We start from the raw sequence: 72,089 nt of genomic DNA on the forward strand, positions 1-72,089 counted from the left end.
GATGGGATATGAACAGTAGAGAGAGAAAATCATCGCCCAATCAATAACTGCCACGTCACGCGGGAAATTCGAAAAAGAGAAAAAGTTGCACAGTTGGGTACAGTGACAGCTGTAAAAAACGTTCCATCATCTGTTCACGCGCCTGCGAGTGGTCAACTTGTCCTTTTTTCATGATTATCCATACCAACAGAAGATATTTCCCACCTAACTTCCAAACAACAAAAATCCCCAACATACATTAAGTCCAGAATTTCACCCGCATAAAGACTTCACACGGAAGAAACACTGGACTGGGGGGACTTATAGAGGTAGGGTACCAAAAAGATCCAAATACCCTTAAGTACTACCCGCGGGTCATAAAGGAACCTCTAATAGGCCACCCGCGGGGCATACGGATCATCCGCATATCACGGTAGAAGAGGAACGTCCTCATACCACGCGCGGAAGCATTCCTGCACCCTCAGAAGTCGTCCGCAGGACAAGACATCAGTCCGCCCGAACAACTAGGAGGAAGTGCCAGCGGGACAGCTGTCATCAACCAGTGATCACCTAGAAGAATATTCACGATTGTTACTTGAGGAATACGTGACCTACCAGCCAATGAGCAAAGGACATTGGCCAGGTTGTTATAACCGTGCACATGGCCAGGAGGCAAGCCATCCTATCATTGGGCGACATGTGTCCAGGTTGTTATACCCATGCACATGGGGCGTATAGCTCAACCTATCATAAAAGGACACGTGTCCAGGCGGTTATCGAATATCTTCTAAAAGAGGACAGCTGGCCCAATCATCTTCCTACATCCTTCGGCTATAAATACCTTGTCAAACGGTATGAGGTATTCATTCACTCACTTGAATTCTGACTATACTTAGTCTGTTTACTTCAGTACTTTCTCCATTTACGAGCGTTACTGATTCTCACACCGGAGGGTGGTTACAGGAAGACCCCCCTCTTGTCCTTCCTGTAACGAGACTCACGGTGTCTGTTTTGCAGGTTCCGGTCATTGGACTTTGGGAAGTTACACTCATATCTTTGTCATAATTATCGTACTTTACCCTGTGGATTCATTGAATCCAGGACCGGACTCAGACTCGGCTCGTTTACAAACGAGCCTTTTTTGAGCTAACTGCGAGCTTTTTGAACAGCCCCGAATTTGTGTCATGTTATTAAAAAATAGCTTAAAACGGGTCAAATGGCCCAAAAGGGTCACGTGTTGCCATTTGCCAAAGCGTATTTTTTAAAACTGAAATGGGCCAATTTGGATTGTAGTATAATTAATGCATACCTCTTAATTTGCTCAAATTCAAGAAATCAGTTTATTATATTCACATTATTTATTAATTAATAATTTGGTAGTCTGGGCTAAAAATATAAACAAGACCTGGTTAAAGTTGAAACGGGTCGACTTGGTTGGTAGTCAGTCTAGACGGGTCAAATGACAAAATTGAAAACTTGATGAAAAATGAACCTGGTTAAAAATGTTATGTTCAAGAAATGGCTTTTAATTTGGTGTTATATTTATTGCAGGGTTGGCAAAGGAAACTGGATCCGGATTATGATGTGATGCATACGCTACAAACGTTGTTACTCAAAGAAGATTGGGCAAAGTCGTTAACTTACACAATAGAAGGGGTAATGGCTCCCTAAAGTAGTAAAAGATTTTGTAAAACCGAGTGTTTATAGTGTCTAAACTGTCTTGATTTGTTTAATCTTGCCACAGTATGCGGTGATCAAAGAGTTTTTGAAAGAAAATTTTGTCAATGAACCTAAAAAGTTCATGAAAGTACAATACTAGAGATAGATATTACACACACGATTTTGTTTGTGCTGTCTTGTATAAACGGGTTGTGATGGGTCAAAACGGATAAAAGTTCATTCTTATTACCAGTTGTAAACTGATATGAGTCAAATTTAACCTTCAAGGGGGTGGTGCAGCGGTAAGCTGTCTTGGGGAAAGAGATGAGACGTTAAAGTCACTTCCGAGTGTCGGCTTGACTAGTTTAACACATGTATATAACTATATAACTTGTGTTCGGGTCGTGTAGCAAGTTAACTATGGTGGTGGCAGTGCGACGGGTCGGGTAGTTTTGGCCTGACAAACGATTAAAAAGCTAGTTAAGTTCGGGTACCTTTGGCCCGACAAGCAATTAAAAAGGTAGCTAATTACGTCTAAGTTTGATATGAGTTTCATGTCCTTTATTTTAATGTTCGTAAGCGTTTTTGGAGCTGATCATGATTCACACTGCAAGAATTTCTAAAAGATCAAAGAACCTGACTTGGATGGGCTTGGCAAAATTAAAATTATATATCTAAAATAAAAATATTACTGATTTATCGTTACGATATTATAGAAGATGAAATAGTTAAAACCACATGATCAACGATCTTACGATAACCTATTTAACGATCACAAAGAACAGAAAAACGAACAACAAATGCAATTAAAATCTAAAATCATTCTTACCAGACACGTTGAAGCTAAAAACGGACTAACAAAGAACAAGATGTTAAACTAGTGCAGCAAGTATGTTAGATTTAAAAATCCTGAATCAGAACTGTACACTAGAGGATAAAAAAATAAAAAAAGAGATTTTGGAGAAGCGGTTAAGCTGGTTTTCTTCAAGAGTTTATCTTGTGGTTGATTATAATCACATGTTTTCTTTTTGGTTGTGATCAAAGTTGCAAATGAGAGTCCTACAGAAACAAGAACTTGTAGACTTTAATACTTTATTACCTGCAAAAATAAAATCAATATTTAAAAAAAAAATGTATGCGGCCCGTATGACTTGTAATTGGTGTATGTATGCTCTGCCCTTAAATAACAAGTTTTTGTTGTAGCTACTAGCTAGTATAAATCTAATTGTCGAATAATTAGCAAATTTTGTTTATCTAGAGATTATTGCAACTTCGAGTCACAATAATCAGATGAATGTTTCAAGAATGCAAATAAAAAAACTGGTCAAAGTCAAAAAGGAAACCGACAAGAGTTGCGATCAAAGTAAATACTAGTTTGACTTTCAAAGTCAAAGAACAGAAAGAATACCTGCTGATCACCGACTTCATTTAATCCCGATTCAAATTCCTCAAACATCCTTTTCAAAATGTGAAATCAAGAAGGGCCCACAACACCTACAATAGTAACCTAATTTAGATATTATTTAAGACCCGATTTAGAGGCGGTGTGACACTATGGGGGTGTTTGGATAACTGGATAGTTACATTTATCCCATTTTGACACCTTAATAAACAGAATCAAGAATTACAGACTTATAGAATCAGAATCGATTAAAGAATCAAACTTTATTACATCTATGACCTACCCAGATTATAAAAATCTTATAATCACAATAAGTTAAACCAAACACTCAAAAATGGTTAATACTTTACTTAAAACAGCGATAATTAGTTTTAACTGCAAAAACATGGGTTTCCATATAAAACATAAAGCATTAAATGCCACATTTTGTGTTCTGGATTCCATGTTTGTATCAGCAGAAAAAGTAAGTTGATTTCACACCAGAACACAAAGATTAAATATATCTATAGAATTTTTATTTTAAACTTTTTTAAATAACTCCTCAAAGGGCTAAAAAAGAACCTGTTTCACGTGACGTAATTTGATCATAAGCCAGGTAATGTTCACTTAACTCTCGGTCTCTACTCTCTACTCAACTTTGTCACTGATTCTGAAATTAGAACAAAAAAAAGACACGGTCCAACGTTAATTTGAAATTCTCAGGTAAATGAATAATTAAAAAGGCCATCATAAGAGAACATTACATCTAGTTTTAACTATAACGGCAAAATGGGTAACTTTTTTATGCATGTTTGGTCAACCTGCCAACAATTTGTCTTTTTTTAGAATTTCATAAACATACTAATACTTTTTAAAAAACTGATTTAACCTAAACACACTCATATTCAAACTCCTAACTTCTAGATTTACAAACTAATCAAATAGACATGCAGAATAATCACACTAATAACCCGATAAACCTAAAACTTTCAAAGAATAAATAAAATAAACATACTAATAAACGTAACACTTTAACCCCTTCAACTTTCTTTATGACCCGTTTCAGGATTAACTTCCAAAATGAATAAGTACACTTTGGGTGACGTTCGACTTGTTCCTTTAACTTAGCAAAAGAAGACCCTTAAAAGTTGTATTTTAACGGGTCAAAAAGAGTAATTACTAAATATTGATACATTTTGTCCACATTTTTAAACCTCGTTCATATTTACGATCTAAAACCGTCTCGTTTATATTTTAACTTTTAAAATGTACCATTGGACATGTAGACAATAAAAAAATAATCCAAGACGATCCACTAACTAAACGGGTCAATATTGCCACATCCAATCTTTATTCATAGACAAAAGTCGATTTTTTTCTCTAAAAATACATATAACCAAGATTATATCAGTCACGAAAACCCGGTACAAAGATCAGTTTTTTTTCTTAAATAAAATATATATTTACCCAAAGACTCTTACTTTACTTGTGAAACCTTGTGAATTCCTTCAACCGCAGCGTTAACACTATGTATAGCCATTTTCTTTACCTGAAACCGTTAAAGAAATTTATATAACACTCAAAATATGGAGAAATAACTTTAAACAAAAGTGTTAGAATATTTACATCTATCATTTTTCCTTTTGCTTTGTGAGTTACAGGAAGTTGACGGATTTCATCACTCAATTTTAGGCACATGGATGCACTTTCAGGCGATATGGATTCAAAGACCACATTAACACATGACTGCATACACAATAATAGCGTCATTAAATGAAATATTTATAAGCATAGTATTTATGAGATTCAACAATTTGGTTACATCCACAATTGTTGGTAGGATACTCATAATCTTCATAACTTTCAGTCAAAAAACGATCTTAAACAAACGTAACCTAACGAAAATAAATGAATGTAAATAACAAGCATTAACAAATCTAATTGAACGCACGAGACACGTTCATATTCGTTCGTTTAACTAAATGAACAAATTATTTTGTTCATGTTCGTTCATCAAAATAAACGAACTTCCACTGAACAGTTCATGAGATGTTCACTGAACCTGGTTTGTTTACAGGCCTACAAAAACATTGTTTATTTAAAATCAAATAAATTAAAAAGGTAAGATATATGTCACTTTATTTGAAAAGCTATAACAACTTACGTTCTTTTGACTAACTGGCGTTAAGTTTTTCTGTTAAAAGGTTGTTAAATGACTAAACTACCCCTTAATAATAAAAAAATAAACATATAAATACAATAAAATATTACTTACTTTTTTACCTTTCACTTAGAAAACAAATAATCAAAATTAAAAAATATAATAATAACCATAGTATTTATGTGATTCAACAATTTTCTTACATTTAGAAATGTTGATATACTGATAATCTTCATAACTTTTTAGTGAGAAGAAAGCAATAAAAAAGATTCTACCTTGCTTTTCTTTACTTGATATGGACATCCAGCCGGAACAATAACAGCTTCACCAATATGTTGCTCGAATGTCCATGGTTCCACATCTGGTTAATAATGTTAATTATAATATAAATACAGAAATAGAAACTAAGCCGAATTCAAAAAACCTTCTAGAAACTACTTTGTAATAATGTGCAAGGATAATACTTACCAAATTCTTCCTTAAGACACCTTTTATGAAAAGCATTCAAATAAAAGCTCTCATCATGAATCGGATGAACAACCTACGTTACAATGTTAAGTAACCACTTTAATAGTTTATTCGACCAATTTAGAATTGTGTTTTATGTTTTCTTTATTAATTAAAATGATACCGTTTGGGGAGAGCAACACGATGAATTAAGCTTGTCGGAATACTTTGTAAGAAACTCAACAAGTTTGTCCACGTCTTCTTTACGAAAAACATCCCATTGGGCCCCACAAGTATCAACAACCTTCCCTTCATTACCGCTAGAACAGCTTTCATCCTCGTCATCACATAAATCCTCATCATCCGAATCACAATTGCTCGAATCATCGTCGGAGAACACACACAGATCATCATCATTGGGAGTTTGAGTCAGTTCTTCATTTGTGTTATCCTCTAACTCCGATTGTTGAGTTACTTCGCTACTAAACGATGATTTCCCACACGTTTCATCAAGTATGTTTTTATTTTGATTCTTCCTTGAAGACTCGTTATGATCTTGTGAACTATATTTCCTCAACAAGATCTTTACTTTACTGAGCTTCTTTTCGGGAATTAGAAGTTCAGTAGCATGCACAAGAATATCAACCTGTATCAAGCAACTAGTTTTCAAACCAACCAACAACAAAAAACTACACAAAAGTAAATTAACATGACTTATTTTACCTAAAAACGTTGAAGCATTTAGAATTTAGATACGTACCATATCATACGCATGATAGCATAACTTCGTTAAAAAATCACTCTCGATAAGATCTTCAGGTCTACCATACGAGAGGTAAACAAAAGGACCCAAGTCAACGTTTTGACTTTCAGGTGGCACGTTAGCCGCCAAATTTAGAACACCTGTTAATGGATTAGTATACTCTTGAAGTGGTAGAGCATGCATCACAGCATCATAATGACTTGGAAAATGTTCTTGGAAGATTCTAGAAGATAAGCAAACTTTAAACTTCAACTTCTCATTCCACACGTTCGCGTGTGTTTTCCCGCCCATAAATATCTGTTGCCTACCCGTTTTCACCTCAAACCAGTCTGAGAAATTTTTCAATATCGTTTCTTTACTGTTTCTTGATTTCACACTTCTATCAAGATACATGAAGAACATGAAAATAGGATCCCAACTCAACTCTACATTACTCTTGATCACATCTTGAATAATCAAAGGTTGGCCTTTGACCCAATGTTTTGTGAAATGTTCAACATTTTTGTCACCGAGATCTTCTTTTGTTGAGAAACGCAAAATCTTGTTAATCAGTATTTCACTTTCACCATCGATTTTGCCATTTTCGTCACACAATGTGCAATATAAAGAATCAAGATCGAATATAGCTGTGAAGTTGTGATTGCAAACGGTTTCTTTTGCACGTTTTTCAAGATCTTTTGTCGAATCGAAAGGTGAATGACAAACTAAACCTAGACTACCGTCACCACAACCACCTAAATTCTTTGGTGGGCATTCTATACTTCCGTCTACACTAGTTTTCCAATTCCATAAAGAGTTACCTTTATTAGTGGTTGTATTTTTAAAATCTTTAAAACCCCTGTGTAAGTGTCCCTCACGAAATTCCCAACAACAAGATAAACAAAGAATGTAAGAACAGTTTTCACAGCTTCGGTAAACATCCACAGTGGAAGCTTTGCAAAAACCACTGCAAAAAAATAAAAATGTTTAATGATTCCAACATTTGACCTTAGTCAAACCTTGAAAAAATAAAAGGGGTCATTTCAACCTATTGGGTTTTGGTTAATTGATAGTGGTGTAAACGAGCCAACAAGTAGTGACCTGGTCGAGATCGGCTCGTTAAAAGCTCGAACAAAGACGAGCTTAAGTGAGCCCAAGCCATAAAAAGACCTTATTTAACAAACAAGCCCGATATTCACTTATCTAGCTCAAGCTAGCTCGCGAGTTTAAACAAGCCAATTATTCATATAACTTGTATTGATATATTTTGATATAATAATATGTATTATATAAAATATATAGCATAACAAAATAATATACACTATGATATGTATGAAACCTATAATTAGAAAATGCATATAGATTTATTAATACATAATAACCGAGCTAAGCTCGAGCTTTAGAAAAAGAACTCGAAACGAGCTGAACCAAGCTCAAGCTCTTGTAAGTCAAAACGAGCTAAGTGTTTGCACCCCTATTAACTGATAACAGAAAAAGGGTAAAAAGGTAATTTACCAACATTGCTGCTTTGGAGAGCCTATAGCCTCATGAATTTGTAGCTCGGTGTGGTCTTTTCCTAAAGTTTTCACAAAAAATTTAATGCAACTATTGTTTTCGATCATTAATTATAAAGATGAAAAAAAAGTATCATCTACCTTTGATTTTAGCTTCGATATCCATCTCAATGTATTTTTCTTGATTTATTTGTTCAATTAATGGAAGGAGCAAATGAATCATGTATAAAAGTTGTTGACTTTTGTCAAACTTCCCCTCGTCACTGTAAACAAGATCCTGGAATGCAACAGAAGTAGAAAGGTTATTACTCTATTAGTATGTACAAAACAACGTTAACATGTCATAAGTGAATTCCAACCAAACCTTGGTATTGACTTCTTTTGACTTTCCATGTTCACAAACACTACAGCTGCACGTTCCACTGCAAACAGGGCACTGTTTCTTGACTTCCGCCTTATCATGAGACCTGATTTTATTCAAATAACCAGATTTTTTAATTAAATTTATAGCCCTTTTAGAATGGCATTTTTATATATGCATATACACACACACACATATAGTGTAGTTTTGTCATTAATAACATGTAATCAGATGTTTACATATGTGTAATAACCAATTTACATATTTGTAATCATAAAAAGTACATGTAATAAAAAGACAAGCTACCCTCAAATTATATTTTTAATATAAAAGATAAACATAAAAAATGATTATTTGCTAAAAGTTCCTAAAGTTCTTAAAATATTTGGAAGTTCTGAAATGATCCTGGTCCTATATATAAATAAACAAACCTCGCACGGATACAATCTTCACAAAAAAAGAGCTTTTTGCAATTCAAGCATTTGACAAGAACGCGATAGCTACACATCCGACACCAATGGCACTTCTTTGTTGCAGCTTTCACAGCAGCTTTAATATCTGGTAAAATCTACACAACAACAGCGACAAAAACGCTTCAAATCTCCTTAGCAAAATAACAAACTATGCTCAAATAAGTAAAGCTCAACACAACGACAAAATGAAAATAATAAAACATTTTGAATGAAATTTAGGCTATAACTTATAAAAGAACATAAATCATTTACAATCATGTTAATAACATCCCTCATTGTAGCAATACATAAATAAATAAATAAGAAAGAAAGAAATTAATGTTATAACCTTGGTTTTAAAAAAAGCACACTATAGGCACGTGTAGGATGTAAACAAGCCAAGTCGCACGTGATTTGCTTGCTAAAAACTCGAATCAAGCCAAGCTTAAACGAGCTTGAGGTTAAAAAAAAGTTGTGTAGTAAACGAGCCCAAGCTTCAATCATCGAGCTCGAGCTGGCTTGTGAGCGTAAACAAGCCTATTATTTATAAATTATTTATTTAATATATTAAACATACATTAATATAAAAATTGGTATTATATATAAAATTGTGATAAAGGTAACTAAATAATACACATACAAAATTTTAAATTCAAATATTGGGTAGACGATGCTAAAAACATAAGCAATAGATAAACAAATTATATAAATGAAATTGCGCCTCGCGTACGAATAGCATTGTGTTTGGGACCCTATAGCCTTGTGGGGCCTAAACTTCTAAAAATCAAGGTTATAACTTATAACATAAAAACAAGCATAATTATTATAACAATTAATATGAAATTGATGAAATCATGCTTTTAAAATATAAAAACAACCTGCATTGTGGCAATAGGAACCCGATCAATGTTCTTCGATCTAAAAAGCCTTGTACGCACCGAACCTGAACCCGAGCCCGAGCCAGAAGCCCCAACTTTCACATTACTAACAGTAACAGGTGGTGATGAAGTTGAACCTTGTGAAATTTCCAATCTCCCATACCTCAACTCTATAACAATATCTTCTTTCGGCGACTCCTTCCCCTTCTTCTTCTCGATTTGTCGGTTCAAATACCCGCGAATCAAGTCCAATTGCAAATCCCCTTTTTTCAAATTCATCTTCTTTAACGCATCATCAAGATCCTCCGAAATGTCCACTGATGACTTCGAATTACCCTCGTTTACGCCCCGTTTACGCCGCTTTCGAGACGGGTTCGAACCGATTGAATGGCTTTCGGTTTGAATTTTGGTTTTACCCCTTTTGTGATTAACCCTATTATTATTATTATTATTATTATTACATCTGTCGAGCTTTAAACTCTCCGGGACCGGTTGATTGGTTTGGCGGAGACGGCCTTGAAGACAATGTGCTTCGCAGAGTGTACGGCCAGCCGCCGCCGGCCGCCGGCACCGCCATTGCCGGCCGTCGTGTCGTTTGCAGCGGAGATCGTCTGGTAAATCGGCACCGTTTTCTGCCATTTTTTTGGGATATTGTTGGTGGGTTTTGGTAAAGATTAGTGGGTTTTGAAGATTATTGAGGAAAGATTGAAACTTGAATTGGAATTTGTTGAGGTTTTGAAGGAAGAGGAACAAGGGTTTTGTTTTTTTGGATAAAAGGGGGAAATTAAAAAAGCTGTGTTGTATTGTCTTGTGTTATGATATCGATGAAGTAAAGTGAGAATATAGTCAAGACCAAGGGTATCTTAAGAATAATTGTCACGGATTCTATGTATGTGTTTTTTAGCCCTACGGAATCTCACGTGTAAACTTATATTTTGAGAATATATTTAAGATTATACGTTGCGGTCTCGCGACCAGCAACTTCACCAGGTGACGCGAGCCATGTTAGTGGCGCATACCACAACGGCTGCCACGAGTGACGTCGTGAGCAAGCCGGCGCGATTGTGATGGCGTGGGCTGAAGTGAACGTTGGGGAGGGCTTTTTTTGGGATTTGGATTTGACTGTTGGATTTAATTTTTTTTTTCTTTCTATATTTACCTATATAAACACTATCACACATCAAAAAATCTATAAAAAAAATATGCACCAATTTTACTCATTTCTCTCCAATACACCTAATTACAAACCAAAAATGCAATGGAATTTCTTTTCTTCGACCAACTGTTCAAAGGAAGAGTACCTTATTTTGGTGTGTTGAATACTATTCAAAATACTCAAAATCTAAAAAAAATATATACCCTTCGTCGTGATCGAGTGGGCGCTAATGAAACTTTGGTACATCACTATTTAGCCCCGACCCTCTTTATCACGAACAGCATTTTAAGCGTCGTTTTCGAATGAGTAGACAACTATTCATGCGCTTATCAAATAATTTGTCGGATCAGTATCCTTTTTTTTTCAACAAAGAGAAAATCCAAAACGTAGACCGAATTTCACGACCATCCAAAAGTGTACAGCTGTTATTCGTCAACTAGCATATGTAATTTCGTCAGACGCAAATGATGAATACCTAGAAATGTCTGAGAAAGTTTCTGTAACATCCCGAAATTTCTAAAATAATATTAATTATATTATTTATTATTAGTGGGAAAATATTAAAATAAAGTAGATGTTATTATGAGTCGGGCTAGTGTTGGGTTAAATGGATATGGGTTATGGACTTGGGTTATGACGGAAAGAAGGAAAGACCATGTGCTTAAGCCCATGATCCATAAATATATAAACCTCATTCACCCATTTAATCCATTCATTTCTATTCAATTTCATGCACCACCCAAAACACACATTTAGCTCTCTCCCATCCTACTTTCTCTATCTAGGCGAAGTAGAAGAAGGGCCGATCCCGACCCGAGGTAATGATAGTATGATATTGTATGAACTCAAACCCGTGAGATTTAGCCACGAAACGACGAGCCGACACCTTTAAATCGTTAAAGTCACGAGATCCTGGTGGAATCGGGTATAATCCGAACCTATGATGAGCTTAGGGGTCACCCTAACTCAGATCTGGATCGAACGGGACGAAAAACGATGAAAAAGGTTGTGAAACAAGCGAGATCTCGTTTTTCCGGCGAGATCCCGTTAATCCGGCAATGGCAGCGCCGGAGATTGAGTATACGAGGTAAGGGAATGTCAGAGAATGTTTCTGACATTCTCTAACCTAACCCTAATTCGTTAACAAAGAGTTAACGAACTAGGGGTGATTCGTCAAGCGATTCGTTAATGAGAGCTTAACGAACTAGCCTTAGTTCGTGTCCCATTTCGCTATGTAAAAGATAACGTATTAGCCTCAATTCGTTATAGTTATTCGTTAAAAGAGATAACAGATTGATGGTCGGGCAAAAGTCGTGTATATTATTATAGTATTTGTTTACTTTTAGTTTAAATATTATGTGAACTTTGGTACTTCAAGCGTGTTTATGTGTTTCAGGATACTTGACGTTAAGGACGCTTATCGGGATGAATTACGGGCTTGGAACGAGGATGTAGAAGACTCATAATGATTGGTAAGCTTTCCGATGCAAAATAAATGAAAAAAATGAAGAAAATTCTGTCAGACACCCTTAGAGCGGCGCTAAGGGAGTTTAGAGATACTCTAAAGACTAACATCAGGAAAGTAGACTTTAGAGACGCGCTAAAGTCTCACCCACTGGACTTTAGAGATGCGCTAAAGTCCTCCAGACGGGAAATTAAAACCTAACTCTATTATATTGAGTTTCAGCCCCCATTCGACCTATCCTTCATTCCTTTAACCATATACAAGCCCTAGGACGATTTTGCATCATCCCGAAGCCTCCGGTTCGTCTGTTCATCGCATGCTTTCATCCTCTCATCAGATAAGCGAATCATTCGTTATGCCGATGTCAGGATAAAACCATTGTATTCACTTTAGGCTAGAGTTTTGTGTAAACTAACTTTGATCAGATTCTATGTTTTGAATGAGTATGAACTTGATTGATTGTTTTTAATCTTGTTTTACATTACAAAATGATTGTTTAAACAGTTTATGATTTTGATTGTCAAACTTTGCATCACTTTTCTGGTTGTGTTCATCACATGTAGGGTTAGCTCTTATGTCATTGAACCAATAATCGTTAGTCATTGCTTATAACTGATTTTCATATTTTAAACTGGTAATTAGGTAAACCAGAGTTCAGTTGTGTCAACAACTCGGTTAGGGTATCGTTTGTCCTCACAACCCAACTGTTAGGTTTAGTAATTACTGCGCAATTAATCTTAAAGAATATGTGATTAGTCAATTATCACTTTACCTGAACCTGAAGTGAATCTTTTTCTCATAATTGTTACAGTTCGTTTAAAGTAATCGTGTGTTATTATAATCATCTTTATAAACCGCTTGACATCGTCTGTCCATCTTAGAATAATATTTAATGATAATGAACTTTACTTGCACTTTCCACTGATTCCCTGTGGAGACGACCTTACTTACCCATACTAGTTATAGGTATTTAAGCTTCATAAATACTTGTTTCTGATTAGAGCACAACATCTACATCAAAATGGCGCCGTTGCCGGGGAATCAACGCGCAAAGTGCTAGTTTAGCTTAGTTTTTAGTTTTTGTTTTTAATTTTTCTTCGTTGATTTTACGCGGGGTGTTAGTGTCTGTGTCTTTGCAGGTAACTTCACAAGTTGATGCAGATAAGATATTCCCGTGAGAAGGAGCCGCTCCAGTTTGATCCCGAAATCGAGAAAACAGCAAGACAAAACCGAGCAGCTCAGAAACCCATATTAAACCAAATACCTGAAATCATAACACCAAAAGAATAGACTATGAGTACCCGAAATAGAAGGGACCCGAATATGTACCAACTAAATAACCAAGAGCAACCAGTTCCACAAAACCAGAACGTTAACCATGACATAAACCATAATCTGTTCAACCGAAGAGATGTTAACCGTAATCCCAAAAACATGGATGACAACTTATCAATCAGATCAGCTCCAGTGAACCGTCAAAGACAGAATGATTTGAGAGAGGAAAGACCTGAGATTGATCGTGCTCGTGCACGGGTGGAAAACTGGCACATAGGGGATGATTTTGGTTACGATCTGAGGATGAGGAGGAGCGTAGAGATGACCGGAGGGGTCGATATCAGCAACAAGATCCCCGTGATGAATAAGAAATCAGACAGAATCATCCAAAAAATCAGAGAGATCGATCACCGAGACGGCAACAACACCATGAACAGCCGTATTATGATTTTGATAATGGAGTTCCAAGGGCGTTTGTTCCATCGCCACTCAGAGGCGTTCAAAGTCACTTCATTCCACAAGTGGCTACGAATCATCTACCAATCATCATTCCAGTCAGACGGGGAAGAACTTTTTCGGTAAGGCAGAACAGTTTAACGGGATTACCGACATTTCATGGAAATGCTACAGAAGAACCATACTTACACTTAAGTGATTTCAACTCGACATGCGCACTCATCTCGAGTCAAGGTTTTACTGCGGAAGAGGTGAAGATGGTAGTTTTCTAGTTCAGTTTGAAAGACATGGCAAAGCAGTGGTTTTTATCGTTGCCATCAGCCAGTATTTTCACTTGGGGGGATTTGGCACAACAGTTTTTAGATGAGTATTATACCCCCCAGAGAACCACAGAGGCCCGCAACAACATTCGAAACTTTCAGCAGATCATAGGTGAAACCTTCTATGAATCACTCCAAAGGTTCAAACGATTGTTGAGGACTTGTCCACATCATGGGATTGCCTTATGGGAATTGATAAAGGCATTCCATGATAGTCTCTCAAATGATGATGTTCGTGATCTCCAAGCCACCATGAATGGATCGTTTTTTGCAAATGACGAAAACGAGGATTGGGGACATTTGGAGAGACATGCGAGTAATTCAAAGAGACAAGCACAGTCGAACAGGATGTCAAAAAGGTCAGTGGTAAAAGTAGTTGAAAATCATGGGTCAGATGATAGAATGGATAGACTGTAAAAGAAGATGGACAGGTTGTTGGTTGCAGGTTTACAAGGAGCCGGAAAGTCAGGGAAAACATATCTGGTATGTGAAGGTTGTGGTGAATTAGGACACGAGGTTGTGAGTTGTGGGGTTGTGCAAAATGAGGAAATTGAAGAAGAAGAGGTCAATTATGTGCAGGGTGAAAGGAAATACAATAATTGAACTCAAATACTTATCACCCGAGTTCAGGTGAGTTTCTAGCCCCACTTTCTTGTTATGTTTTCGGGGCTGTGTGCATACTCGATGTGAAGTGTAAATACGCTTACCTTAAGTGGTAAGTGTATGCTATAGATGATATACGAGGTACATATGATAAAATGTTTGTCGGTGCGTGAACGATCTTCGGATATTGCACGTATCGCCAATGATAGTGATTGCCAAGTGGTTATTAGTGTGTATGAATGCTATGATGTGACTTGCTTATTATGTAAATAATGTACTGATAGGAAGTGGGTTATAGACAAGTAGAAGTAGAGTGTGATAGAAGTGGATAGGGGTCTAGTAAGGGTGTTAGTGGCATGACGATAGTACGTGGTAGGGTAAGCCTATGCGTGCCTTCGTTATTAAAGTGGCATAACGTGAGCGCGTGGTAAGGTAAGCATATGCGTGCCTTTGTTATTAAGTGGCATGACAATAGTACGTGGGAGAGTAAGCCTCTACGTGCCTTCGTTAAATAAGTGGCAATACGTAAGTGCGTGGGAGGGCAATCCTCAATGTGCTTCCGTAATCAAGTGGCTAAGTTGTAGGGGTAATTAAAGAGGTTAGTAGTAAGGTGAGCAGATTAGATGGACGACTATGTGTCTTTGAACACATATGAATGCATGTAGTGGTTGTATGGTAAGTTACTTGATTAACTAGAACTCACTCAGCGTAGCTGACTTTTAGTATGCACGCAGGTGATCAGACTAAAAAGCTAGCATGGCACGTGGCATGGATTGAATGGCTGGCATCTGATGATGGAAGAAATGATCTTTTAAATATGATGTTTCATGTTATGGTTTTAAAGAAAAGATTAAATGTTTTGTAATGAATGATTTAAGTAAACGTTTCCGCGAAAGTTTTAAGTAACTCTGATTGTAAGAACTGTGTTTATGAGTAAATCTGACGTTAAAGTAAGGCACCGGTAACGGGGCCTTACAGTTTCGCGAGACTAACTTCATTTTTTCTATCAAGGTATACATATATACATATATGTTTCGTTTAGTTATATTTTATATATTGTCTGAGGGTTTACTTGACAGTGTTTATACATAAGGATCATATTGATTTACTCACAGAGATATTTGCGTAAACCAACTTTGTATGATATCCAACGCATATACGAGGTGCACGGTAAAAAACATGGTTTCCCTGGAATGCTCGGTAGCATTGACTGTATGCATGTTGGATGGGATATGTGTCCTACGGCCTGATGAGGTCAGTTCCACCGGGGTGATCACCCCGGCCAAAGTATTATACTTGAGGCGACGGTCTCCCATGATCTTTGGTTCAGGCATGCGTTTTTTGGTGTTGCCGGGTCAAATAACGACATAAATGTTATTGTACAGTCATCGATTTTCGATGACATTATTGACGAGGTTGAGCCAACTCAATCGTTTTATGCGAACAGGGTTCAGTTTAAGCATGCCTACTACTTGGTTGATGGGATTTACATCGAATGGTCGACGCTTGTTCAAGCTTATACATCTCCAATCGAAGACAAACGTAAGTACTTAAGAAGAAGCAAGAATCGGCACGTAAAGATATTGAAAGGGCGTTTAGAGTTATAAAGAAAATTTTTCATTTGATTTTGAAGCCACTACGGTTTTGGTTAAGGGAGAAAACAATTGATGTCGTCTACACTTGTATAATTCTACATAACATGGTTCTTGAGGACCAAGGTATGGCAATTTGTCAAGACTACAAAGGTGACGTCTCACGACCCGAGTCAACAATCACTGATGATGAAAAACTCCAAAACGTCTTATATCTTCGTAACCACGAAGTCCACGGAAACCTTCGTCATGAGTTAGTCGAGCATTTGTGGGCTAGATATCCTCATTATCCTGTACTGGACTAGTATTATTATTTGTTAATAATTTTATTTTAATGTAATATTAGTTATTAGTCTCCAAATTTAGAAGAAAATATTAAACAAACAAATAAATCAGATAATTCGCTGACGCCACCGTTCGCTTGGACCACAACAGGTTCAGGCGGATCCAGCAGTGGCTTCAGCGAGTGTTCAGTTAGCATCCAGTCAGCACTACATGACACAATATTATTGGATAAATTCGAGCCTAGCTTCAGCGACAACACACAGTCTAAGTTCGGCTCCTTGACCACCATTAGAGCATTCTCATCCCACCCCTATCTTTAAACCAAAAATTAACTAGAACTCACTAGTTTTCTCTCCATTTCAATTAAATAATATTTTTTTTATACATTTTTCATTATCTTTTCTCTATCCTAAACTCATAATCGCTTTCAAAAAATATTAAAAAATTATATGGGATGAACAGTAGCTTTTCAAATATATAGAAAAATCATTGTGTTTTCTAATATATAAAAACTCTTCACTCACAACACACTAAATTACTCTTTAAATTATAAAAACACCCTTCACATAAAATAGGGGGTTGGATGAGAATGTTCTTAGACTGTGCTTCCCTGATGCTCGGGAACCGGATAGCATTCATAGGCCATGGCTCCCTGTCGGGTTTGAATCCAGGATTAATGCCCCAATTCGTCCCTTCATCCAAATATTCTTCGAACCGGCTCAAGTAAGAATCAAACATGCGTCTTCATTAAGGAAGTGTAGGCTTCTTATAGTTAAACCAACTTTTCATGATTAAAGCCATGTGCATGTGTTATAATTTGTTATTTATATGTTTGATTAATAGTATAAAAAATGAATTTAATCTTTGTATGCCAATGAGCTGTGGTGGAGTGTTAAGGGAAAGACTTGGTGTTTCATGTTACCCAGTTTTAATTCTTGCCCCCAACATTTAGTTTCAAAGGTGTCAGGGTGATGATGGGAGACTATGCGAGAAAGTGGCTTTCACTAGTTGGATCATTGAACTGAAGGAGTTTTATATCACCACATTGTCGTTCCTTCGGGCAAGTGTTCACGAGCGTTGGCCTTAGGTGAGGATTTTTCCTGGATCGAAAGACGAGTGTATCCAGATGTGGTGAATTTAACTAGTATTTGACGGATTTGTGGGTCATTCAGAAAAAAAAAACTTCGTGTACTTTAGGAATTGAATAGTTAATTGTTAGCGAACAAAGTGTAAGATAGTCGTATAACTAGATGAAGAAGGAAAATGGCAAGATATTATGTGCATTTTGCCAATTGTATCGAGCATAAGTTATATGTTCGGTGTATAGTATGTAAAGGAAGGCAATTGAGAGAAATTCAACACCCGAACATGTTTACTTTACTAGGAAGTAGGGGTGTGCATGGGTTGGTTTGGGGCGGTTTTTGGCCAAACCCATAGCCATAACCGATATATATCGGTTAATAGAAAGTAATAACCATAACCGATCCGTTATGGCGGTTTCGGTTAATCGGTTTTGATGGTTGTTGCGGGTTGGGTATGGGCCGGTTAAACGTGACCGAGAAAAATATAATTAGACCTAAAATTCATACCAAAATGATATATATTATTAAAGAAGATGATGAAGTTGCATGTGTAGATGAAAAGACCAATATGCCCTCACATGCGCCTCAAGTGAGGTATTTAACTGAGTTTTTCTAACCCAGTTAGCGTAAAGGACATAACGTGTAGAAAAAAAGTTTAAAGTACACCGCCTGCAAAGAAACTAAATAAAGGACACGAACCGTAAATTGGCTTTGTTTAAAGGACAAAATTTGTAATTCTATCTTTAAAAAAAATACACAATCAAATAAAATATATAATCCATAATGAACAAGAACAAAAGAACGATGAACAACAACGAAATCTATGGTGATATCAGTGAACATATTGTAGCGTTTCGTTCAACTAAATGGGTCGCCTATTGTGAAAAGGTAGATGCCTCAAACGTATGGTTTTGACAACTGAATAAGCGTTGAACTGAATTGGGAATTAGTATATGTCTATTTTTTTTTCTTTTAACTTCAGTTATGGAATATATGTATCTAATTGATATATTGAACAACTGAAAGGTACTTCGAACGAAATTTGAAACGAAGATTATGGAAGATTTGGAATTAATTCGGTAAACACTGACAACCAATATTATTAATATTATTGGCCTAAATCTAAAAAAGGTATAGAGTTAGCTATTTTAGTTTAGTTTATTTTTTGAACGACAATAGATATAAAAATATAGGTTAATATTTATATAACTAAAGAGTTAATCCCACTTGCACTAATTCCAATTTCTAAATCCCTGTTTCTCGATTAACAGTCGTATAAACGGGGCAGTTCGGTCATGGCGGGTTTGAAATGATCTTTAACCAAAACCGACCCAAATTTGGCGGTTTTCGAAAACTCATTAAACCGATCCGCTGGATATGTCGGTTATCGGTTAAAATCGGTTCGGTTATGGGTCGGTTAACCGTTATGACGTTTAATTTGCTCACCCCTACTAGAAAGTAACATGTTCCAGCGACTACTTGAACCCATGTTGGTAAAAATCATACAATCGAAGTGCTTCCTGCTAGATTTGACAAAATAAAAATAATAATAAAATCCTCTATACCAAAATCTCAAACTTACCCTAGTATCATGGTTATTATTTAGCTTAAACCGTGAGATATCTCACAACATTAAATCATATTACTCATGTTCCATTCCTCCAATAATCGTCTTCGCCATGACCATATCCAACCATAGGAACCCGTTTAAAAGCAATAGAACGACTTTTCTCTGTTTCCAACCTATACAATTTATGATACTTAGTATTAAGCGAGTAATCACGTAGCCATGCCTCCTCATGGAAGCCAGTCTCGTCATCGTTTCCTACCTTCTTTTTTAATGTGTTCCATGTTAGGGATTTTTTTGCAGAAAAACGGACATCTTTGGAAATATGAGGGTCACTTTCAGATCAAAACTATTTATGGTTCTCAAATGTTTTGACTGGATAAAACTCAGATTTAAGCAAGAATCAACTATGGATTATCGAGATAGTTTGATGAACCAGAGAGAATCCTCGTACGATCAAACAATGGTTATCATGGTTATGGTCAGTTAACTGCCTTTAGCAGCTATCGTGCATTTGAAATTCAAATAACTCAACATACGCTCTTGTTTTGTGTAACACATAATACATACGGAATTTAATATAAATTAAATTTCTAATACAATTTTAATGAAGCAATATATGCCAGATCGACCCCAACCAGGGGTTATGCCCCTTGAACCTTGTCATGGGTTGGCGCTCCTTAGACCCCGCTACCAGGGACACTGTCCCCGAACCCCCACCAAGAGGTTGTTGCCCCGTTGGAAGTTGGAACCCCATGACTTTGAGGCTGGCTTCACCCCTAACTATCTATAGGGTTATTAAATAAATAAATAATAATATCAAAGAAGCGTGCACTATGCACCCAACTTATTTCGATTCATATTACGATTAACTTGATTAATAAGTTAATCACAATTACACTAAAATAGCCAACAAATGTCATGCATAATTTTACGATGCCAAACTCCATTTCCTAACCATTCTCAAAACCATAAACAACCCTTCCCCAATCAAAAACATCTACTCCATATCATATGTTAATGAAATTTCACAAAAAGTTGATTTAACATATTAAATTGTTCATCGATCATGGAATATTAATGTTTACCGAGCCTAATCAACAATTTTTCATGATGGAATATGTTCTTTATGTTGGAGTCAGGATTAGTATCGATATTGTACTTTTAAGATTCTTTAACCTTTTTGTACTTAAGATTCCTTGGCCTAGCCTTATATATTTGGCATATTGTTATCATGTACATTATTGTCATGATACTTATTATCCTTAATTCCTTAGGATATGCGTGGTGAAGGGGCTACAAATTGGGACGAATTGCGATACGTGGCGTCCAGTCAGTAAAGAGTATGAATTTGTTGTTGGGTGTAATGGTGGAGAGGCTACAAATAGTAATATAATATATATATATATATATATGTATATAATATATATATATAACACACATAGTAATATAATAATAATTAAATCATTCCTCCTCCTGGCGACAAATACCCCACGCACCCGCCCCATTTCGCCTCAATTTCGCCTAGGGGGCGGTGTTCCACCCAAATATCGCCCTCAATTTCGCCCAGTACGCATGGCCTTATACACCTTATCAAGGTAATTGGTGTCGTAGTATATTGTTATGTTGTTATAATGATACTACGGAGTATTTGTTAATCATCACAAGCCAATTCACTAAAAACGTAGGAAAAAGTGTACTGTATATGACATTTTTTTAAATGTTAAATACTAGACCGAAACCAAAAATTCGTTTTTTCAAAAAAAAATGGCGGTTAATGCTTCGGATCGGTTTTTTCAGTTGGTTTTTCGGTTAATATGGTTTCGGTTCTGTTAATTCAGTTTTCTGCTCGCCCCTAGAATTCCGTTCCTTCTTTTTCTTGTCTACCAAACAACACAAAGTAATGATTTATTTCATTCTCAGTAATTAACTAAACAAGACAATAAACTGATGATAATTTCATTCCCTTTTCATTTATTCTCATTCATTTCATTCAATCACTTCATGCCTACTAAACAGAACATAACTTATTATTACATCAAATTGCCAACCTTCTATCATCATATTTGTGTAACCTTTATATTTTTACTTGTGTGGTTGTTTTTCTCATGTAATAATGGTAATCTTAAGTAAACAACAATGGGTGTAAATTCTATAATTGACTAGAAATGAGATTGGAGTATTAATATAATCACAGATTTTAGTTAAGTTGTTTTATGTAGTTCCGTAGACACAAAACGTAATAAAGTTGTAAACTTGTAATGATTGATTTTTTAATTTTTAATTTTTTAATTTTAATAGAAGTGACAAGTCAGAATGCTTACATGAAACATAGATTTCAATCATGTGTATCTTTGTATATGAAAATGAAGCCATAGTAATTATTCTGATTAATAGTCTCTTGCCTCAATTTGATGGATTTGATTTAATTATGGTCTTTTCGTTTTCTTCTTCGGTTTTCAAATTCAGAGAAGAAATGAGACACCGACAATTACAAATAACCAACTCATAAACTATTTAAACAACAAATTTTCATATCAGACCAAATGTACTGGAGGGACTTTAACTAACAAGAAGTAACGGCACGTCACTGCCATATAGCGACATCAACATTCAATAACTAAACTCTCAAATGCATGTAAAGTTTTAACTAAAAACATATATTATATTAACTTATTAAGTAGGCTAGGGATGTTTGGTTTTAAACAGTAAACCGTATAAACTAGTCAACGGTTTAGTTTCATGATTGGTTTATTTTCTTAGCTTTCGGTCAGTCGGTTTCAAATTTTCAAGCCGTAGCTAAAGATTTGGTTTAAGGTTATACCAAAAACCAACCGTATAAAACTGGACCAGACCGTTTAATTGATTATCTCTAATTTTTTAAAATATTATTTTCTACATATACGTATACATTTATTAGACGTGATTAAAGTAAAAAATGTATGAACTCCAAATGATATACATACATAAGACCTTCCGTAGTGGAGGCTTTATGAAAGCGTTTTGAGGTATAAAGCCAGGGGCACACCGTCCCCCGGCGTTTTGGGTTGTTTTTTTGGGTCCGGCGTTTTACATATAACGCTAAAAAAAATCAACATCTCTCTCCTAACGGTCATATGACCGTTTAAAAAAAACTTATTTTCTATATACTACCAACTTCATCCCCAATCAAAACTCATCAAATTTATAAATCTTTTTTTCTACCCTATATTTTCTTCACACCAACTTCTCTATAAATGGATTCTCCCCATTATATATATAATCGGCGTTTGCCTAGTGAAAACGAGAATCAAAACGAGGGCAACAATGAAGAAGATGATGAAGACGACGACGAAGACGAGGGTGAAGACAATGAAGACAACGAGGGTGAAGACGATGAAGACGAGGTCGACGACGAGTAGTAGTTTTTTTTATTTTAATGTAATATTTATTTAATAAAATATTATTGTTATTTGATTATTCTTAATAAAAAAATTAAAGAAAAACAAAAAAAGTGTAAAGGTAACTGGGCGCCACGTGACGCATAACGCCCAGAGGTGGGGTTTTATTACTACACAATGTTTTTGTAAAAAACCATAACTCTGACTGGGCGTCACGTGATGGATAACACCTAGGGGTGAAGTTTTATGACTACACTAGGTTATTAACCCGTGTACGACACGGGTGGAAATATTGAAATTTTCAAACTAACACGTGTCATTTGAAAGGACAACATAAGTTGTTATATGTTATTCAAGACGACAACATATTTTAAGTTGTAAATAATATTTGTACGAAAACAAATGATTGTGAAATACAAAGATAAACCAAAATAACATTCAAATTACAGTGAAAATATAATCAAAAGTTAAAAATGTAAAATACATAAGCTATTAAAAAGACTTCCATATAAACAATATTGATTCTTTATTTGCAACTTTGTCTTCCTTTTTTAATATAAGAATTTTGACACCACTCTTCGCTCTTGATAAAGCTACATAGAGTTGTCCATGTGTAAACGCCGGGTCTCTGAGATATATGTCAACTTTTGCTAGAGATTGACCTTGACTTTTATTAATTATCATTGCAAAACAGACTACAACTGGAAAAAACTACATTCTCTTCAATTTAAACGAAAGTTTCTTATCTGAAGGTGTTACACCATAACGAATTATATAAGTGCGATAACCAGCGTTAGTACCTGAAATAACTTTTACTTCAACAAAACGCATACCCAAATTAATTACTCACAATCTAGTTCCATTACACAAACTGTTCTTCTAATCCATATTCTTTAGTAACATTATTGGCACATCGACTTTTATAACCAATCTATGAGTCAAAATAATTTTGGTTTTTTCTGATTTATTTAGCATAATGTGTTTTTTAAAATTTTAGTTCAAATTAAAATATAAAAATATAATTAGTATGGTCTTAATTAAAAACCAAAAAATTGATTTTTTATATGGAGCACAACTAAATTTGTTAATTTTGTTGCTAAATATGGAAACAATATAAATTGAGTAAACCAGATATAAGTAAAAAAATAATGGTGAAATATCTTTGCGCCTCTAATTAACATAAATTTATTTGTATACACATCTTAATTAAAACATGTATTTTAATTTGGTTTTAATAAAATAAAATAGTATGGATAACTGGAAATTATGTTTCCTATCAATTTTAAAACAGAAAATAGAAAAAAAAAATATGTAAACATACATTAAATGTTATTAAAAATTCGTTTATTAAAAAGGTATAATGTAGTTAATAATAAAAATATCAAAAATTGTTTATAAATTTATGTTACAGGTGCCAAATTTTTAGGTAATAACATATTAACTTTTATTTACTATGTTTTAGTTAATAAAGAAATTATACTTTAGTGTATTAACGCGTTTAAAATAAAATGTTACCGTTCAAAATGTTAATAAGTAGTTCTCTTGGCGTTGAAGCTGCACGTTTACAAAACATATGCATGCTTAAAAAAATTTAAAGAATAACTAAAAAATATTAAACTGACTAACCGTTTGAAATCTTCTTATTGGATGGCGTTGATTGACCAAAAATTACGTTTTCTTTAATTTTGAATACATCTGTAATAGAATATAATATGGTTAGCATATGAAAAAGATGAACATAAATATAAAAACAGAATTTTATAGAGCATAATGTTTCAATTTTGTTGACTTAATGAATGATTTTAATACACAAAACAGATATATTAGAAAACCAGAAAACCAATTAGGTTATTTATATTTGATGTTCATAAATATATTAAAGACATGATAATTAGAAATATTACACAGGAAACAACAATAACACAACTTACTCTACTGGATATGAAGACTATCGGCTAACTTGAATCCACATAGATGATCAGAAATTCATTTATGTAAAAGTATCTAACCCACCAATATATTTATAGAATAGTAGCCCATGTTACAAATGGGTTGAAAGCATATCAACAACCATATATATATATACAACCATAAAATTTCATAACTAACATATTAACCAACAAAAATATTTAACATAAATTTGTAACCAAAATATTAAACATTTAGATTGTATAAATAATAAGGTAATACTTACACAAACTTACTATACACCTAAACTAAAAAATCAAATGAAGATATGAACATGTTATAATTATATTAGCCCACCATGAACATGTTGTAATTTTGCTTCACAATCTAAAAAACAAAATAAACCATAGCAGCCTGCTTAATATACAACTAAAGTTTTTAAGGTATTTTGAGTTTCTTTTCAACATTAATAAATAAATAAAGATATAATTTATTATAAATTATTTTGTAATTAAACTTTTGTTTTATTTCGATTCAAAGACGTTTTAGTTAAATGTATTAAGTTAAATTAATGTAATAAAGATTTTTATTATACTAATTTCACTAATTAAGTCTAACTAAACTAATATAGAGATAATTAAAATTAAACCGGTTAATTTTAATTTTATTACATAGAAGTCATTCCCTAATTAAAGTTCTATTAAAGTGACTGCAATCTAAAGTAAATTATGTTTCAAAGTCTTTAACATCATTACATTATTTAAAATCAATTTCATTATATAACTATTATTTCAATTGTATACATTAATCTGGACATTTATGCGTAATTAAAAATTGTTCAAATATAAAAGATGGAAACTTTATTGAGATTGGAGACTATTAAAAAGTACAAAAGAGTTGTTAAATTCGGTTATTAAAAACAGAAATAATTAAATGTGTAAATGATTGAAATGTATCATTAAAATTAAAGATGATGATTATTTAGCATTAATAAGCAGTTATAGTGAATATCTAAGATTTTTAAAAATAAATTTGAAATAAGTAATTAACAACATATTAAATTGATCAAATAGATTAATGGGTATTTAATACAAAATATATTAATTTTTTAGCATAATTAAAAGTAAATTATTTAAATTTCCAGTATACATTAAATTTGTCATTTCTAATTAAAATCTGGTCAAATATAAAAGATGGAAAGTTTTAATACATTAAATTTGTCATTTAATACAAAACATAATAACTTTTTTAGTTTAATGACATTGAATACTATTTAAAACTACAAAAGATTGTTGCAAAAGTCGTCAATTTCGGTTTTGTAAAAACATAAATAAATAAATGTGAATATTATTATAAAAAATTTTCCATTTTTCTTGGAAATTCAGTAACTAAAAAATATACTGTTAATTTTTTTAATTATCATGAAATTATTATCAACACTTTAGCATCATTACCTTATTTAACAATAAATTTCATTAGATAATTCTTTTTTTCAATTTTATACATTAATCTTGACATTTATGCCTAATTAAAAATTGGTCAACTATAAAAGATGAAAAGTTTTATTTTCTGTTTACTTTATTAGTTTATTTTTTAATTTAGCTTGAATAAATTAGACAAATTGGTAATTCTTGACATTTATGCCTAATTAAAATTTGTTCAAATATAAAATATGGAAAGTTTATTGAGATTGGAGACTAATGAAAACTACAAAAGAGTGTTCAAAATTCAGTTCTTAAAATCATAAATAAATAAATGTATAAATGATCGGAATGTATCATTAAAATTAAAGATGATGAATATTTATTATAAATAAGCAATCATAGTGAATATATAAGATTTTTTAAATATAAATTTGAAATAAGTAATAAACAGCATATTATATTTGTCAAATAAATTAATGTGTATTTAATATAAAACTTATTAACTTTCGAGTATATTTAAAAGTAAAGTATTTAAATTTTTATTATACATTAAATTTGCCATTTATACTAATAAAAAATTTGGTCAAATATAAAAGATGGCAAGTTTGTTGACATTGAAAATTATTAAAAACTTCAAAAGATTGTTGCAAGAGTGGTCAATTTCGGTTTTTAAAAACAAAAATAAATAAATGTAAATGTTATTATAAAAAACTTTCCTTTTTTTTAGAAATTTACTAACTAAATAATATACTATTATTTTTTTTAATTATCACGAAATTATTGTCAATACTTTAGCATCATTAACATATTTAACAGTAAATTCATTAGATAATTCTTTTTTCAATTTTATACATTAATCTTGACATTTATGCCTTATGAAAAATTGGTCAAATATAAAATATGAAAATTTTTTATTTTCTATTTAGTTTATTTTTTAATTTGAACGAAATAATTTAGACGAATCGGTAATTCTTAGCATTTATGCCTAATTAAAAATTGGTCAAATATAGAAGATTTAAATTTATTGATATTGGAGAAAAAACATAAAGTGAAAATTATTTGAAATTAATTATTTTATCTAAATCAATGTGAAAATTCTTTACTTATAAAAACTTAATATTAATACTAATACAATATATTTATATAAAACTAAATAGTATATTTATGTTGGTATTAATTTTTAATCCGGGGGTCTCTCTGGAAGCTACTTCTCTATCCTCTGAGATAAATGTACGGTGTGCCTACATCCCACATTCCCCAGATCTTACTTATAGCTTTGCTACTGGTGGGATTCCACTAGGTACGTTTGATTGATGTTGTTATTAACTGTTTTAAATCAGGAAATAATTATTAAAAAATAATAATAGATTGAAAGAAAAAAAGAATTAAATATAAAACTATTAATAAGAAAAGAAATATATTTTTAACATGAGAGAAATAAGAAAATTTTGTAAGGATCACTCATGTGTAATGACATATGACATTAAGACCCGTGTAGAATATGAGTTACAATAAATAAATTTGTTTAGATAATAACACAATGTGAAAAACAAAAAATATGTTCAAATGATATAAAGATATGACATATGGTAGAATAAATTACATATTACACAATATGGAAATAAAAAATTGTTGAAAATTCATAAACCTCTAAATATTTTTTTAATACAATATTTGTAATTTTATATGTAATTTTAACCTACATATAAAAATTAGTAGTTTCGTTTTGTTTTTATTTCAACTTTAGATAATAAAACACATAACTTACAATGCATTAAAACATGTTATCCCAAAAACAAATCAAACCATCTATTGTGATTGACTTTAGCTTTTATTAATCTTTATTGCAAAACAAACATAAAGTTAAAATTTCTTTATTTGAAATTAATTATTTAGCTAAATCAACGTGAAAAATTGTTACTTATAAAAGTTTAGTATTAATAAACAATACAACATATTTATAAAAGTTTACAAAATAATTATTAAAAAGAGAAAATAATTGATTAAAATGAAAAAAAGTTAAATAAAAAACTATTATTTATAAAAAGGAAATGTATCTAATAATAGAGAGAGGTGAGAAAAGTTTATAAGAAACTATCTTGTGTGATGTCATGTGACATTGCAAAACCTTTATTTATTATATATTATAGATTTAAATTAGTCACCTCGACAATGATATGTTTTGCTACATTTGTGCCGCCCTTTAATATAAAATGTTAATAAAGTTGTAATCACGTCATCATTTAGCTTTAAAGTAATAAATTTGTAAAGTACTTTCACATCAAGTCACGAATTTAAATTCCAACTACAATTGTATTTAATTATTTTTAGAAAGTTTTGCACTCCTCTTAAGGTGATGATGATTATTATTATTATTATAAAATACCAGTAACAGTTCTTAATCGGTTTAATTTAGCAAAAGAACAAATATATATATAAACGAAAACTCAAAAATCCTAGATGTCGTGATGTGGTCGCTCCCACCTTTTTTGGAGTCACCATATGTGCTGATTTTTAAATTGAGGCTTCTCATGCATTTAACCCGAATTCATGGGCATTGGTCTCATCAAACCCAGATATTTCTTAAACGGGTTATAACATCTCATTAAATTAAAAACTAATCTCACCAAATATTTTATATAAAAATCCTATAAAGTAGGAATATACTAAAAATTAATATATGATTTATTTAAAAAAAGATATATATTATATATAATTAAAAACCAATTTTATAGTAAAAAAATAAATGGGTCTTGGTTCTCATCAAAACCATATAGCTTTTAAACCGAGTTATAACATCTCATTTATTTGTGAAACAATTTATCATCAAACCATAAGTATATTATTAACTTTCATACAATAAAAAAATAAAATTTCAAAAAATAAATAAATATTATAAATAAATAATATAAAACAACCCCCGTAACACAGAGAATATAAACTAGTATATATATATATATTGGTTATTGGAGTTATACAGAGTTGTATACTCAACCGACTACCACACTAGGATGAAACTCATAATCTATACTATATATAAAACATGAGTGAGGGACCTCTTAATTTTTAAAAGATACCAAACTTGTTACTTTTAGTACAAAATATAATGCATAAGATTAAGGTATTTTAGGGGCAATTTTGTATTTTGACAATTTTGTCTTTTAGCATAACCAAAATCATATTACGGTTTATTTTTAATTTATTAAAAAATAATTACAAATTTGGTCCTTTAACTTTAATCACATTTTGTTAATTTATATAATAGTTTCATATATACCCCTTATTTTAAACCAACTACCCCGACGACGTTTAAACGTTTATAACATTTTCACACGCTAATATTTTTTTAAAAACATTATACCATAAAAACGAGTATTTTATTCTCTTTAATTTGAGTATGGTATTACTATTCTTTTTTCATTTTAAAAACTTAACTTACATGATTACCATTAAATACCGACAACGAATCGGGCGTTTCGGCCGTTCAGGTCATGGGTCTAAAAGGTTAAGGTTGGAATAAGTCGATACAGAAAGGTTAAGTTGGTTTGGGTCGGGTTTGGGTTTAAAGGGGTCAAGTCATAACGAATTTCGGTTAGAACATTGTCAAGCGAAACGGGTTGAGGGTTAAGACGAGTTCAATGTAGCGTTGCGTGCGCACCAACACCTGACTGAGCGTGCACAGTCGTTGTGACGTGCTTACTAACACCAGTTAAGATTCCAATGCCGCAATACGAGCATACTATCGTCGGCTTACGCGCGTACTATTGTTAAGTCACGCACATACAGAAACAATAACACCGGTTACGCATCCGATGTCATGTTTGCGTGTAACCCGCTGCATCACGCGGGCACCCGGCTAGTTTCTTATAATAATCAACAATAACAAATTAACAACCCAACAAATAAGGTGACGAACGCACTCGGTTGAATAATATAGTATCGTCTACGACAACAACATATATAACTTCATAAATATAGTACTTATATTTTAAGACATCACCATAATTATCAATTATTTATTATCAATATTTTATATTGTACATATTTGTAACTTATCTATACCATATAACAAACAAAACTTTCTTATTGCCACATGCCATCATCATATTAATTCTTACAAAATTTTCCCTCCTCTCTTTCATATTAAATAATTTATTTTTATTATAAATAATTTTGTATTTTAAATTTTCCTTCCTCTCTCTCATATTAAATACATTTTTTTTTCTTTTTAATTATTCAAACTCTTAAAAGACAAATTAGCTATTGAAGTATTCTCGATGTTTATGTTAATTCGAACGACTGATTTTTTAACCGGTTAAAATATCAAACATGGTTCAAGTCAAAATAATTTATTATTAGAATGAGTTTCGATCCGCGGGTTGGTTTAAAAAAGTAGCTATTTACAACATTTTTTTAATTTGCTATTTAATCAACCCATCATTTATGTTAAGTTCATCATCTTAAAAATCCACAAAAATATTAACACTATACTACATGCTTTGGTTTTTCACGCGGTAAAGACAACTTCTTACCTTTGGAATTCAAATGTTAAACGTTAACACACTGTTAATCAGACGATGAATTGACTTTGTATATCCTTATATTCTTCATATGATATCTATCAGACATAAAATGATATGTTACAAGAAATTATTAGTTTCTTGACTTTTTAAATGACCTCAAAATATAAGGTTGTTAAGTCATATGTTAGTTCTAAAAGCTGATGTTGAATTGATGCTGATTAAAATATTAACTAGAAAATTGGTCTATGCAATGAAATTAAGCTACATGTGAAAATACATTATGATAACCGTGCTATAGAAGCCGAAATCATATCCGGAAATAATATTGGAACTCAATATTTTATTTATTTATTAATTTAAATTCTACACCTTTAGATAAAAGTACTGATTTTAAAGAATGAAAATTTCACTTAATTTTTATCTGGAATGAAGATTAACAAAAGTGAAGGTCAATCATTGTTGATTGTTGGTTTGTTTTTTAGACAATTTGTTTTAACTGATGACCAGTTATTTATTGCATTATCTAGAGTTAAAATCAGAAACAATGTTAAACTACTAAGTTTTGAAAAAACAAGTAAATTTACAAATAAAACTACATATATTGTGTATCAAGAAATATTTAGAGATTTATAAATTTTCTATTTCTGTATTGTATAGTGTGTAATTTATTATACCATATAATATATCTTTATATATGTTCAACATATTTTTTTTATGTCACATTATGTTATTGTTTAAATAAATTTATTCATTTTAACCCGTGTGCTATATGGGTAGCTAACCTAGTTATTTATATATATCTACACATAGCATGATAGCACAATATTATATATAATTAGTTATATATATTAAAAATTATAATTATAATTACATATATAGTAAATTATGACCTTGAGGCCATGCTTTCGATCCGTGATACACAGTCTCAGTTATAAAATAAAGGGTAATCCTATATATATCAGATTGTGAAGTGGGAGCAAAGTTAGACATAGAGTATACCCTTATCAGACTCATTTATCATATTTGTTTTAATTTAGATTTGTGCTAACCAGGGCTGTCCCCGAGAATCCTCAAAAGGTCGAGGGCTCGGGACAAATGAAAAAATGGGCCCCAAAAATTTAAAAAATCAATAACTTGTATATAAAATTCAATATTACAACGATAATTATAATAACAATTACCAAAGTTATTGTAACAATGGTCAAATTTGAATACTAAACAATTCGCGAGTCTTTTTTAACATTTTTTATTTTAAATCAAATGATATTATGGTCTTTAAATATAAATAATAAAGAAACATAAGACAAATGGGCATATTAGTAAACTAGCAATCAAGAATAAAATCAAATAAGATTGGACCCCAATTTTAGTGGCAGCAAATAAAATAAAAAAAAACTTACAAAAAGAATCGAACACATGACCACCTGTTTGAAGGAAAGGAGCCTTACCAGTTACACCAATCTACAACTTTAGGAATAGATTGGTTTATTTTTATATTATACAATAAATGTGTAAAAATAGTTATGGGCCCTAAAATATGGTGGGCCTTAGGCCGTTGCCCTCTCTGCCCACCCTATGGGCCGGGCCTGGTGCTAACGCTCAACTCATTTAAACTCGGGATTTAAAGTGACAAGTCAATCTCGTATAGTTTGCAAACAACTTGACTTGTTTACCTCTAGCTTAAATGAGTGGAGAGAATGTCTCAAAATCATCTCTTAACAAACCAACAAAATAAAAACATTGATCTATGACCACTATGTATGTAATGGGGCCTAATAATCGTATAGCCGGTGTTTGGACGGTGCCTCTAAAACCATTGACAATGTCAACTTCCACTACTTTGAAACAAAAAATCAAATAAAATACCTTTTTCATTTTACTAATATTTATCGTGACAACCATTATAATAACACAAATAATGCTTGTAACCATAAACAATAAAACAAATTATGTTTTTGTCAAAAAATAAAAAAATAATTTTTTAATTAACATGTTATAATCAATAGTTATATACACTTTAATAATGTGTATTAAACTATTAATAATATATTTAAGTTTAACCACTTTAGCAAGTTGTGAGGTAGGCCATAACGTACATTTCATCTTATATAAGCCATGGAATCTAAGACCAAACTCTGCGTTTGCTCACAGCAATGACCACCACGCACTACACCGGAGAGCAAGTCTCCGCTGACTCGGAAGTTTCAACACCGCCCTCTGATCATCCATTGGCTAACAACAGTAACAGTATCAATAACAGTAACAATAACAACGTGGTATATCATGACACCACAACACAAACACGTGTTAGGTTCATGTGCAGTTTTGGAGGAAAGATATTACCGCGTCCCCACGACAACCAACTGCGGTATGTTGGTGGCGACACTCGTATTGTCTCCGTCCCCCGCCACAACACCACGTTTTCCGCCTTACTCAATAAGCTATCAAAGTTTTCCGGTAAACATATTGTATTTCTTTTCCTTGGCTCATTAGTAAGTAGTAACTTAGGCTTATAAACAAATGTACTCGGCTCGGTTATAAACAAAGCCGAGCCGAGTCAACTCTTTTATTTTAACGAGTTAAAATTTTAAGCTCGTTCGAGCTCGGCTCGTCAAAAGACTAATCAATCTCATGAATCGTTTATTTTTAAACATTTTTTAATATTGTACACATTGTTACAAGTAAAAACTAAAAATACTTTTTGTAACACATGCATAATCCATAATTTATATATATAAAAACTAATTGGTATACAAGTCAAAAATAACAAATAATATATGTGAGTTTAATTTAGATAATGGAAAAATCCAAAACCCGATAAGAAAAACAAGAATCGTCATATTCACCTAGTCAGGCGTGAATTGGGTCGGGTTTAGGCTTTGAGAGACTATGATTGAATATGAAATTAATTTTCACAAATTTTAATTTACTATATAATTAAGATTCGATTACCGGAAACTGATACCGAAACCCGAAACTTTATTTTTATTATTATTATTATTATTATTATTATTATTATATTTTGGTATATATTATAAAGTGTTTAAATTATAAAAGTATAAGAGTACAAATATGAGTTGGTTAAGATTATAACATGATGGAATATTCGTTAGGTACAACCGATATATGCGTAAAGTACCAACTACCAAACGAAGACTTGGACGCCTTAATCACTGTCACGAGTGACAAAGACGTGGAAAACATGATGGATGAGTTCGACCGCTTGGCTCACACTCAAAAAACGGCTCGGCTCAGAATATTCCTTTTTCAAGCCGACACGTCACTCTCACGAGCTAGCAGCATCAGCTCGCTGCTAGACGGCTCCGTTAAGCGCGAACACTGGTTTCTAGACGCGCTTAACGGAGGCCGAACTTTGGACCGTGGAAGGTCCGAAGTCTCGTCAATTGTATCAAAAGTACCTGATTATTTATTCGGGTTGGATAATCCTGACGACCCGAAACCCAAAACCCGGCCCATGGTTAATGATAATATTTCGGTTTCGGATTCGGGTTCTCCCGCTCCACGGATATCTTCTCCTTATTGTTCAACTTCATCGACATTGGGGCCCACGATACCTCCCCCGGGGCCGGGCATTCGGCCCGTGAAAACGAAACTTGATAACCCGGGCCTAATTGTTAGTGAACCGAAAGAAACGGTTACCGAGCATTTTATCGAGGCTAGTGATCCGATTATTATGAAGCAAACGGATTATGCGGGCCAACCCATTTATTATATGCACCCGAATTCTGCTCCGGCACCGGTGCAAGAGATGCCGGTTTATTACATGCAACCGGGCTTGATTCCTCAAGAAAACATTCAAGTTCAACCGGTTCCAATTCGGGCTCCATACGGTCCACAATTTATCGGGCCTTCGGGTCAATTGCTACACCCTCAAGTATCAAATATGGGCCAAGTGTTAATGAGGCCCGTTTCGGGTGGGGAGGCATATGATGTTATGGGTAGAAGCGGTGGTGAGTCGGTCCAGCCCGTTTATTATGGGCCTAGATATATTGGAGTGCCGGATTTTGCCAAGTGTGGAAGAAATCAAGCAGCCCGGGCCTGAAACTAAAATGGGCCGGCCCCGCAATGATGATGAATAAATTGGTTTTCCTAAATGCCTTACTAAGGCCCATGTTTGATTTTTTTTTTTTGAGATTTTTTTTTACTTTATGTGTTGTTTGATTCCTGAAATGTATATATTCGACTGTGAATTGTAAAACAGTTATTTGTGTGAGCACAGTGTTGAAAGATTTTGATCTAATAGTACTGTGAATTTTTTTAAACTCAACCTCAACTCTTTAAGAGAATGTGGATGCGATTAGTAAATATTTTACGAACTCGGGTTCAACTCAACTCATTTATTGATTTGTGGTTGCAAGTATAATTGTATATTTATGGATGTAAGTATACATATATGTTATTTAGTTTTTGGTAAGTTTATATAAAATAAAACTTATGGTCATTATTATATTAAAAAAGACAAGTGATGAAGTTTCATTTCTCAAGCATTTGCCCTAAAATTTTTGATGCTTTTTAAATGTGACATCATAGTTTATTAACTATGGTTTTATGTAATTTTTTCTCCTGCACATTTTTAGGCAACATGACAAGTTTAGCTCATCAAGTTTTGGGCACACAAGTTTAATGAATATATCTTTTACCCTCTACTTTAATTAAACAAGTTTAGTTTATTAACCTTTACACAAGTTTAGTAAATATACTTTCTGGTTCCTCTAGTTTAATTACAAAGTTTCACATATATACGTTTGGCCCTTCAACTTTGGTAATGAATCATTTATTCTTTCAGCTCATTTTTTTTTTTTACTTTTTGGGCCTTCAATTTAGTAATTAAACTTTTGCAACAAAATTTTACCATAATAAATTGAATCGATACCAACCGAATTTTCGCCGCAACACGAAGTAACTTTCGAAAATGAATGCATTTAACCCGCCCCACTGCAATGTGCGAGTAGGATTGCTTGTTATGTATAAATAAATCATAAAAACAAAATTATTTGCCTCTGGTTTATGCTTACTTTAAATCAAAATGGTGAAAATAAAAAAATGGCTTCTAAGGAGTGTTTCGACTAGGGTACGGAAATTGAACCGATAACAAGGATATATAAATCATACACCGATTGAACAAAGATAAATCAAACCCAGGTATGTTTCGGTTCTTTGATTTGGGTTTCAGTTATATAGTATGATCTAATGGTTTCTAAACATCTATAAAACTACTTTATTTTTTTTACTACATTCCAAGATGATTATTAACATTATGTTTCACTAGTTTTATCCCCCGTATTACGGGGTTGTTTTACATTTTTCGTTTATAATATTTATATATATTTTAGGATTATAATTTTATTTATTGTAAGAAAGTTAATAATTTACTTAGCATTTTATGATGAAAGGGTTTTACAAATAAATAAGATATTATAATCCGGTTTAAAAGCTATATGGGTTTGGTAAGACCCATGACCTGCTTTTTTTATTATAAAACTGTTTCTTAAGTATAAATAATATCTTTTTTAAAAACAAAATTTGAATATTAATTTTTAGTATATCTCTATTTTATAGTATTTTAATATCAAATATTTGATAAGATTAATTTTATATATAATGAGATGTTATAACCCGTTAAGAGCTATATGAGTTTGGTAAGACTCATACTCGTGAATTCTGGTCAAATGAATGAGAAATCTTCATTTACAAATAAAACAATCTGATGGTTTGAAAGAATTTAGAGGTTTCGTTTATATATATTTAAGATTATTAACACAAAGAGATGGGAGGCAAGTGGGACTTAGATTCTTCAACAATTATATGAGTGGTGATGATTTTGTCTCTTTCTTGAAGTTATATGTGATTAGGAGGAGGTGGTCGTGACTGGTGATTGAGAGGTGGGTCGGTAGTGTATAGATGGTGAAAGAAGGTTTGTGTTTTAAAAATAAATACAAGAGTAGTCCTTGCAGTTTGTAAAACAAGCTCCCATAAGTAGGGGTGAGCAAAAAACGGTTCGGAATCGCTGGAACCGCGGAACGAAACTGAACCGGTACCTCAGAACCGCTAACCTGTGTTACATTACGGTTTTCGGTTCTCAGAATTTGCACTAAACGGTTCGTGGTTCGGTTCCGGGTAAAACCGGCGGTTCTAGACTTGGAGCCGAAGAACCGGAATATTAAAAACGTTTTAACTCAATTTACCAATACCCATTTTTATAGAGTAATTTATTAACCCGCATCCATTAGATTATAGTTTAATTCAAATATTCTTTCTTTGCGTTCAAGACCTAGCAATCATGATCAATTTTGACTTAAGCTATTAAGGTAATTTAATATAAAATGATATGATCTTCCTTTAATCTATCGTTGCTAATGATTTATTTAACTTTGACAATTAAGTATTAATAAAAAATATAACGGATGTTCATGTTGTAACCTAAATTAATTTTACCGTGAAAGAAGACATGCAATTATATAAACTTGTTTTGTAATTTGCAAAGTTTGGACAACATCAACTTGTCTTATTATGTTTATATTTTAATTTTTTTATGTTTTATGTTTTAAATTTGTTTTCTTGTTTCCTTTTTTTATTGTTTTTATATAATAATTTTGTTTAAAAAAGATGTGTTTTTATAACAACCTTTTTTTTATCAAAACAATAAACACGTATATACACTAAACCAAAACATTATACAAAACATCGAGTTTGTACAAAATAAACAAAATATATATACAAACTATAAAAACGGCGTGTCGTCGATGTTGAGGGCCTTAAACGTCGTATCGTGAACATCAACGTGGTCGTTGGCCTTGCGTCTGACGCCCGATTCCTAACCGTCATCGTCCACATCGCCGCCCTGTTCGCGTCTAACGCCCGACGTGCTCGCCTCGTGGTCAAAAGTAGGTGGAGGTGGTACCGTGTTGTAACGTACTCGGCTGCTCGATCTCGTACGTCACAAGCCACTAAAAATGACCAAATGATGACCGTGTTGTAACGCGGTGTCATCTGTCGGAGGCGCAATTATCTATGAGAATGGTCTGTATCGGCCTGAAACTGTAGATATGGGTACCCATCTAGTTTATTGTCACCCTCTACAGGCCTCAGCACCTGGCCATGCTCCTGCGCCTGCTCATGCTCAATCTCCATCTCTAACTCGTCATCCATATTTAATAATTAAATAATAATAAATATTATAATAATTAAATTAAATTAAATTATAATAAAAACAACAACAACAACAACAACAATAATAATAATAATAATAAGTAACTTAAATTATAATAATAATTATTATTATAACAATTACACAATAATAATAATAAAATTAAATTATAATAATTAAATAATAATAAGATATAACAGGATTAAATTTTTTTTGAACGGCATATAACAGGATTAATAATAATTAATTAATAATTATAATAATAATAATACTAATAATAATAATAATAATAATAATAATCTAATCTAACTATACTAATAAAAGAAAATAATGAGGATGATATGGCAATCCAACATTCATTCTAGGTCTAATCTCTCTTCTCATCTATCCTACTTATCCATGGGTTATGGAGCAAAACCATATTGACAAATGTGTTATAATTTTCTTTCTAATTCTCTAATCTATCATCTCATTCATCCTAACTATCAATTGGTCATGAGCCACAATAATTTTGACAATTGGGTTATAATTTCATTTTCAATTATCTAATTTCTCATCTTATTAATCCTACATATACAGGAGTGATGAGACAAAACAGTTATGAGAAATGGGTTCTAATTTTTCTTTTAATTATATAATCTCTCATCTCATTTATCATAGTTATTCACGGTAATTAATCAAAACAATTTTTGCAAATGTTGTATATAAAAAAATCAAATTTGTAATTTTGAGATTTTAGACTTCTTATTATTTGTATTATATATTTTATCTTCTTTTTACCTTTAATTTTGTTCATTTCTTTCAGATAATAGATCTTTTTATCTTTATTATATGACAAATCCCGTATAATACACGGGTTCAAAAGCTAGTAATAATAATATTCACATCCGTACATTGAACCCTTTTTAACAAAACGAGGGGGGGGGGGGGGCTAAAAGTTATGTTAGGAAACCAATAAAAATAAGACTTAGTTAAAGCTATAAGAGAATAAAAATCTTAATGCCCTCACCTCTCCTTGAAAATTTTAATTTTCGATTTTAATGCTACATTAAGTTGATAATAGCATTAGTTATATGATCATCGCACACACATGTAATAATATTAGTATAGTGTGTATATATGATCTAAAGCAAAAGAAACTACATAAAATGAGCCAAACTGATAAAAGCAAAAAAAACCGAATAATATTTAATATATATATATATATATATACACAAAAAATGATGAAAATTTGAAGCTCTAAGTGAGCATACTTGTTTGTGTTATTTTGTGCATACATCTATGAAGCTAGAAATTAATGTGTACAAAACGAAATTTCAAAGATTGACTGTTACAAATCAAAATCGACAATGAAAGGTTACTTGGAACATGACATGTGACACTTTGAAAATCATGGTTACCGATCTTGATTTGACCTAATGCATGTAAAGTCTAAAATCAATAAATCTTAGCAATCTCACTCATGATCACTCGTGCCGCGGAAGACTTGTTCCTCACGAAAGTTTAACTTAATCAACAAGTGTACTATTCGTAATTAATAAGCTTGAAAGATAAAAAGGTTATATTTATTGACGTGTTAAGATGCTCGAATGTTCCGGGTCAGGTTCTTACCTTGTCAAATGTCAATTATTGTTTTAGAACTCATGTGGCTCATGCAATCTCCACTTGGTATTAAGTACCCGGCCCAAATCTTCTTGTTTTTCAAACCTTATATGGTTCCTATTTATTATTATTATTATTATTATTATTATTATTATTATTTGCTTATTCAAACTATAAACTTTTATAAACAAAGTAACCGAAACAACCGAGCCCTCTCCACAACCAAGAGAGGAGCCCAAAGACAACATTATTAGCGTTATTAATACCATTACCACTACTATTACCGAATTAATCTAATTTAGTTAATCACAATTTATTAACAAGAAATATTTCGATCTTAAATTACATTCATTGATTAAAAAATAATTTAATTATAACAAATTTAAGCTATATATTTATATATTAGCTCACCGCGTTAATTCCTTTTTCCCTGTTTAGCAATAATTCATACATATTGATCATTATTGTTGGTTATGTTGTTACTTGTATTATTGAAATAAGTACTGGGTGAAGATCACGTTTCATTAATGAGAAATGACTTACAATTATCAACTAAGATATATTAATATAATTTTAATAGAAATAACTTTTTTTTAACGGTCATTTGGATCATTGACGGGTCACTGACCCATCCGATCATCTTCATTTCCTGAGTACCGAAGACCACCTTTGGGAGGAAAACCGGCATATGTGAGAAACCCCTTGTCCCAAGTTGGAAAGTGGGAGTTGAACCCAAGACCTTCACACAAATGATGTAGTGGTTTATTGACAAATGCAAAACCTTTAAATACCTGGGTTTAAGAGGCAGAGGTTTTGAGTTCAAGCCTCAAAGACGATAAAAATAAAAAAAACGTCGTTAAAATAAAAAGAGATGGTGGCTCAGCTTTGTTTGACGTGCTTTAAAGTTTAATAAAAATAACTATTAGACAACTCGCTATGGGCGCCAATTGGGGGGGGGGGGGCATTGGGGCTTCGATGCCCCTGCACACCGCAGAGGGGCGCCTGGGGGGGGGGGTCACAACGATGGGTACCTAAGGAAGTGGTGGTGTGGCCATGTGTATGTCTCCCTCTCATACACACACAAACACACACACACACACACACACACACACATATATATATATATATATGTGTGTGTGTGTGTGTATTGGGGCGCCCAATGAGCTTTACATCACAGTGGGACGTTATGGAGAAGGGCTTCGATGCCCCCAGCGCTAATGTGGCATGGTGACTTCGATGCCCCCAATTTGTTATATCACTATAAATATCACTTTTATTTATTTTATATGTTTTTATATTTAAAATACAATTTGTTATATTATTTAAGGTTTAATTAGTTGTTATACACACACACACACTAACAACTCTTTATTTTAATTAAAAATAAAAATATTTAATTCTATTTATTTCCTATTAATTTTAATTCTCTCAAAATTTCAAATTAAATTCACCCCCTCTTTTATTTAAAAAATTTTGAATTATCCTCTCATTCTTAAATCTAATTTCAAATTAACCTACTTTTTTTTCTATCTCTTCATTACTTCTTATTCTTCTTCTTCTTCATCTCTCTACACCCACCATCTTTCATCTTTAATTCTCTAACTCACTCAATTTTTAACCAAATCCTTTGATTCCGGGCTCTAATCTTATTATTTTTGCGAGAGGAATTCACGTATGGTGTCGGTTTCCATCAATTTTATCTCGATTTTTTCCGGATTCGTGTTGAGTGTGAAGAACCCTAAGAACCAAGTTTGGGGATTTTCAATTTTAAGTGTTATTTCTTGTAATTGAAGCTTAGTACATCTTCTTTCATCGCTAAAAATGTATGTATTTCACTTATAATTGAAGCTTAGTACATCTTCTTTCATTGCTGACAGATTCGTTTTTGTTTATTTATTGGTATGTAACTTGATGTTAAACAATGATTATTGAACGATTGTTGATTCTAGGATATAGTACTATGAGTCTAGTTTCCAGAAAGGTAAAGTTTGTAATTTTTGGACGAATTTTGAATAGTTTTTATAATTTTACAAAAACACTGGTCAAAGCTGATTTGGGGAGTTATATTCTGGTCTGTCTTTCCGACACCATAACTCCCTAATGACAAAACCAAACGGGTTGGTTCCAGTTCTGAAAATTAGTATTATGAGCTTTGAAGACAACCCAATTGGTCTTACACAATTTGGATTAATGAGTTGATAGAACCATTAAAAAAGTGTTTGTTGTGCAATCTGTTGAATTGTTGGTACATATCTTTAATGCTTGAATTATTGTGAGTTTTGTATGCATGAGAAAAATATAATAAAAATTGTTTGAGAAACCTAATTCAAATATTCTACTGTGGTAAATTTTGTAGAATTTATACTTCATCTTTTCATAGTGAATAAAATCAGTTTGTACATGTTATAATCTGTCTCGTGAACTAAGTGATCATATGTTAAGTTGTATGATAAATGTTTGGTTGATTTACCATGATACGATGTGTGAATACATGTTATGACTTTTTAGTACAGTTGTCTAATGTGATTGTGCGTGAAGGTCGTTGTGCTATGCGTCGATTCAAGTTTTTATTTTTATATTTTTCTATATATATGTATCATATATTTTTCTCTCTTTATAGGGTTGGAACACAGAAAAATGGCTAAAGAAGTCCGCGAGCGAGAGAGACAACCGCACGAAAGAGGGTAATGATGGCAGTATATCTCAGCATACGCGGGGTAAATAGGGTTTGATGAGCATCGTATCCACTTGGCAAGCTAGTTTTATTTGTAAATTCAATCTTAAAAAATTAGGTCAAAAATTATAATTGTTTGTGCTTTAACGTTTATTACATTACTTCTTATTAGGAAAGATAACATGGTCGAAAAGTTAAGTGGATTGAAGTATTCTTAGATACCCACCTCAGCAAAGAAAACAAGAAAAAGTATTGGGTGGGCGAGCTCAACATTAATAGCCTTGTTGGATTTGATTTTTGTACGGAAAGGTCAGAACACGCATTTGTAAGTTATCTTTATCATTTTTCGTTTTGTTATATAATTAGGTATAACATATCAACCAGGGGCGAGCAAATGAAATAGACCGTTTCATATTTCATATACATGTGGTAACATAAAAACTGCTAACACTATAATTTAATATACATGTGGTATACTCATAAACGGGTTGGTTCGGTTTATAACTAAAAATTTAAATGAAAATTGCATACTGATTTTGTGGGTGTAATATATAAACGGGTTGGTTCGGGTTCAGGTCCATGAAACCAAACCGGAACCAAACCGTTAGTAACGGTTTGGTTTGGTTTGGTTCGGTTTAAAAGTTATACGGTTTGGTTTTGGTTTACATAAATTAAAACCGTTACCAACGGTTTGGTTTATAGTTTGACGAAAAACCACGAAAACCGGACCGTGAACACCCCTACTTGGCTTTGAGGTTTCGCCTTACATTAACCCTTTGTTAGTTATGATGCTAATATTTTTAACAATTTTAGGTTCAAAAAGTTAGAGCCGAAATGGAAAAAGAACTAGAAAATGAAAGGAAGTCAAGAAACTAATTGGAAGAACGAGCAACGAATGGAACAAATGGAAAAAGAACGTAAGGAAAATGAAGAATGGAGGCAAAAACAATCTGATGAGCTTATGAGAAAGTTTGAGGTCTGTAGTAATTAGTAGTAGTTTCAAATATTTTGAATTTATAACTTATTAGTGACTGTTTGGTAATATAAATCTGTTTTGAATTTATGTTGTTGGGTTTGTCAAACTTATGAAAAAACATGTTTTGAATTTATGCTAATGTGTTTAGTTACATTTTTAGCCACATTGACAATAACCTCCAGTGTCTATATGATATGATTGTCCACACAATACATCAATATGTGTGACGAAAAGTTTGACATTAGCCACACTTTAAATTAGGAAAAGCATTATGTGTGACAAACGGTAAGACGATAGCCACACCACAAACTACAAAGGAGTGTTTGACTGGCAAGTTCACATTTTTAGCCACATTGACAATAAACTCCAGTGTCTATAAGATATGATTAGCCACACAGTACCTCACTATGTGTGACGAAAAGTTTGACAATAACCACACTTTAAATTACGAATAGCATTATGTGTGACAAACGGTAAGACAATGGCCACACCACAAACTACAAAAGAGTTTTTGACTAGCAAGTTCACATTTTTAGCCACATTGACAATAACCTCCAGTGTCTATATGATATGATTAGCCACACAGTACCTCACTATGTGTGACGAAAAGTTTGACAATAGCCACACTTTAAATTAAGAAAAACATTATGTGTGACAAACGGTAAGACAATAGCCACACTATAATCTACAAAGGAGTGTTTGAGTGGAAAGTAAACATATTTAGCCACTTTTAATGTAATATCCAGTGTCTATATCATATAATTAGCCACTCTATTATTAAATTTAAGTGGCCATTTCTTTGCTATATCCACACGGTATAGGTCACAATGCAAGCTTAACACAACCCTACTGGCCACATTATTATAAAATTCATGTGGCTGAAACATTAATTCATGTGGCTCTATACGTGCAATGGTCACTCATAGTAAATAGTCATGTGGCCATTTTCTGCCGTTTAGCCACACTTATTGGAGAGGCTTCTTGATGGCCAGCAACTAATGCCTATACCCTTTAGCCACACTTATTACCACATAAGGCCACTAAAAACTGTGTGTGGCTATATCATACCCACGGTGTCGTGACCTTTGACCACATATGACCTGAACCAAATGTGTGTGGCTAAAGGCCTACGGCCACACTTTTTTCGTGTGGCCGAAGGTCAATTTTCACGTAGTGAACATAGAGAACTATCTTATATAATTGTTCTGATTAGTCTACCTTCCCTTACCATAGTTAGCAATAATTCATATATTAATAATACCTTATCCTGTTATTAAATCTTGTGGTTATCGATTTGACATTTAATCTGTCGCATTTAGTGTCATTATGTAGGGTACCAAGGAGATTTATCTCAAGCACAATCTTATGCACATGTGATACAAGATGTTACATATGTGATTCCCATGGCTTTGTGTTACTTGTATATATGAAATGATACATCATACGTGCATGAACACTAACCATCAAAAGATGGATAGAAAGATGTTGCACCATCTCTTCTTTTTGTATAAAATTTTGATGAAATTACTATGTTACCCTCACAACGGGAAGACCAAGAGCTTGAAATATATGAAATATGAAGCCATGGGAGACAAGTACACATCACAAGAGTTACTAAACACCACTCTTGTGTTTGATGTGGAAGGAGGGTTATTAAGGTCAAGTTCACTCTTTCCTTACTTCATGCTAGTGGCTTTTGAAGGTGGTGGTGTGTTGAGAGGTCTAGTGTTGTTCCTATTTTACCCTTTGGTTTGTTTGGTTAGCAAGGAAAGAGGGTTAAAGATGATGGTGTTTATATGTTTCTTTGGGGTTAAAAAGGACAAGTTTTTGATTGGAAGGACTGTTTTGCCAAAGTTCTTTTTGGAGGATTTAGGGTTTGAAGGGTTTGAGGTGGTGATAAGATGTGGGAGAAAGGTGGGAGTGAGTGAGTTGCCTAGGGTTATGGTTGAAGGGTTTTTGAAGGATTATTTGGATGTTGATTGTGTTTTAGGGAGAGATTTGAAGGTGGTTTGTGGGTATTTTGTAGGGTTGATGGAGGATAATATTGTGACAACAAGATCAAGTTTCTTGATGAATGATGTGTTTGAAGATATGAGAAATGATGATCATCTCATTGGTTTTGGTTCCTCTAACAAGTTTTTAGATCACCAACTTTTCTCTCTTTGCAAGGTATGTATCTCTCTCTACATATCTAACGCTTTTGATCAATATCAGCGTCTTGTTTTATTCTTTCACGAAAGAGATATTAGAGCATAAGAAATGTCTCATCTAAAACATTAACATATACGTGTGTGTATGTATCATGTATGTGCGGATCTTATTGAGTCATTATTTATTTTTTATTGCTAATGAGATATTTTTTAATACTTATAACAACATGAAACAGTTGTTAGTTTTATTAGTTCTACATATGGCAAAAATTTAAGCTCTATTCATTTATGATCAATATTTTTATAATTAGACCAGTTAGAATTACTTTAATCATATCGAACTTCAAGTTTCTAAATATAATTGCAGCAAAGAAGCTTGTGAAAGGGCTGGTCAACTGGTCAATTGGTCATTATTAACGATTTTAACCCTTTTTTATAAAATTTATATTTGCTAAAAGTTTATAAAACCTTACCTCCATCATTACACATGGTCTACTTTTATATTGCATAACACAATTTTTTTCTTTTTTTTTTAAATTTCTTTCATTCTTTTAAAATGTTGATAACTTTTTAAACGACATTAATTAAAAAAATAATAAATCATAAATTTGAGCATTTTGTTTTCTTTAATTCGAGTACCCTTTTGCTATATTTTTCTTTAAAAGATTCTTCTTCTTTTTTATGAAGAAAAAAAGCAGATGTGTTATGCGTATAACGTTCATGATTATGTTCATGTGTAATTATTTACTTCATGCGTGATTACTTTTATCACGTGTGATTATTTTCTTTGTGTGTAAATATCTTACTTGACGTATGATTTAGGTTCTATATGTACAATTATGCCACCTTGTGGACTTTATAGTTTGTATGATAACAAGACTTTATACGATAAGGGATAAATGTAGAATATCCTCACCTTATGTTTGTCATAAAAACTCTTTTTTATTTCAGGAAATATACTTAGTAAGCGAAGCCGATAAGAGAAGATGGAGATCCCTACCAAGAGACAAGTACCCGAAACCACTGATTTTCCATGATGGAAGGATCGCGTTCATGCCAACTTATGTCAAAACATTAACGACGATCATATGGGTTCCATTTGGATTGTGGATTGGCCTCTTGAGGATCATAGTCACAATATCCATTCCATATACCATAGCTATCCCTATTTTGTCCTTCACAAGAATGAGAGGTAGAGTAAGCATTCACTCCTTGAGTATTGTCTACAAATAAAATCAACACCAAGGGCACATTATATGTATGCAACCATAAAACATTACTTGACCCCATTTACATTTCTATGGCGATAATGAGACCTGTAACGGCTCTCACATATAGTTTGAGCCGGTTATCAGAGCTCTTATCTTCCATAAAGACGTTCCAGTTAACTAGGAACAAAGAAAAAGACTCGAAGATGATGGAAGCGTTACTTAACCAATGTCATGACCTTGTGGTTTGCCCCGAAGGTACTACTTGTAGGGAACCTTACGTTCTTCGGTTTAGCCCTTTGTTTGCGGAAATTAGTAATGACTTTGTACCCGTCGCTATAGATGCTAAAGTCAGCATGTTTTATGGGACAACCGCGGGTGGTTACAAGTTTTTGGACCCGTTGTACTTTGTGTTGAACCCAATTGCGATTTACCACGTTAAGATTCTCGAGAATTTGACAAGCGCGGATATGGTTGACCGGTCAAGGATTGAGATCGCAAATCGGGGTCAAAAACAGATTGCTGATGCATTAGGGCTTCAATGTACAAATCTAACAAGAAGAGATAAGTACATGATCTTGGCAGGAAATGAAGGTGTTGTTTAGTAGCCTATCTTTATTTGTTATTTATTTTATATACATATGAAGTGTGTATACCTATAGTAAAAATATGTTTGATAGTAATATCAAATTCATGGATTTATTAATCATATATATGTTTCTTATGAGGGTTTGTTGTAAATCATATCCAACTACAAGGCTAAATATAATTCCAACTTAGGATAGTAAATTAGAAGCAATTATACATAAGTTGTAATATTCAAGTCATGTACACTGATTGCATATTTTTATTAGAGAAAATTACAAAATTTAATTTTATTGGATTTAAACAATTTAATTTTAAATGAGTTTACTTGGTTATGATTTGAGTTGTGTAAAAAACTTTGTATAGAAATAAACTTAAAAAATGTCTCAAATAAGACTAGAACCCACAACTTCTTGGTTTGATGTCATACCTCTTTGCCACTAGACCAAATTAGTGGTTATATAATTGTTTTGAAACATTGATTATACATATTTTTTCCAATAAAAATATATATAATTAAAAAAAAATCGGGCCTAGCGGGGTGTCGGGCCTGTGGCCATCAACTACCCCGCCACACCCTTTAGCCGGCCCTGCAATTGAATGTCTTTTAACAAGAGTGAACTGCGATTTTCGTTCTTATTGTTTGTTCAAATTTGCTATTTCAGTTCAAAAGTTTACATTTCTGTCTTTAGAGTTCCATTTTTGTGGCAATTTTTGTCAAACTCGTTAAACATATTTTGGACTAAAATAGCACTTTTTAACAAACCATAGGGACGGAAAATTCAATGAAAATGAAACTCTAGAGACAAAAAATAGCAAATTTTAAACTTTTGTATTGAAATAGCAAATTTAAACAAAATACATGAATGAAAATCATGCTTTACTCTTTTGACAACAATCTAAATGAACACGGTAGAGTTTGCATTAAATTCTAATAATAATTAGATTCCTATGATTTTGTATCTAAAATGAACTATATGGTTGACCTCTAAAGTCAAAATGTATGATTTGTGTATTTAGTCAACGTGTAGATAAACTTGCAATGCCAATTTCTCTATATAAACAATTAAACACCATACTAAATTAACCCTTTTAATCTTGCAAACTGTACAAATTTATTACAATTTCTTTTTTAAACCTTTTTCGAAACAGTTGGCTAACAATGGAGGTGTTCTTGATCCGCAACAACAGTGTCATCCTATCGTTATCGTGCAACTTTTGAGGGAAGACTTGTTTCCCATGTGGCTCGGTTTAAGGTTTTGAAGGCTCGATTGAAATGGTTAGGGGCGGGATTAGCTCTAAAGCCTTGACGCCTTCAACATAAGTTCCTATACACGTTGTGTCACCTCGACCGTGCCATGTCCCGTCATGAACATTGTTCATTTCCAATGTTCGAGACTCCTGTCAAGGTTTTCATAAATAAATGAGAAATATATTTGATTTACTATTTTCTTTTTGTGCGTCCAGGTTAAAACCAAAAATGTGATTAATGGCCTGGGGTATCAACTGTGTCGGGTTAAACCTGAGCATGGCCCACATACTTATTTATGTCAAAGACATCATATATAACCTGGAGAAATTTAATATATTTTATTCGTAACATGAACCTGTTTAACCCATTTGTCTAAAATGGTTAGCGGGTTGGCCTGTTTACTTAACGTGTTAACGGATGTCGACCTGTTTAGATGAGTTAAAGAGACCAACCCAAACATGAATACGCCTTTGATTAAATGAGTTAAAAAGGTAAAACCGATAGGGGTGTGCATGGGTTGGCTTTGGGCTTAAACTGAACCAAAAACCGAAATTACGTTTTGTTGGTGCATTTTGTGACCGTTGCTATGCAATTCTGACCAGCGGAGACGAAGTGGCGAAGTTAGAACAACTTCGCCTACAGGCCCAAGTCCAAGCCCACGAAGTTGGTTATCTATATATATGTGTGTCTTGTTTAGGGTTTTGAATTCAGAAAGTTAGAGTATTTTGTGTTTCAGTTCAATTGTCTAGAGAGAAACAGAGAGGGAGATTCGTGTGGGACAGCCCGAGGTAGAGCTCACCTCGGGTCGGCCGTGTCTTTGTTTTTGTTCGGTTTGTAACGTGGTTTGGTTATTATATAAAGGATCTGCAGATTCGTTTATTCCATTCGTGTGTTTGTTCGTGTATTTGTTTGTGTGTAATCGTGTTCTTCGTCTTCTACACCATAAACGAGTCTAGGAGGATTCCGCACTCCTAGACATCGTGCGGATCTCGTATCGATCAGCGACGCCCCGGAGGGACTTACAAGTGGTATCAGAGCCTTAGGCTCTAATGCTATGGTTCGAGATATGCGTTTTGGTGTTTCTGGCACGTTTCTGATGTGTTTTTGGCCGAACAGCCGCCGTCGGCGAAGTTGTCGCTAAAATTTTAGGGTTTTGGCGAAGTTGACTTTTAGGCGAAGTTGACTTTTGGGGGCGAAGTTGACTTTTGGCGAAGTTAAAAAAAAATAAAAAAAATAAAAAAATTGTTTGGAGTTTTCGTTCGAATGGCCAGGTGTACAAGATTATTGTGAGACCGAAGACGTTGTTCTGGCAACGAGTGAAACTTGGTATCTCTTGGTCTTACGCGTGAACAAATACGGGTCAACTGTGGATATGGAGTTGAAGTTGTGAATGGGATATTGATTGAAACTAGATATTGACACATATTTGAGTGTTTTTGGGCAAAGAAATAGTTGTTGTTCGAGGTTGACCAACTGAAGAAAGTCAAATTTTGTTCGGGTTTTCGTCATTACTGGATTGCGGTCAGAGCATATTATTTATGTTATTTTCAAGGCGTTCGAGAATTGGATCCTGAAAACGTGGGATACGAGCATCCGGGATGCTTATTTATTAAGGTGAAAATTTTGGAACAAGTTGGATTTAATCGGGAATTAAATTGTTTAAGTTCTTGATCGTTATCCCTGGTGATTGAAGATGCTTCGGATTAATTAATGGTCATGTGTGTTAGATTCTGTCAAGGTGGTTTTGTGATGAAACTGATCACTTAATGTTGAGTAGTTGAAGATTGAACCTTATCTTACTATACAATTCCGACGTGTTGATGAAGTTGTGGAGGGAGCACAACTTCACGTGTTGGTGAAGTTAGAAGAACTTCACGTGTTGGTTGAGATGATCGATTAGGCACGGGGATGCAGGTCAAAGATCTCGATCGATATAGTTCGGAGGAGCTTACACTGAAGGGGAGATCTGATATGGAAGACGCCGGGTGATTGGTAGATCTGTGGAGCTACAAGACAGTTTCAGACACGGCTGGTTGAAGACAGGATGGATGTTGCATGTATATGTGATGTTCAAGTTTGAAGATCACAGTGCAATTGAGTCCTACCAGAAGAAAAAACAGAAGATCATCAATTAAGGGGGTATCTATTGGTGCATGTTTTGTAACAGATGATCTTTTGTGTTTGTTAGAATTGAGAGCAACGGTCAAAGGGGAGTCTGTTGGTGCATTTTGTGACCGTCGCTATGCAATTCTGACCAGCGGAGACGAGTGGCGAAGTTAGAATAATTTCGCCATAGGCGAAGTTAGAACAACGCCTACAGGCCCAAGTCCAAGCCCGCGAAGTTGGTTATCTATTAGGGTTTTGAATTCAGAAAGTTAGAGTATTTTGTGTTTCAGTTCAATTGTCTAGAGAGAAACAGAGAGGGAGATTCGTGTGGGACGGCCCGAGGTAGAGCTCACCTCCGGTCGACCGTGTCTTTGTTTTTGTTCGGTTTGTAACGTGGTTTGGTCATCATCACCCAACACGTTTTGAATTTTTGAAACCGTTTGCTTCGGTCATTTCAGTTTTCGCCTGTCTGTTTGAGTTTGGTTCGGTTCTAGTGTTCTACCATTCGGGCTTAAAATTTTTGGACCAAAAAAAAGTGCCCAAAATAATGAATTTGGGTTTAAATCTTTTTGTTAATTAACAATTAACAGATTATTATACATTTGGGCTAAAAAATCTTAATACATTATTTATTAAATTCGTATAAACTACTAAATATTTAAAAAATGAAAATCCATAAATTTAGTTCAGTTTTTTCAAATTATATTACAAGCAAAACCGAAACTGAACCAAAATTTCGGTTTTTATGAAAACATAAAACCAACAGTAGGATTTTTTTTTTGGCTTTGTTTATTGTGGTTCGGTTTTTTCGGTCGTGGATCGGTTTTTACAGTTCATGCGCACCCAACCCGACCACCACCTGCTTATTAAAAGTGATAGACAGAGTTGCACTAAACAGGTTTTTGTTCTAAACCGGTTCAGGTCAGGTCAAAGAAAGTCAAAACCTTTTTTGGGTAAAACCGTTTTATGTTCCAACCCGGGTTTTGAGGAATGGATCAGGTGTGATCGGTATGAAACCGGGTTTAACCAGGTTCAAATCAGTTTCAGAGTATAGGGTGACAAGCTAATTAAACCCTACTGAGTACGATGATGATGATATGAGTTTATCAAAAACTACCACCCTTAAACTTCCATTGTTAGATTATGAAAATAAAAACCGGGCCAACGAAACACGTATAAGAAAAAGACAGACCTGAGCCAAGGTGCAACAGGGGCACACGAGATGTGATATACAATCATCCAAACAACTATCACTGCCCTGAAGAAAGATAGCACATGTATGAATAACTTGAACACACAATTTGACTTTTAAAGTCAAACCTAGTTCATTTGAGATGTAAAGTAAAACAATTTATCATAATTTTGATGTAAATGCTGTATCCCTCCTTGTTTGTGTTGCACACTATAAGGTCTTTTGAAAGAGCATGACTATATCAATTTTGAAGTTGAAATGTAGAATAGTTGACCTAAAAAGTCAAAGGGTATCTCATCAATCAAGAAACTGATGCATGACCTACTGTTGAAAGATTTGGATGATTCAATATTCAATACAACACTTTGAAGATGAAAATATAGCTTGTTTGGCTTATAACGTCAAGTGTAGTATTCGATTTGAAATATAGCGTTTTTGTCATATAAAGTCAAAGTGTAATATAAAGTCAAAGTGTAATGAAATGTATCCCCTTTGACTTGAAAAGTCAAAGCATATCACACTTTTTGCAATCTTCAAACCATAATTAGATTTAAAGATGTGTTCGTTAGTCCATACCAAAATATCAAATACTGAAGTCAAAATGTAGCCTATTTGACCTATAAAAAGGCGGTGGCTCATCTCCTTAGAACTTATGTGTTAGGGCCATTACAAACACAAAAACCGTACCAAAGCTATATAAATATTATTCGTAAACAAAATCTTTACCTTGATATTGAACTTCTTTCTCATCTTTGACCGATGAAAGCCTGAATATGCTCCAAATGATAGTGCAAAAGCAACCGCAAGATACAAGAAACATGGCTTCTTGGTGATGGTAAATGCGACAAAGTTGCATAGAGCAATCGTAGCAAGAATTATGTATATAAATCCCTGTGGGACCACAAATTGCATAAACATGTTAGACATATGACATGTGAGTAATATATGTGCGCGTTTTTGCAACCTTAAAACATGTAATAATGAAGTTATATTGTCCACCTGAAGAAAACAAGAACCAAAACCAGCTAGTCTCATATTCTCCCCAAATCTATACCAAGGGCAACTGCAAATTCAAACATTTTAAAGATTAAATTAAAAAAGTCAAAGACACTTTGTGCACAACTATCCTCTACTTTTTAGCATTTTGACTTTAAAAAGTCAAAATAGAATGTTCTTCCAAACATATTAAAGCTAGCATCAAACACAAATACTTGAAAAGAAAATTTCTTTTACACGGGTGCTTACAAACTCAAAAATTCAAAACTCCCAACTTTGTTCAAGTTAATTTCTTGCAAACATCCTTGTTCCTTGTCATTTACACTCAAGAAACATGTTCAAAACTCTAAATTACACTTTTTTTCCACCATTAAAGCCACCAGAAAACACAAAGATTCAACCTTTCTCCTAAATGTGTTCTTGGATACAAAAGCACATAAAATCCCCTTAAAAATGTGTTTAAAACAACAATGTTGACATTAGAAAAGTCAAACCTGATATTCTTGAAAACAAAATATTTAATAACAATAAAAAATTATAAACAATAAATGAGCGAGACCCAAGCTGAGCTCCAGCTTAAAAACTACACACAAACCAAGCTCGAGCTTTAGAACAGAGCTCGAAGCAAGTCGAGCTTGAGCTTCAGCTCTTCGTAAGTTAAACCGAGCTCTAGCCTAGTTAAGCTCGGCTCGTTTACCATCAAACACAAAGATTTAACCTTTTCTCCTAATTGTATTCTTGCAAAACAAAATATACAAAATCCCCTTAAAAAAGTTTAAAACAACACTTTTGACTTAAAAAAAGTCAAACCGGATGTACTTACAATAAAAGTTTATAAATGATAAACGAGCTAGGCCCGAGCTGCGCTCCAACTTGAAAAACTACACACGAACCAATGTTCTTGCAAAACAAAAACATACAAAAGTACAACCCCCCCTCTTCGTAAGTTAAATGAGCCGAGCTTGAGCCTAGTTGAACTCGGCTCTAACAATGTTCTTGCAAAACAAAAACATACAAAATTACAACCCCCCCCCCCTTCCCTAAAATTATGTTAAAAAACAATACTTTTGACTTAAAAAAAAAAGTAAAACTAGACATTCTTGCAAATAAATTACAAAATTATCCAACAACAATAAAACAAACTTACAATGATGATTGAAGAACCAAATTCCGATCATCAAAGCAATCAAGAACATCACCTTCCCACATCCTAAAAACACCACCACCATCATCATCATAAACCTCTTCTAACGTATTCCATTTCCCTTGATTCGTCTTCATAGCCACCGTCGAACACAGCTTATCAAAATCAATCAGTCTTTCGTTCTCCTCCAACGCCGCCGCAGAACTGCCGGAATCCGCCATGAAGATTCAATATTTTGTGAGTTACGTAAAACCCTTGAAGGGATTTGTATGGAAGTGGATAATGGAAGTGGGTCTGGGATGATAATGATTGGGTACAGCTGGTGACACGCAAGAATGGTGATGGTGGTGGTTATTGTTGGGTTGTAATTTGGTGCTTATAAATGGGAAGAGTGTGAATTGTTTGACCTAAAATATGACCCTATTTGTTGATTTTGACCTTTTTTTTCTTTGTTTATTTATTTTGAGTTTAGTTTTTGACTGTTTTTCTTTAAATTGATGACAAAATTTAAAGCTAGGGAGAATATAACTTCAATCTTTGACCAAGAAGTTACTCAACATATTCTTTTTCGGTTTATGTTGAAGGTTGGTTTCTTGACCGTCATGAAGGTGCATAAACCGGTTTAAAACTCAATACTGGTTCGGGTTGATCAATAAAAGTCTAACCCGGTTTATGATCGGTTTCGGTTCGGGTTGAAACCGGTTTCATGAACAGTGACGATCGGTTTCGGCTCGGTTTTTTATCGGTTTCGGTACGGGTTTTGACCGGTTTCGGTTAACCGGTTTGGAACTGGTTTTGGTGGAGAAAATTACAAACTGGTTCCAAACCTACGATTTCAATCAGTTTCAAACCGGTTTTTGCATAATTGGTTTCAAACCGGTTCGGTTTTTGGGTCGGTTCGGTTAACTGGTTTAATTGCCCACCTCTAATATTCACTGACGTGCGGGAATTGGATGGAATTCGTAAACCCTAGTTCGAACACGGGATTAAAGCCCCAACTCGTCCCTTCACCCTGATATCATTCGAACGGACCTAAATGAAAATCAGACATATGTCTCCACTAATGAAAGGCAGAACTCTTACCACTAAATTTTTAACGTCAAGATGGAAAAGCAAAATTTTCTTGTTTAGTTACAAGTTTGTTGGAAAATGTGATTTCTTTTGTTGCTGGTATTTATTTGTTGATATTATATTAAGAAAAATTATATTGAGCGCTATCTAGGAGCGAGAAAATAGTACTAGATGAATCGATAATTAAGTATAAAGCCTGTATTGTTTCTAATATTTATATATTTATTTAGATTTTAATTTTATTTAATGTAAAGAAGTTAATAATATAGTTAAGGTTTGATGAAATAGTTTTACAAATAATTGAAATGTTATAACCCGGTTTAAAAGCTTTATGAGTTTAGTGATACATATGACCCGCTTATTTTCTTTACTATAATAATGTTTCTTAACTATGATTCTATTAATAATATTTTTTTATAATCATAATTAATTTTTAATATATTCTTATTTTATACATTTTATATCAATATTTGATGAGATTAATAGTTAAAATAATGAGATGCTATAACACGTTTAAGAGCTACCAGGGTTTGATGAAACCCATACCCATGAAGTTGGATAAAATGCATGATAAACCTCCATATACAAATAAAACAATCTGATGGCTTGAGAAAATATAGAGAGGTTTTGTTTATATATATTTAAGACAAGATTTGTATTATATTATGGTTAAGAATTGCGTGTTATAAGGTAGTGACATAATTTATTATTAGTCGCATATGAACTCTTATTACTAAATAAATATATATTTCAAGGTGGAAAAGCAAGATTTTGTAGAAGGTATCAAGATAATGATAAAAAATAGCAAAACGCCACCCAAGTTGAGATGGAAGTGGGTATCTTCTATTATCATATCATTAGTACACTTGCACTGATAAATCATTTTTCTAATTATTGTACATCCAGTAATTTTGTATTTTTTATTAATAAATATGTTATCTCTGCTGCATATAAAGTACAAGTCAAGGACCTCTTAAATTTTAAGAGATACCTAATTTGTTGCCACAGATACAACTCATATTGCATTGAATTTTGAATTTTAAAGACTAAAAAAGTTGTTTAAACAAAACCATCATACATATCATGATTTTGGTAACATATAACTACATATTATGCCCTTCATCTTTGCTTTCTTTTTTGCATATTTGATCAATGTTTACTTTTCCACCCCTCATCTTTCTTAATATATACCTCAAATCTATTTTTTTTACTATTTATCTTATATCTTTGAGTATATTGTGTTTTAAAAAAAAAAATCTAAACATGTCGTTGCAAAGCTCTTATTTTTATCTAAATTTTGATATAAACTTTATTCAAAACTAAGATGCGGATTGTAAAGTACAAGTCGTAGCTCTGCATGATTTTGTAGTTGAAATTTGAAATCAAATAGAATCAAGTAAATTAAATTCGGCATCGCTCACAATCCTACTCGGCATCTGTCTCTCAAGGTTCGACTTTTAGGGCTTTTTCATCTGTTTCTAATTTAGTTAATTGATCTATTAGAACATATAAGTTATTTACTACTTGTAGGGGTATGGTACTAAAACCCGGTTCTACGACCCTAAATCTATTATGTTTGGCCTATTTTATCGCATGGACTAATACAATGTTATTGGGCCGAGGGGGTTTTGTGGAGGTAACCTTAACTGGGCTAGGCCCATTAGGGTACCATGATGGTGGCCATGGGACTCTATATAAGGAGGTCTCCACTTCCTTATCATGGGTCATGCTCAATAAGAGCCACCACCACTTTTTGTGTCTGTGAACAAGAAATCCTCAGGATATCTTAGCAGTCGCCTCCACACCCCCGAAACCATTGCAGGTCTCGACATTGCAGGTCGCCGGCGCAGCCGCAGAAGAAGAAGAAGATCAAGACGTGGTTCGTTCATCTCGAAAATCCGTGGAAACATCGTCATGGATCAGGTAAGATTCATTCCGTGTTTCGAATCGAAACACGGAATGAATCTTACCTGATCCATGACGATGTTTCCACGGATTTTCGAGATGAACGAACCACGTCTTGATCTTCTTCTTCTTCTGCGGCTGCGCCGGCGACCTGCAATGTCGAGACCTGCAATGGTTTCGGGGGTGTGGAGGCGACTGCTAAGATATCCTGAGGATTTCTTGTTCACAGACACAAAAAGTGGTGGTGGCTCTTATTGAGCATGACCCATGATAAGGAAGTGGAGACCTCCTTATATAGAGTCCCATGGCCACCATCATGGTACCCTAATGGGCCTAGCCCAGTTAAGGTTACCTCCACAAAACCCCCTCGGCCCAATAACATTGTATTAGTCCATGCGATAAAATAGGCCAAACATAATAGATTTAGGGTCGTAGAACCGGGTTTTAGTACCATACCCCTACAAGCCCCACAAGTCCAGTGTTGCTCCTGGGCGCGCAAGCGTCTAGGTGGAGCGCTGGACTTTATAAGGTGTGAGGCGGTTTTTTCCCCTTTTCCTTGGCCTTGTCTTTATTGTCTTTTGAGTTTTGAGAGGTTGTCTTCATGATGGTGACATGTTGTAATAAAAGCCTGCGCGCGAGGCGACTTACGAGCTATAATAATAACGAAGCTTGCGCGCATGGCGACTTATGAGGAGCTAAAATAATAATGAAGCTGGCGCGAGAAGCGACTTATGAGCTAAAATAATAATGAAGCTGGCGCGAGAAACGACTTACGAGCTATAATAATAAAGCCTGCGCGCGAGGGGCGTCTTACGAGCTGTAGCATAATAAAGCTTGCGCGTGAGGCGTCTTACGAGCTAAGAATAATAAAAGCCTGCGCGTGAGAGGCGTCTTACGAGCTTTGAGAATAATAATGCCTGCGCGCGAAAGGCGACTTACGAGCTAAGAACAATAATTGAGCTGGCGCGTGAGGCGACTTACGAGCTGTGAAAGTAATAAAGCTTGCGCGCGAGGCGTCTTATGAGCTGTGTGAATAATAAAGCCTGCGCGTGAGGCGACTTACGGGCTGTAAGAATAATAACAGCTTGCGCGCGAGGCGTCTTATGAGCTGTGTGAATAATAAAGCCTGCGCGTGAGGCGACTTACGGGCTGTAAGAATAATAACAGCTTGCGCGCGAGGCGTCTTATGAGCTGTGAATAATAAAGCCTGCGCGTGAGGCGACTTACGGGCTGTAAGAATAATAACAGCTTGCGCGCGAGGCGTCTTATGAGCTGTGTGAATAATAAAGCCTGCGCGTGAGGCGACTTACGGGCTGTAAGGATAATAACAGCTTGCGCGCGAGGCGTCTTATGAGCTGTGAATAATAAAAGCCTGCGCGTGAGGCGACTTACGGGCTGTAAGAATAATAACAGCTTGCGCGCGAGGCGTCTTATGAGCTGTGTGAATAATAAAGCCTGCGCGTGAGGCGACCTACGGGTTGTAAGAATAATAACAGCTTGCGCGCGAGGCGTCTTATGAGCTGTGAATAATAAAAGCCTGCGCGTGAGGCGACTTACGGGCTGTAGGAATAATAACAGCTCGCGCGCGAGGCGTCTTATGAGCTGTGAATAATAAAAGCCTGCGCGTGAGGCGACTTACGGGCTGTAGGAATAATAACAGCTCGCGCGCGAGGCGTCTTATGAGCTGTGAATAATAAAGCCTGCGCGTGAGGCGACTTACGGGCTGTAGGAATAATAACAGCTTGCGCGCGAGGCGTCTTATGAGCTGTGAATCATAAAAGCCTGCGCGTGAGGCGACTTACGGGCTGTAGGAATAATAACAGCTTGCGCGCGAGGCGTCTTATGAGCTGTGAATAATAAAGCCTGCGCGTGAGGCGACTTACGGGCTGTAGGAATAATAACAGCTTGCGCGCGAGGCGTCTTATGAGCTGTGAATAATAAAGGCCTGCGCGTGAGGCGACTTACGGGCTGTAGGAATAATAACAGCTTGCGCGCGAGGCGTCTTATGAGCTGTGAATAATAAAGCCTGCGCGTGAGGCGACTTACGGGCTGTAAGAATAATAACAGCTTGCGCGCGAGGCGTCTTATGAGCTGTGTGAATAATAAAAGCCTGCGCGTGAGGCGACTTACGGGCTGTAGGAATAATAACAGCTTGCGCGCGAGGCGTCTTATGAGCTGTGAATAATAAAGCCTGCGCGTGAGGCGACTTACGGGCTGTAAGAATAATAACAGCTTGCGCGCGAGGCGTCTTATGAGCTGTGTGAATAATAAAGCCTGCGCGTGAGGCGACTTACGGGTTACTTTATGTCACGCGCCACGTGCAGATGTTGCATGCACGTGCGCGTAGACTTTGGTTTTGTGTTATGCGCCACGCGAAGATGTTGCGTGCGTGTGCGTGTAAACTGTGACATGTGCGAGCATGTGATGCGTAAGCATGTGATGCGTAAGCATGTGTAATATGCGTGAGCATATGTGATGCGTGAACATATGGTATGAGGATTCCCAACCCCTAAGTTTGGCGTGTAGCCATATGGGATCTTAGGAGGATTCCCAACCTTGCAGTTTGGCGCGTAGCCATATGGGATATTAGGAGAATTCCCAACCTTGGCGCGTAGCCATATGGGATATTAGGAGGATTCTCAACCTTGAAGTTTGGCGCGTAGCCATATGGGATATTAGGAGAATTCCCAACCTTGGCGTGTAGCCATATGGGATATTAGGAGGATTCCCAATCTTGACGCGTAGCCATATGGGATATTAGGAGGATTCGCAACCTTGAAGTTTGGCGCGTAGCCATATGGGATATTAGGAGGATTCCCAACCTTGGCGCGTAGCCATATGGGATATTAGGAGGATTCCCAACCTTGAAGTTTGGCGCGTAGCCATATGGGATATTAGGAGGATTCCCAACCTTGGCGCGTAGCCATATGGGATATTAGGAGGATTCCCAACCTTGCAGTTTGGCGCGTAGCCATATGGGATATTAGGAGGATTCCCAACCTTGGCGCGTAGCCATATGGGATATTAGGAGGATTCCCAACCTTGAAGTTTTGGCGCGTAGCCTGATGCGCGCATGCACGGCGATAGAGTGGTGACTCGCAAGTGCGTGTGCATGGCGGAGGTCTCTTGGGCAAAACCCAGATGGTGGTTTCCGCGGCGGCACATGCACGGCTGCGGAGTGAGAACCCCCGGGCGTGCGTACATGGCGGCGGAAGTCTAGTAACTTCTGGATCTGCAATTTAAGAGTCAGATCTGCAACTTTAGACCTAAAATCCAGGTCTGTAATCTAGACCTAGATCTGTAAATCAGATCTGGACAGATCTGAAGCCCGGAGCAGATTTAAAACCATCACAGATTCGGAGATCCTGAATCACAGATTCACAGATTCGGAGATCTGATCATTCGAATCACGGATTTTCCTTCTTGCCCATATCTGGAAGCCTCTTTTTAGATCTATGGATCTTTTTGAGCTTTAATAGAACAAGCTTTGAAGCCTTTTTCTGTAAACTTCCAAATCTGTGTTTTTCTTGGGAGAGATCTGACAGCCGAGATGAAGATCGAAGGGCAGTTCGTTGCCGTCCCACGGATGGCGCCAAATGTCGAAACACGAAATGAATCTTACCTGATCCATGACGATGTTTCCACGGATTTTCGAGATGAACGAACCACGTCTTGATCTTCTTCTTCTTCTGCGGCTGCGCCGGCGACCTGCAATGTCGAGACCTGCAATGGTTTCGGGGGTGTGGAGGCGACTGCTAAGATATCCTGAGGATTTCTTGTTCACAGACACAAAAAGTGGTGGTGGCTCTTATTGAGCATGACCCATGATAAGGAAGTGGAGACCTCCTTATATAGAGTCTCATGGCCACCATCATGGTACCCTAATGGGCCTAGCCCAGTTAAGGTTACCTCCACAAAACCTCCTCGGCCCAATAACATTGTATTAGTCCATGCGATAAAATAGGCCAAACATAATAGATTTAGGGTCGTAGAACCGGGTTTTAGTACCATACCTCTACACTACTGGATCAATTCATCGTTATTTGTTGTAATTTTGTATCAACAGGAACTTGGAGAGTTAAGCTGTCCATCTCAAGAAAGGAGAGTTTACCAACGGTATGTAATTCTTATGGTTATTAATCGTTCATTATATATGTTCAGTTAGGGTCAATTAAGTTTTCATCTTCATATTAGTTGGTCATTTTTGTGATATGTTTTAAGTTCCATTCCAAATTGGTATAATCACAAGCTATGCCACCGCTATAAAATAATATAGAATTCAAATATTGATTTGTGAATTTTTGGTTAGTAATTGATCCTATTTTACTCCTCAGTTATTAGATTGTCTCAATCTTGCTACATAAATCCTTAGAACTTCATATAAGTTAAACTAATCTCACACAATGTGTTTATGTTGTGCATTAAAAATACAATTTGAGTTAATTTTGTTCAAATAACTTTGTGTGATTTTGGCCTATTCAGCCACTAAGCAGCTAAAGAGGAAGCAAAACTACAAGCGTTTTAATCAGGAAACCAAACTACAAGCGTTTTTATCTACCGTCATGAAAAAGGTAGCTTGCTAAGTAAACGAACAAGGTATAGGGTTTAGTTGCCATTTTAAGTTGATTTGAATTATTATTATTATTATTATTATTATTATTTTTAACCTGAAATATCTTGTTTTTTTTTTAGTGGGGAGATGTGTATCGTGTTAGAGGGGGTGTAGAGAAGGCAACATTGGCTATGAATGTATGCAGGTGTGCGATTTTGGAAGCTTAATCAAGAATTTCTTTATTACAATAATTAATTAGTGGTTCTGATTTCTAAATAGGTTCAATCTAAATTTGTTGTTTATCGGCTTAATTAGCTTGACTTACATATATATTTTAAATCCATGTCAGAGAATACGAGTATGTTAATTTCAATTATTTTGCATAATGTCTCGTTGTATAATTTTGTGCCTTGTATTGAATTCAGAGAGAAAATGGAGTATGGAACATATATGGTTGGTATCTTGCATGAGATTCAAAGGAAATTGTTTGTGATGATACAAAATTTAAATACGGGATTGGTAGTGCAACAACATCAGGATATTATATGTTTGACTTACTTCATTTGCAAATGATGTTTGATCATACAGACCCGTCATCAAATGCTTCATCCACCGTTATGTTCAGGTAATTTTTAAGATACAAGAGAAAAATAGATCTTAATGTAATAAATGAAAAATAGTCTTTTTACGCTCTCTCCTTTTTTTCAAGATTGGCTTTAGGAGAGAATTGGATGGCGTTTAAGGTTCTTTTGAGCGAAATCCAGACCATTTTATCCTAAGCTCATTTGTACTCGAACTCGCATGGCTCTTCTATAAACGACATGCTTTGGCCCAAACTCATTTCTGTTTGACTTTTTTTAAACAACCCATTTTTGTCCAAACTAATTTGTCACTCGACCTCCATGTACTTTTTTTGAAACTACCCCTTTTTAGCTCAAACTTATTTGCTCGTGAATCCGTTTGACTTTTGGAAAACGACACGTTTTATCCCAAACTCATACGTACACAAACTCATTGACTTTTTTACGGTGACTCATTTTGGCTAAACTCATTTGCACATTACATGTCTTGACTTTTTCTAAATTTTTTTTACAAATGCCTTATTTTGAAAAGAAAAAAAAAACTTGCTACTTTGCTAGCAATTATTTCATGAAGTGACCGTAGCATTTTTGCAAAATAAAAATAAAAATAAAAATGATATACTTTTTTTAGTTGAAAAGTCAATAATTTAATTCCACTTGAACAAATGCATGTGCTTTAATATCTATACATGCTCAAGAGTCAAGTTGCTTTAATGTACCAAAGTTTGGTTTATTTTCTGTTTGTGTTTTTTTACATGTTTAGGGACTTTGGTATATATAAATTAGGTCTACTGGTCGAGTAATGAAAGTATTGGTTATCTTAAGGTTTAAATGTTTTATATAAACAGAAATGTGATCGGTTTTTTAAATTTTTATTTATAGGGTTAAAAGCTTGTGAAAGCGGGGCATACTGTGAATGAAGAACCATATGAAGTTAGTTATACTTATGGTTGTTCACTTGTTCTGGTGGGCCGACAACAGGTTAGGAGCTCTCAGTATTGTTAGATTAATAATTTTATTTATATTTTTCGGTGGAAGTGTGACATGTTGGTTATTATGTTAATTATGTTTACGCAGGGTGCCAAACTGTTTTAACAACATGAAATTCTAATTTTTTTGGGGATTTTGGTCAAGCTTTCAAGAATGATCTTTTAAACTTTGTTGTTTACAATGTTGAGCTGTCAGTATTTGATGAGGTGGAGGATGAAGATTTTATTAAGTATCAAAGGTTAGATGCAACAAAGGCCGTAACTCCAGATCATGGGTAAGAGTCGCTGGTTGTTGGGCATACTTGGTTTTGGAATCGATTGTTGCATGTAGTTTACTACTTGTTACATCAAGGGTTTAACAATGTTTAATTAAGATTTGAGGTACTTAGAACCTATCTTATAGTTGTTTTGGGTGTGTTTTTTTACCAGTCTGGAATTATTTATGATAGTTTAGATGCAATTTTTGTTGAATTTCTTTTTGAAGAAATAATAGATGCTTAAAGTTTTGCTTCACAAGATGCATGACCAATTGTTTTGCTTCTGATGACGTTCAATACTTAAATAGCCACATAAATGCCAAGCTCAAGTATAAAATCTATGAAATATCTATTCAAATACTTTTACAAGAATATGACAAACATGCTATTTAAATCGATCAAGACTAGCAAGAGGTTGTTATTAACGAGAATATGAACATAAATATTACATAATATATCACGAGATTAGTGATAAACAAATAGAAAACGAGTACGGTATTGTAAATTGTTGCCGCCGCCGCATCGCGCGGGTTTACTACTAGTATACATAGAATATGATATATAATTCAGAACTCGTAAATAATTTACGAAATTAACAGCCAAACATTTTTTTTCTATTTTTCTTATATATTAATATCACTAGTTTTTATCCCCCCATATTACAGGGGTTGTGTTTCATTTTCGTGTCTAATATTTATATTTTTTGGATTTAAATTTTATTATACTTAGGGTTTGATGATGAAAGGGTTTCAGAAATAAATAAGATGTTATAACCCGTTTAAAAGCTATGAATTTTGTAAAACTCATGACCCGTTTATTTTTTTTTACTATAGAATTGTTACTTAATATATAAAATATTTTTTCTTAAAAAATTGGATATTAATTTTTAATATAATGAGATGTTGTAACGCGTTTAAGGTTATCTGGGTTTAGTGAGACACATACCCGTGAATTCGGCTCAAATGCATGAGAAGCCTTCATTTATAAATAAAACAATTTGGTGGTTTGTAAGAATGTAAGAAGCAACCAGAAAACATTTAAGGATTTCGTTTATATATATTTAAGATTAAGATTCTTAGTTCTATAGTTTTTTTTATCATTTTCTTTTTCCTTTTTATTTTGCGCGCAACATGTATTGTAATTTATTTGCATCTTCATATGTTGTTTTATATTATTCGTTTATAATATTTATATATTTTTTGGGATTTTAATTTTATTTATTGTAATAAAGTTAATAACATACTTAGGAGTTGATGATAAAAGGGTTTCAAAAATAAATGAGATGTTATACCCGGTTTAAAAGTTATATGGGTTTAGTGAGACCCATGACCCACTTATTTTTTTTACTATAAAATTGTTTTGTTAATCATAAATAATATTTAAAAAAAAATGGATATTAATTTTTTAGTATATCCCTATTTTATAAGATTTTTCATATCAAATATTTGATGAGATTAATTTTTAATATAATGAGATGTTATAACCCGTTTAAGGCTATCTGGGTTTGGTGAGACTCATACCCATGAATTCGGGTCAAATGCATGAGAAACCTTTATTTAAAAATAAAGCAATCTGGTGGCTTCCATAAAAGAGGGAACGACCACATCACGACACGTAGTATTTTTGAGTCTTCGTTTATATATATTATAGATTTGCGTGTAGTTGTCACTTATTATAATATATAACAATTTGAAGTTTGTGTGGCCACTTTGCGTCACCTTATTGGTGATATTTTGTGTTTTTTCTATTTTTTTTGTTATAGTTCCGGTCTGTAACAAACGTAACGAAAACAGATTGAATGCCAATTTTTTATTTTTTGTTTTAGTTCCGATGTCGTAACAATTGTGACGGAAACTGAATGAATTCGCGTAAAATCAACGCGTTTTGTTTTAGTTCCAATTTCATAACGAATGTAACAAAAATCGACCGAATGTATCGTAACGAACATGAGGAATTCCGACCAAATTCGAGTAGACTGACCACCTAAACACCAGGAATCGACAACGGCCGGGTTTTACAGATGATCCACCTCTTATATATATATTTTTTGTTTAACTTACGATACAATAACTCGCGTAACTGAAACCGACCTCAACGCTTATAACCGAGAACACTTGATTTACCACCGCCTAGATTTTACCGACATGTCCCGGCATTGCGCTTGGTAAAACACTAGTTCTATATAATTTTATAATTTCTATCATAAAGAGTAGTTTATACATCTTTTTATACATGGGTAAACTTGTTATTACGTGTATGTGATTATGAATGTATATATATTATATAAAATGATAAAACTATTTTTAACTAATAATAAATATATGAAATAAAGTATATATATATATATTACAAATATTGTGCCATTAAATCATAATATTTTTATATAGATATCTATATTTTTAATGAGTACAATAAACAATTTAAGGTAATATTATATTAATACAATTATTCTATAACTTATTTTATTCTTTTTAAAATAGGTTTATGAAATGTGGTTGAAAATGAAATTCAAAGAAAGATGCCCACTCTGATCACGAAAAGGACAAACGAGCGGCTACACAAGGTTTGTTGAAAAAGAATAATATGTAATTCGGATGCATAATTATAACGTGTGGTTGTGTCAGTGGTTTGAAAATATATCAGCAGTTGATGTAAAATTCCTCACATTTTCTATTACTCGGTAGAATCTATTAGATTATCACAAGACTATTAAGCTCAATAAGAAGGAGAAAGAGGTGTTTCATGGCTTGGTTTTAATAGCCTTTTGGATAATCTGGTAAGCAAGGAATGATTAAATGTTCGAAGTCATTATTAAAGATATTATTGGCGACACAAAATCGATTGTTTTTTTTGTTTAAAAATAGGGGAAACAATATATCCTTATATCAGTCGAAATGGTGCAATTTTGATCTTATGTAACATCGTTTCGTTATTTTAAGGCTGCACTCTTGGTTGTGGAAGCAGCTTGTGAGCGTTCGCAATTGTTAGTGTTTTGGTTGTTTATAAATGCTTATAATTTTGAAAAAGAAAATAACGAATTGTTTAATTACATTATTACCAATAAAAGATATAATAAGAAAATACAATAACAAAACTTCTTAATGAACACTTTATGCTTAGTCATCGAACTTGTAAAATGCGTTTCATCACTTAAAATAATGACCGATTGAACATATTGAGAAGTTCGGGTAAACTCTTTAATTATAACCACGTTACACAAAACAAACGTTTATGAAATTCAATTTATTTAAGATGCACAACAAAAATATTAGTATTAGATACTCTTTATGATACGATACTCTTTGTTTAACTTACTGAATTAAAAAATTAATCAGCTTCTAATTGAATCTTATCATAAAAATTAGACACGCTAGGATCAGATCCGGGCTAGAGCCATGACAGACAACAGGAGACCTAAGTGGTCTTACGGGGTCACTAGTAACCTATGACGTTCATTCTTTTAGCACATATTGATTTAATCCGAGTGCCCTCATATTTTTTTGACACTACTACCTTTAAATTTTAACAAACAAATGTGCATAGTTAAAATCTCACTCATAGCTAAGTTATTGTTTAATGGTGGGTCTGAGGAGAGTACAACGAGGACAAACATGTCCTCTATCATATAGAGGTAGAGAGGTTGTTCCCGTTAAAACAATAACCGAAATTATAAACTAATATTAAAGTATCATAAACTAATGACTAATCAGTTACTACATGGTTGAGTCAATATCCATTATTCTATTTATTATAAACAAACCATCTTAAATATTAAGCCAAAATTCATTTAAACATTAGTTTAGCTTAATAAACAAATAAAAAAACGTGACATTCTTTGAGATAGAAAATTAAGTGAAGAGATAGGCTGACAATAAGAAAACAAAATTGAAGAAAGTATCAACTAAGTTTTACTTGATCTTCAATGAACACTTGAGTAAGAAGTATATCTTTTTGGGGTTTTCTATCATCTGAAAGCAAAAACACTAAACCAGTCAACCATTGTTGCAGCAACCTAATTCATTAGTTGTCGAACTAACAAATGACCTCCGACCCTAGCCATTCGAGTTCATCTCTTCCTATTTCTTACTCTTTCTTAACGCGTTAATATGATTTTAAACAAAGCATGACATCCCCAACGTTTAGGTATTTTTTGGTTTTTCCTAGATTTTACTTTATTAGCTGATTATTTGCTAGATTATTATTAATTAATGGGTTAAATTATTTTATTATTTGCTTGTTACTACGTGTTTTGCTAATGTCAGTTTGAAAGTTGAAACTTGTTGCTAGACTATTGAAACCTATTTGATAATTAACTAGTTTTACTCCAGGCGCGTTGCGCCGGGACAACTGGCAAAACCCCAATGTTGAAATTCAGGCGTTGGTAAACCCTAACATTACGACGATGAATCGACACGAATTCGGTCACGATCTGCTGCGTTCTTTACGATATAGACACCATTGATAGAATTTGACGGTTAAAACTTAAAACCCAAAAAATTTAGTTCGTCAATAACATATAAGAAAACAAAATATTTAAGACGGTGTTTATTTGTTTGGCAAACCCGTGCGGTGGTAAAACCAAGTGGTGTCGGTCCCGAGCATGGAAAAGGTAACTTGACACGAATTCTGTCGTTTTGATGGCGTACCTTACGGTACCGGAGCTAAAAATGAAAATAATCTAAAACTTGAAGTAGACCAATGACCAATGGGGGGGGGGGATCGATCGGTAGCGTTGTCGTTCATAGGCTTTAAATAAGGCCACGAGTTTGCGCGAACTCGGTCGGTTCCTTTTAGATTTGTTATGGTCCGGAACTAAAACAAAAAAGAGTTAACATTTGGTCAGTTCCATTACATTTATTATGCTAACTTAACAAAAAAATTCACCGACCGATACGTTACCCCAAATGACGTAATAGGCCACTTGTGACGCCAAACTTGTTAATTATATATAGTAGTAATAATAATAATAATATACAAAAAGGTAAGGAAACTGCCATGTATAATTCACACAAATCAAACGCTTTACACCATCATCCACCAAATATAAAAATACTATATAACTACAAGTAAGCAAGACTCGAACCTGCGTTCCACTTAATTTGTAAGTAGTTACAATAACTAACATGACCACTGGACTATCACAAAACATATGTTTAAAGTCAACAATAATATATAATAAACGGAAATTAAGTCCATAATTCTCTTGCTTTATGCGGCGCCAACATTCACATTTACTATATATAGATAGATAATGTGTATTTCATGGAATACGGATATCATGGAACGAGTTCTCAATCGATAGGATGTTTGACGAATGTTTTTTATGCATCTTGCAAGCAACAATAGTTTACAATACAAACTCTCTTACTCTTAGAATGTCAAAAAAGGAACTTGGAAGCCGACATTGGTACCATAAGTGATTTATATAAGGCAACTTCACTACAATGTCCGGATATACATGTTAAAATTCTCGTTATAATATATATTCTTATCTGATTAATTTATACCATATTGTTATAGAAGTTCTTGAATTTGTTGAAGCAACTGTAACAATATTGCTAGCATCAAACAGGAGGGTGAACTTCAATAGGATATGTAAAGAATATGCTTTTGTCTTTTACTAAACACTTGATGATGCATAATTTTAACACCATAAACATATTTGTCCAAAAGTATTAAAAGGACATAGCAATATTTGTCTAATCAATCTCATTGGTTGCACTGACCAAGCAACAACTTGAGAAGCTTATATTAGACTATTAGGCCACCCATAGCAGGCTACAATTTCCGACGATTTTGGGCGACGAAGGGCGAGCACCCCCCCTCAGGCGAAATGTGGGGCGAGGGGGGGGGGGGGGAGCACAATCTATTTGTCGTCGGCTTCTCTTCTCTTTTTATTATTATTATGTTTGTTTGTGTGTATATATATTGGGTCACAACTTACAACACCATTACACCACAAAAACAAAAACTCAATATTTGCTGACTGGGCGCCACATGCCGCAAAACGCCCCATTTTGTAGCCTCTCCACTACACATAGTCTTAGACCATGTGTAGTCAAAACGTCCCACCCTTGGGCATTTTGCGCCATGTGACATCCCCGTCATCAATAGATAGTTTTGCAAAAGTGGCGTAGTGGGCGAAACACCGCAATCTCATACAATAATTACATATATTTCTCTCTCTCTCCTCTCCCCAGACAATTTTATCAAAATTAATCAAAATGTGTGCCATCCAAGCGTTATGTACAAACCACTATGGCCAAAATTGGGGGGGGGGGTGCCCCCGGCGTTATATGCCCAGAACGCCAAATTGAGAGTCCACTACAGACGGTCTTCTAGGGGCTTAATTCTTTTTTTATAATTTTTTTTTTGTTTTTATGAAATCAACTCTTTTTGGGCGAGATAACATGAACTTAAAATGGTATATCATTTAATATTCTTACATTATCTCAAAAACGGCATAACAAAAGATAAACGTTAGATATCGTAAATATTATGTGTATGATTGATGTTAGATATATAAATTCAAGAGTTTGGTAATCGTTTTAACGAGGTAACATTGAGATTATATATTTGGATGAGTAGTTTGAATCTATGTGATAATTCTAGCGGGTTAGATATACCAATGATACTATGGTTAGCCGAGATATATCATACAATAATGATGAAGATAATAAAAAGAATACTAATTATTGAGTTCCGACATAAAGCAATGATTTGTAAGCAAATACCAGACTTGCCAACTTGAATGGTTTATTTGGTCCTATACAATTGATGGTGGGAACAAAGAAACACTCTTCAGTTACGTTGGTTTACCGTTTATTCAGGTTAATATTGTCACAACATGAAATTCAAGTCAATATTGCCGCAACAGTTCATGTGTACGCGATGACATAGACATCAACCATTTTATTTTTTTATGCATCTCCAAGCTTATGAGTTTATTAAATTACTCTTTTTATTGAATTTTAAATGTGGTTTTCTTATTATGAAATCGCTCATTGTTATGGCGAATATATAAAACGTTTACGCTGTTCATTGTATCTTCTCTCAATAATAAATTTTCCTCACAGATTCCTTCTCTATAACCATATATTATAAACCGAATATATTTTAGTCGATAAAGAAAACTATTTAGTACTATTGTAAGTCATGAGAAATGTTTACTTGTGTTCTAGACTAAAGAGTGTTTGCGTGATAGATAACCTACATGAAAGTTGAAACTCTCCATAGTAACAACAAAAATTTAATCCATGAGCTTTTTCGCGGATATAAAGAGTTCCAATATCATCAAAAACTTTCATTAAAAGTAACTTGTAAAAAGATTATAACATATTAACATCTATCAGTCCATACGCTACATCTAACACGTTTATAACACATATGATAGTGCGGATGCTAGTCATAATATGATTGAAACATGTAATATGATATTGTGACATGTTTCAAGGACTTTTCAGTTTTCTTTTAATATATATGAAATATAAGTACCTTTTGAGCTGCAACAATTTTGTGTTGGTTGGGAAAATTTGTAAAAAAAAAACATGGAAACCCATGACAAGGTAAAGTAGCCGTATTTATGCTTCTTTCCCATTATTATTATTATTATTATTATTATTATTATTATTATTATTGGTGATGGTGGTAGTAGTATTATTGTTACTATCATTGTTATAATTATTTCGTTACTATCCGACTAGTCGACCACCCAAGATTCCCGTGACCGTTGGGCTACTTTAATATTCCAAATATATATTTATGAAAATTCTCAGAATAAGTATTTATGAAAACATATTTTAAGTTTTAGGTATCATTTTTAAATAATTACATAAATATGTATTATAAACTAGTGATGACAAGTAGATTATGTTAATATACGAGTAGTTTGCAGAGCCAATTAAAACATGTCACGTGGATTTATGTAGTTGTCGTGGGCATTGGTTACGAGGCATGCATCTTCTTTATTCGTGGCGACTAAATGACTAGTGAATGTGCTCCTCACAGTTAGTTTATTGTCACGTGACATGCTTTAATTGGCTCTGCAAACTACTCATGTGTTAACTGTTAACATAATCTACTCGTTATGACCAGTTTATAATAACTATTTCTGGATTCTTTAAAAATGATATCTAAAACTTAGAATTTATTTTCATAAATACTTATTTCGGAAATTTTCCATATAAATTGGTTCTGGCTCAATGGTAGAGCACTCACTTTACTAGTGAGAGGTAGGGGGTTCAAACCTCACTATCACCAATTTATATGGGAGATATGAGGGATGATCCTGGCTTGCCAGGGTTCGAATCCTGATCTCACCCGGTTTTACCGGCTCCTCGTTGTCGTGTCATTTGGCGGGCGCGGGGGTCGGGTTTTATCCGGTGAATCCCTCAATAGGTGGACCGTTAGGGGCTCCGTCCGTCCGGACTAGTGGCCGGCTCGAGCTACCTTTAGCCAATGGGGCCGCGTACGAAGTACCCGGCGTTACTTAGTTGGTCGTTAAAAAGAAATATTGACACAATTCCCAAATATGCCTGATTATAACGATGCCGAAACTCAAACGTGGTTTTATTTTATTTTATTTTTTTTTAAATGAAGGAGAAACATTTCTTTTATGGATAGACAAGACTGGATATATATATATATATATATATATATCGAAAAGTAACATTTAGTTACTCTCACAAAATTACCATTCATGAAATCCTTTGTTATCCACCGCACACTTGGACGGTCGCTAACCCCCTTTTGTTTTATAGTAGCTCAATAGCTCATTTGTCTCTCTCTGTTTGCCAACGTTCACCACCGGATGCCTCTCTTTATATACCATATATCGGTCTTTCGGTGGCCGCCTTTACCATTTCCGGGTTCCATTGGGAGCCCTAGTCGGTGGTTTGTCGACCGGAGAAGACGTCGTCTGCCGTTGTCGGCTTCCGATTGGATTCCCTGCCGGCGACCCGTTACTGGTGGTTCACTGGCACCATGGACGTGTATGTCACTGTATTTGTCACTGTCTTCTGGTGGCCGCCTTTACCGTTGCCCGGTTCGGCGGCTGTTTACCGGGGCTGCCG

General features: G+C 34.1%; 3 protein-coding genes, 1 long non-coding RNA gene and 1 pseudogene across 8 annotated transcripts; 3 read left to right on the forward strand and 2 right to left on the reverse strand.

Moving 5' to 3' along the window:
* Positions 1–2,967: 2,967 nt before the first annotated feature.
* On the reverse strand, positions 2,968–10,360 carry LOC143537842 (lysine-specific demethylase JMJ28-like). The gene is made up of 13 exons (XM_077031516.1): positions 9,575–10,360; positions 8,676–8,812; positions 8,248–8,350; positions 8,025–8,160; positions 7,885–7,945; positions 6,388–7,336; positions 5,812–6,273; positions 5,649–5,721; positions 5,456–5,541; positions 4,646–4,765; positions 4,501–4,568; positions 3,602–3,689; positions 2,968–3,132 (listed from the first exon to the last, which is right to left on the reverse strand). The coding sequence occupies exons 1-12, from the start codon at positions 10,211–10,213 to the stop codon at positions 3,668–3,670; spliced, it is 2,856 nt and encodes a 951-aa protein (XP_076887631.1). The 5' UTR covers positions 10,214–10,360; the 3' UTR covers positions 2,968–3,132; positions 3,602–3,667.
* A 22,403-nt stretch (positions 10,361–32,763) lies between these two features.
* Positions 32,764–34,673, forward strand: LOC143537828 (uncharacterized). The gene is made up of 2 exons (XM_077031508.1): positions 32,764–33,067; positions 33,724–34,673. The coding sequence occupies exons 1-2, from the start codon at positions 32,764–32,766 to the stop codon at positions 34,671–34,673; spliced, it is 1,254 nt and encodes a 417-aa protein (XP_076887623.1).
* A 9,827-nt stretch (positions 34,674–44,500) lies between these two features.
* LOC143537815 (putative glycerol-3-phosphate acyltransferase 3) lies at positions 44,501–47,082 on the forward strand (annotated as a pseudogene). The gene is made up of 2 exons (XR_013136141.1): positions 44,501–45,199; positions 46,132–47,082. The product of XR_013136141.1 is annotated as a putative glycerol-3-phosphate acyltransferase 3 (transcript).
* Positions 47,083–48,001: 919 nt separating this feature from the next.
* Positions 48,002–54,083, reverse strand: LOC143537816 (protein PLANT CADMIUM RESISTANCE 7-like). Of its 2 annotated transcripts, XM_077031499.1 has the most exons (5): positions 53,667–54,083; positions 52,523–52,586; positions 52,250–52,414; positions 51,524–51,589; positions 48,002–48,374 (listed from the first exon to the last, which is right to left on the reverse strand). In XM_077031499.1, exons 1-5 carry the CDS (start codon positions 53,882–53,884, stop codon positions 48,225–48,227), a joined length of 663 nt encoding a protein of 220 aa, XP_076887614.1. In that variant the 5' UTR covers positions 53,885–54,083; the 3' UTR covers positions 48,002–48,224. The 2 variants fall into 2 exon arrangements, with proteins under 2 accessions (XP_076887614.1, XP_076887613.1); XM_077031498.1 differs by having other exon boundaries at positions 52,250–52,586.
* A 6,582-nt stretch (positions 54,084–60,665) lies between these two features.
* Positions 60,666–63,268, forward strand: LOC143537817 (uncharacterized). 3 transcript variants are annotated; one of them, XR_013136142.1, is made up of 5 exons: positions 60,666–60,755; positions 61,122–61,235; positions 61,332–61,396; positions 61,617–61,816; positions 62,655–63,268. It is a non-coding gene; the product is annotated as an uncharacterized LOC143537817 (long non-coding RNA). The 3 variants fall into 3 exon arrangements; XR_013136143.1 differs by having other exon boundaries at positions 61,621–61,816; XR_013136144.1 differs by having other exon boundaries at positions 61,332–61,388.
* Positions 63,269–72,089: the final 8,821 nt, after the last annotated feature.

The sequence above is a fragment of the Bidens hawaiensis genome, unplaced genomic scaffold, assembly GCF_021521415.1.
Source record: "Bidens hawaiensis isolate Kalapana, Puna unplaced genomic scaffold, B.hawaiensis_p1.1 tig00011408_1, whole genome shotgun sequence".
NCBI lineage: Eukaryota > Viridiplantae > Streptophyta > Magnoliopsida > Asterales > Asteraceae > Bidens > Bidens hawaiensis.

Bases quoted from the DNA above. Each gene is read 5' to 3' on its own strand.
- LOC143537828 (XM_077031508.1), top strand. From the start codon at position 32,764: ATGACCACCACGCACTACACCGGAGAGCAAGTCTCCGCTGACTCGGAA. The intron at 33,068-33,723 runs GTAAACATATTG...AATATTCGTTAG, and splicing joins TAAGCTATCAAAGTTTTCCG to GTACAACCGATATATGCGTA.
- LOC143537816 (XM_077031498.1), bottom strand. From the start codon at position 53,884: ATGGCGGATTCCGGCAGTTCTGCGGCGGCGTTGGAGGAGAACGAAAGA. The intron at 52,587-53,666 runs GTAAGTTTGTTT...TTGAATTTGCAG, and splicing joins TTGGTTCTTCAATCATCATT to TTGCCCTTGGTATAGATTTG. The intron at 48,375-51,523 runs GTCTGTCTTTTT...AAACCTTGACAG, and splicing joins CCTGTTGCACCTTGGCTCAG to GAGTCTCGAACATTGGAAAT.
- LOC143537842 (XM_077031516.1), bottom strand. From the start codon at position 10,213: ATGGCAGAAAACGGTGCCGATTTACCAGACGATCTCCGCTGCAAACGA. The intron at 8,351-8,675 runs GTTTGTTTATTT...GAATAAAATCAG, and splicing joins GAAGATTGTATCCGTGCGAG to GTCTCATGATAAGGCGGAAG. The intron at 8,161-8,247 runs GTTTGGTTGGAA...GTTGCATTCCAG, and splicing joins CAAAAGAAGTCAATACCAAG to GATCTTGTTTACAGTGACGA.